Consider the following 60,948-nt stretch of genomic DNA (forward strand, 5'->3'; position numbering starts at 1 on the left):
CTTTAAAGGCAAGGACGAGGATTTTAAACTCTATCTTCTGGGCAATGGGGAGACAGTGGAGCCGGGAGAGGGTGGGGGTGATAGGGCCACAGAGCCTGGTGCGGGAAAGGACACAAGCTGCAGAGTTCTGAATGATCTGCAGCTTGTGGAGTGAAGATTTGGGAAGGGCGACAAGCAGGGAATTGCGTAGTCAAGCCTAGATGTAACAAATGCATGGATGGGGGTCTTGGTAGCCTGAGCGGAGAGGCAGTGTTGGAGCCAGGCAATGTTGCGGAAGTGGGGGATGGCAGAGCAGGTCATGGCACAGTTGACAATGTAGTGTTCCTCCAGCACTGTATTGGAATGTCAGCCTAGACTGTGAGTTCAAAGACTTGACATGAGGCTTAAGCCTATAATCTTCAGACTTAGAAACAAAAATGGTACATCTAAGCCAGGCTACCACCTAGCCATGGTGAATATAGAGGAAATATCAAATCTATGTGTGGTTCAATGATCCCATGATAGAGAAAGAACTTATGCAAGCTTCGCCCAATTCTTTGACTGAGTAAATCTTCAGGAACATTGTTACAGTGATTATTCCAATATTCACAGCCCACTTGATCTCATCCTTTCAAAATACTAACCTGACTCTCTTCCTTCTTTTGGTAAGCTGGGTGTCTGAAACATGTGGAAACCCATCACCATGCTTACAAATATCCAAACCAAACTGAGAATTCTATTCGTCCCACCTACATATGAAAATTCCAGAGATGTTTATAATGTGCACTCTCTCCCTGGAGCAATGCATTCTGCTTACCTATTCTGCACAGGTTGGCAAGAGCCACGCTTGGGGCCCCAAAGGGTGAGTTGAGGTAATGCTGGATTTAGTAGTTAAAACCCCATAGCTTGCCATTGAGAACACTGTCTAGCAAGCTTTTCTGCTGCTTGTCCAGCTAGAACCATCCTACCCGTTAGGGTTTTTGCTTGCAGGGGTAACAGGAGCTGAGTGGGAAGAATCCTTGCCCCAGTGACTGGTCTGCCCTTCAAGTCCTGCTGATGAGCCAGGCTGGCTGTGCTGTCATTAGTAGTGCCCTGGAATACCTCGGACTCATCTGGCTCAGGAACAGGATTACCACTACAGAGAGTTGTCTCCTTTCCAACATTCTGTGATCTAACATGTCACCGTGGAGCCAATTCAGCTCCAAAAAGAACCTGCATACCTCCCCCACCCCAAGGAGAACAGTCATTTGACATCCGGCCAGCACAGATTTGACCCTCACTAGGTGGATGGTAGGTACCAGGAACTCCCTGTGCGCTTCTCAATGGGCAACACAGCTCAGCATGAATTGCATGAAAGCACTGCCACCATCGTCCTGTCCACCGCTCTGACGCGCATCCCTTCCTATTGAGCCAAAGTTCCACCAGTTGGAGGTGCGGAATTTAAGCAACAGCTGGTTATCTCTCAGCAAACCAATCAAGGTGGATTCCAAGCACTGGCTGTATCAAATCATGTTCACAAACTCAGACTCCAGTTAATACTTTCAAGCTGCTGTTGCCCCAAGATTCAAAGTTTCCTCATTAGCTATTTGATGGACATCTGCCTTCAATGTGGTGGGAGGACCTTTACAGGATAGCTTGTGACATGCCAGCTACCTTGAATTTCTTCAGGTCCAAGTCCAGTGTCACTTACTCAGCACTAACTGTTTAATCCAGGTCCTCATATGAGGGGCCTTGGTACATAGGAGTATCCACTGTGAAGCCAACTCTGCCTCCAGGGTGCTCAGCTCAGCGACAGGTCAGTGTAGGTCTCTACAGCCAACATTCTTAGTTCCTTTCAAATGTGTAAATAATTCCAGATATTGGTTCCATTTGTTTTTGATCATTCGGGTGTTTGGTACATGCAGCTAATGGTTATTATTGATTGTATCCAGGGGAATTCAGTTCAAGCTGAACCCAGATGATTGATCAAGTTTCAGTGTTGGATACATTTTTTTGATCAGCTTCTGATCCAGAGAGGAGTGACACTGTGTATGGAAGGCAGGAATGGCATTGAGTGTGACAAAGATTAGGGGGTCAGCCTGATTCAGTCCATAGCACTCTTGCCTCCGAGTCAGAATATCGTTGGTTCACGTCCTATGTCAGACTTTGAACTCACAATCTAGGCTAGAGGAATGCTGTATTGTGGGAGCTGCCATGCTTTAGTTGAGACAGTAACCAACAGTCTAACAACAACAACAACAAGATTCCATTTATTGAGCGCCTTTCACGTCGGGAGGACGTCTAAGCTGTTTAGGTGGACATTAAAAGATCTAATCTATAATGAAGTATTTTGGAATGATGCCACTCAAAAAGAGAAACGATCCCAATAAAATTGGATATTCACTTCATGGCAATTCGTGAGTCATTGCTGTGTGCAAATTGGCTGCTGCGTTCACTTACAAAATGCAGTCACTGCACTTTCCAGTAAATCCAGTGAAATACTTTAAGATGTTTTCCTGATTATTATTTATTATTAATAAAACAAGCTTTTTTCACTTAGACATTGTGGTATTTATAATAATAATTATAGCATTTCTGTTCCTTCAAATATTAATAAATCAAGTTTTTAAAAAATGTTCTTCCCATTGGCATAGGCCTTTTCCGCTCCTGTTCCCGGCCTCCTTATGTCCTTATGCTGTGTTGCCCCTTTCAGGACATGTGCACTGGTTGCCCTCTAGTACCTAGCCCAAGTGGCTATTGTGTGAGCCTCAGCAGTGGATGCTGGCATGCCACTCAGATGTAGTCGGCATCATAACTCAGTTCCTTCAGATGCTGCCACATGTGCATACAAGCATTGAAGGGTGCTGAAGAAGAACTAAAAGCAGAAAACCCAATTGGTTTATCCTCCCTAACCCTCTGTAAGACAAGGATCAAGTTAAACCCCCTGCCCCCCACCCAATGCAGCTCCAGCTGAAACCAGAGAACTCAGCAATGGCCAAGATTGGAACCAATGAGGTTTTGGTCCATAAGCTGCAGCTCTATCCATTGGACCATCTACACCCTCCAATGTGGTATTCCTTAACAAGATTCCTTCATAACAAATCCATGGCACACAAATGGTAACCAGAAGTCTGTTAGGCTGATCTGTGGGAATTCAGCTCCCACACAATATGCTTCCCAAGCAGAGTGGCCTTGGGTTACTAGGAAATTCTAACAGCTTTCCTTTATATGGCATCCCATCAAGAAATACCTCATTATTTCAAAATATTTTTTTAAAATTGCTGATTTTTAAAAATTGAACACTTGATCCAAATTATATTCTAGATACTTGAAAATTGAAGTGCTGAGATATTAAATCAATAAATATAGCCCTAGTTGCATTTATTTCAGGCAAATAATGAATTTAAATGAGTCGTTTTGGGAAACCTTGAACCTATTCGGGTTCCAATAGAACTTTTTCTAAATTGATGAAAATATACTGTTTAGTTAGATGGCCGTTGTTGCTATTGCAAGCAGCAAATCGTGTAATAGCATCTTATAAATATACTAACTGTGCTGCTCTCACTGGAAGGTGAGATCGGAGGCTCAGACTAGAAAGCTTTTTGCTGTGAAATATTGAAATATATTAGATTAATCCCTTACAAACACATCGACAGCTATGAAGCAAAATAAAACTGATAGCCTCAGACTTTTTATCATTTAGATACTTGGTTCATGTGCTGAAGGTTTTCATGGGAATGTGAGGGTTTGATCATTTCAAAGAAAAAAAAGTGAAAATGCGCTTTAATCTGTACAGTGATGGCTGCAATGGACAATTGTGTTTTACTTGTGAAATATGTCAAGGACAGTTTCGTTTTTCCTACGCATTTTTCTGGTAGTATACTTTGGTTCAGCTTTATTGCAGGTGATCCCATTGCATGATTGCAACAAAACCGCATTCAAACCCTTTGAAAAGAAAGTCGTAATCTCGACAAAACGAAGTCATGTCAGCAAAATATTTTAGTTTCGACAAAACAGTCCTCTTCAGTGTTTGCAACCCAATGCTTGTCTGGATTTGGACATGCATCACGTTGTGACGAAGGTCAGATTCATAAAGCATCCTCCACCCCCCCCCCCCAAAAAAAAAAACTTTGATTTTCACTTAGAAAACACATGGAGATGTTTACCTCAAGACCTGTGCATCAGTCAGTGGTGAGCCAGGTGTGAGCTGGTGTTGGTACCTGACCACCTTAAAGACTTAAGAGGTTGTTTGAATTCTCTGACAGCACACAAGTCAATGCAAACTAACTGGTTTGAGAGCCAAATCAAGGAGACTCCCTCTGTGTCTTACCGTCAGATCACCTCCAAGGTATTGACATGAGTTCTGCCAGAATTATTCCGATGTGAACCTGTGGAGGGAGGAGCCCCCCTCACGGTGGAGGATGGGATGCCCACTGCCCACAGGCTGAGCTCCGGCCAGTTGCTTCCTGTTGGGAACCTACTTTTTAACATTTGAAACTTTTTTTTTAAAATTAAAAAAAAAACACCTGACTCGAGGGTCAGATTACTGTCCGTTCAGTTATGCAACAAAAACAACATATTTATAGTTTTCTATCTATCTGTCTATCTGTCGGTCTTTTCTCTCTTGTCTCTCGAAAAAAAGACATCAGATGTGCTGTGCTGTTGGGTGTTGGGCTGCTCTGCACTCTCGTGTTTTGTGAGAGAGCTGTAAATCTCCCCATTGACGTGGGTTTTTCTGGTGTGGATCTGAACACCATCTTCTAACCCCCAACATTAACAGTCTGCAACACGTTATCTGCTGTCAGAGCATTTGAACTCCACACGTCCAGTCCCTGGTGTTGCTTTCGGTGAATAAAAGGATGGCTCTCACACTTGGTGGTGGTGGAGGTGGTGGAGGGGGAGGTGGGGTGTGGGGGTGGAGGTGGTGTCGATCGTAACAGTACTCGATTTCCCGAATACATCAGCTCCCAATTCCGGGTAAACCTGCGGCTATATCCCGGGAAACTGCGGGAAATACGAGTTGGACAAAGTGGTACAAAGACAGCGCTGATGTGAGCGCGTCGCGTCGCCGCCTCCGAACCCATCCGCCCAGTCGAGAGCTATTAATGGACACATTGCAGTGCTGCGATTCCAGGAGGGATACGGGTTCCCATCAGGAGATGTGTCATAGCTGCCGCCCGGCGCATCCCTCAGATCTGCTCTCAACAGTCTCCCTCTCGGGAGCACTTGATCGATATCGCAGAAGGTACATCGGGGTTTGACGTCAGGGCGATGTTTTGCGTGGCATTCGGTGCGTAAACACCGCTTTCCATTCGAAGCTCAAGAGATTCGCCACTTTCATCCCTCCGACAGCAGCGATCCGGTTATAAGCGCAATCCCCCGTCTCCCCGTCTCTCTGCGGCAGCGGCGACCCCGACTGCACACGGGCAGTGTCGGTGGCGGCTCCTCTCCCTCTCTCCCTCTCTCTCCTCTCCCTCTCTCCCTCTCCCTCTCTCCCTCTCCCTCTCTCTCCCTCTCTCTCTCCCGCCTTTGCTCTCAGCCCTCGGAATAATGCAACAGAGATCCCGTCTCCCGATCCGATCGGCTGCTCTGGCGCTGGTGGCGGCTCTCTGCACTGTGGGCACTGTCCGGGCGGATAACAAACAGTACGTGAACGAATGGGCAGTGGAGGTCGTTGGAGGGCCGGAGTTGGCGAGAACAATCGCCGAAGAACTGGGATATGATTTTGTGGGTCAGGTAAACACGTTTTGCTTCAATCTATACCGATGCATATAACACCGAAACCTCCACTCCTACAGGATCCGAGGGATGCGCGGAGCCGCTGACGTGCAGCGACTTGTGCTCTCAACATGTACCAGTGGAGAGGACTCGGATACTCCGCGAGTGTGTGAAATAAAGCACACGCTGCCTTCCTCCAGACGTGTGCGGTGCCCGCACCGAGATCCGTGCAAAGGGAGATTCCGATGTTCCCCGTTGCATTTATTTCCTTCTGGGGAAACGTAGCATCATTCCCACCAGATTCCCAGTTTCCTTTACCAGCCCTTTACCAGGGGTTTGGCAACATTGCACAAAGGATGACCACGGGCAGATAATGTAATAGCCACCAACACTGGCTGCAGCAGGCGATTCCAAGCAGTGGTGCGATTCGTCAGCGGTGTGTCGGTAGCAATGTTTTATTCTCAGACTGGGTGCAGACATTTATATTTCTGTGTGTTTATGCAAACATTTACCTGCGTGTGCATCTGCACCTCGTTTGATTTTTGGCGTCGAATTTCCATCCAAGAGTTTGCCGTTCGAGGCGGTTCAGTGTATTAATCTGTTGCATGAGTTTGTTGCAGGACAAAGCTGAGCTTCTGTAAACCTGAGTAATATTCTGTGCACAAACTAGTCAAGTGAGTGCGCGTGTAAATGATTGAGAAATATTAATGCAACTTAGCTCAAGCCCCCTCGCAAGTTATTGCCTCAAAATGTCCATAAAATTGCAAAGTAAAAGGCTGGACAATATGTGGACATATAAGGAGAACTGTTGTGCTTTTTTTTTGGGTGGGGGGGAATAAAAGGGCAGTTTCGGATTTAGGAGCTTCTAGCACTTGCCTACAAATACACAGTCACTACACTTTATGGTGAAACGTGTGAAGCACTTTGAGCCGTTTCAACGTGATAAGTCTATATCAAATGCAAGGATTATTAATAACATGTGTTATTCAGAATGATAGATTGTTGCAAATCAAAGCCTGACTGTTTGCAAACAGCTTAGAGACATGATGATGAAGATAAGAGTAGTTGTGCATATATGGTAGTTAAAGCTGTCATGTTATTTTACGACATGCAAGCAGTAGAGTGCATAAAAAGTGATAACTCGGTATTAATCTGTAAATAGTGCTAACCATGTGTAAAACCTATGTGTAAAAGAGAATTACAGGTGTCTTAGGTATGTAAGTGACAACCAATATTTTTTGGTTGTTAATTATTTATTGATGAGCACCTATAATTCCTTCTATTATGATAATATACTATTTATTTCATTTGATATAGTGCCTTATTGCATTATTGAGATGTCTCAAAGCACTTCACAGGATTTTACTGTAAGGTGCAGTGACTGTGTATTTTTGTTGGAGAACTGACTGCCAATTTGCACACAGCAATGTTCCACAAACAGCCATGAAGTGAATGATAAATTTTATTGAAAGGATTGTTGGCCAGGGCAACAAGAGATATTTACTTGCACATAGTTAGCACACCTACAGATTAGACCCCAGTGTTTCCTTTTTGTAAGTATATGGTTACCTTCCACAATCATTAATTTGATTTATTGAATTCATATTGGATCATGCTGGATTTCACATAGCTAGGAAATGTGAAATTAAATGAGATGATTTTTTTAAGGCTAAAATTGAAGGAAATCTGTCAGGCTGGCTCAGTTGGTTGCTCTCTAGCCTCTGAGTCAGAAGGTTATGGGTTCAAACCTCATGTCAGGACTTGGAACCCATATAGTCTATGCTGACAGTCCTTTGCAGTGGTGGGGTGTATTAATTCAATGAATGCATTATTGGAGGTGTCATCATTCAGATGGAACACTAAATAGGGACCTATCTACCTCAAAGGCAGACATTAAGGAGCCCATGACACAATTCAAAAGGTGATGAGTTACATTTCTCCTGGGTTCTGGCCAACAACCCTCCAAATAAAATTGATCATTAATTCCTTGTTGTTTTGTGAGACATTGCTGTACACATATTATTTGCTGCTTTAACCACAAAATACAAAGTCATACCACTTTACAGTATATCCCATGAAGAACTGTGAGACATCTCAATGACATACTATATCAAATGCAAGGCCTCCTTAATGCCTGCCTTTAAGGTAGATAGGTCCCTAATTTAATGTTCCATCTGAATGATGACACCTCCAACAATGTATTGTATTAATACACCCTCCATGGTCTTGCTCCCCCCTACCTAACCCTAACCCCTACCAACCTGCTCGCTCCCTCCACTCAACGGGCTCTGGCCTGCTTCACGTTCCCCGTATACCCACAAGTTATAATATTTTAGAATTCCCCATAGGAAAGAACTAAGCAAATGTACAGGAGGAGTAGGAATAACACTATGGCGAATGGAGATTAGCTTCCTCTGTCTAAACTCACCCCTCATACACTTGCCTTTGTCCATGAAGACATACATGCTCCTTCTTCATTTTCTTCATTCTTCTTCATTTTTTATTCTTTGTAAAATCCTGTAGCTTAGTGGTTAGAGCAATCGCCTTGCAAGCAAGAGACCTGTGTTTGATTCCCGGCAGGGCGAAACGTTTTCTTACTTTACCTAGCAGTAAATAGGAACTAGGTTGTTAGTCGATTGGCAGATCACTTTTCCGGGGGTAATAATTCCTTCAAAAAAATAATAATGAATTGGTCACTCAATCCACGACTGTTTGTGTGACACTGCTGTGCACAATTGGCTGCCGCATTTCACCCCCAAAATCTACAGTCATTTCACTTTACAGTATATTTTGTGAAGCGCTTTGAGACGTCTCGAAGACGTGATCAGGTGTTATATCAAATTCAAGTATTATTATTATTATATTGGGCATACATTGTGTTTAGAGTTCCACACTTTTCAGTAGTATTAATTGGTTCCATAAAGCAAGTAAACCACAATTGAAAATGTGTTGTATGTGAACATGGCTTCTGTTGATTAGGATAATAATTTTTCAGTTATAAATAATAATACTTTTATTGGATATTTATGGATACATCTCAAAGTGCTTCACACAATGATCCACTTTGACATGTGGTGGCAGCAAACATGGCCACTGATTTTTGCCAGCAAAATAGAGTATTACAAACAACAGTGAGATGAATGACCAATCTTTTTTTTGGTGAAATTGATTTGCAAAATTAGTTTCCACTTTGAGCTAGTGCCATGATATCTTTAACTTCCACTGAATCATCAGAACAGGCAGAGAAGGCATGAGTTTAATGTCTCAACCAAATAATGGAACATTAGGTGCTCAAATAAAAACCGAAGTCGCTGGGAACGCTTAACAGGTCAGGCAGCATCTATGGAGAAAGGAAAGTGAGTTAATGTTTCAGGTTGATGTCCTTTTGTCAGAACTGTTTTTATTTCAGATTTCCAGCATCTGCAGTATTTTGCCTTTTGATTATGTGTTCAAATTTTGGTGTGGGGCTTGAATGCACAATCTTCTGATTTGGAGTGGTATCAACTGAACTAAACAGGCACAAACATTCACTATATTTTGAAAGCAAATAAAAACATTTTTCATTGCATTTAGCTTTCTCCTATACTTTATTATTTTTCCATTTATATATTACTCCCAGATAAAAAAGGAAGCGTTCTACCTGTTTCTCTACTAGCACTAGTTTTCAGTTGGATGTGTGTGAACAAACCCAGGAGTAATCCATTCTTTCATTTTCTGTCTGAGGATAAAGTGTAAGGGATTCAATGCCATCCTTCAGTGAAGGCATGCCTATGATTTCTGTAGTATAGTAATTTGTTGTAGTATCAAGAAAGTATAGTCATGCATTCATATTGAATAATTTCTATGGTGTACCATGTTTCATAGCACAAATCATGAATCATAGGACATAAATATTCAGAAGACAGCTACATAATAATTTAGTGGAATGAGACAGAAATCAAAACTACATTATTATGGTATTAGATTTGTACACTCATAATGTTGGGTTGGTATACTCTGTATTTGGATTGTGTATTCATCACATTGGATCTGTGCACTCAAATAACAACTTCTATTTATTTAGTGCCTTTCTGTCCTGTGAGAACTCTGTTCTGGATGTAGATTATGTCAGAGTAGTTACTGGATTTATGTGAATCTCAAAAGCTCTTGAAATAACAAATTAATGTTCAATCCTGGTCTTTTAATCACCCACACCCTGAGGCTTTTGTTTTGTTGCGTTGAAGCCAGGTGTACAAATGTTTATAACTAGTCACAATAAATTAAATTGGAAAATGGTTTATTGCCCAGTTGTAGATGAGAACGTTGGATTAGCATCAGCAGAGCAATCCAGTCACTGTTCCAAGAATGTGAAATTATCTGAGCACAAGTGATGGCTTAAAGGGAATGAACTTGGTGTGTGTGTGTGTGTGTATGTGTGTGGAGATGGGGGGATCTAATTTGCAGTACAGATTCCTTAGTTATAATTCTGTCCTACAGGAACACTACTTTGGTGATAGATTATGTCAGAGTAAAGTTACTATGGATTTGCGTAATTTATTTCCTGCTACTGGAAGGAGTCCTCATTTGTGCCACTCGGATCTCTGATTTAGGAATAGGTTTAAAAATGCAGCGAATTAGACCCCAGTGACAATTATAGTACAGTATGTAGGATTCCTCATATTGTTGTAGAGAAATAGTGCAAAGTGCTTCCAAACAGCTGGTTGCATGAAATTAAGGTACAGAATTATATAGAACTTACAGCACTGAAACATGCCATTCACCCCAACTACTCTGTGTTGGTGTTCATACTCTACATGAGCCTCCTCGCCTCCTAATCCCCCCTCCCTAGCCTCACCTATATTCCTTGATTACCTGCTCCCTCATAAATCCATCAAGTTTCCTCTTTAATTCATTGATGCTTTCTGCTTCAACCACAGCTTCTGGCAGTGAGTAACACATTCTCACACTCTCTGTGTAAAGAAGTTCCCCCTAAACTCTCTATTAGATCTGCATGAGGCTATCTTATATCCATGCCATCTATTATGCACTCGCCAACAGGTAGAAAGTTTATTTTTGTTTATAAAGAAATCTGGGGATTTAAATTCACAAGACTCTAAAAGTAGCTGCACAGGTGAATAAGTCCAAAAAAAATATAATCTTTGCACTTGATATACTGCCGTACCAAGTCATCGAGACGCTTCACAGGATACACTGCAAAGTGGGTTGACTCTTTATTTTGTGGGCAAAAGTTACACATAAAACTGCCAGGCAGGTTAATTGAGGCCAGGACCTTGGAATTAATTTAAAAATCACTTAAATGTGGAGTCCTGTAGCTCAGTGGTTGGAGCACTCGCTTTGCAAGCGAGAGACCTGAGTTCAATTCCAGGCAGGGCGAAACCTTGGGCAAGTTTCCTTACTCCACACGCCTAATAATAATCCCTCCAAAAAAAAAAACTAAAAACAATAATTAAATTGGTCATTTTCAATCTACGACTGTTTGTGGGACATTGCTGTGCGCAATTGGCTGCCGCGTTCGCCCACAAATATACAGTCAATTCACTTTACAGTGTGTTCTGTGAAGCGCTTTGGGATGTCCTCCCGACGTGAAAAGCGCTATATCAAATGCAAGGATTATTATTATTATTATTATTATTAAAAACAGCTTGATGCCTAGACAGGAGAATGGTAGGTGGTTATTCTGCAAGGATGAGATCAGATAGGCCAAAGGGCTTTCTTCACCTAAACTAATCTCGTGCTCTTACGCCCAGAGGAATGAAATAATGGTTCTGTGTTCCTTCTACCTAAGTGAATTACTTCTCTATTGAACATCAGTTGAACTTCATCTACCATCTTCCCGTCCATTCTCTAAGCCTGTTTTTGTGTTCTTGGATCATTTTGCAGTCCTCCTCCTTATGTTAATATGAAGTCAAGAAAATGATAAGACAGAGCATATCACAGTATTTGAGATCAAATACCATTGTTAGGATCTGTGTTATCATTGTTCACTTTTAGATAATTATTTTCATCATGGATATTATTCTGCATTTCATACATGAGTTCATATTAATTATCATTTGGTCAGTGCTGAAAATAATCATCAAAAGATGAATGAGCACATTGCAGCACTAAGGCTTGGTAGAAAATCACTTGTTTATATGAGTGGAATCATTGATTCTGAAAGTAAATCATGTAAAAAAAGAAAATCTGTGTCTCAGACTCTAGCTCCGAAGTTAAGCTTCTACAAACTTCCTGCAAAGGGCGAAACCTTGGGCAAGTTTCCTTACTCCACACGCCTAATAATAATCTCTCCAAAACAAAACAATAATAAATTGGTCATTTTCAATCCACGACTGTTTGTGGGACACTGCTGTGTGCAACTGGTTGCCGCGTTTCACCCACAAAATATATGGTCAATTCACTTTGCAGTCTAATCTGTGAAGCGCTTTGAGATGTCGAGAAGACGTGAAAAGCGCTATATCAAATGCAAGGATTATTATTATTATTATTTTCCTCTTGTAATTATCCAGATTAGTGGTAGAGTCAGGATCAGTAGATTTCTGTAAACACTGATCTAGGTCCAGTAAGCTAGAAAAAATACTCTTGCGAAAACAAAATCATGATGGAAAAGCCCTTTTAATTCACCTACAAAATACACAGCGACTACACCTTTCCATAAATCCTGTGAAGCACTTTGAAATCTCCTCTGAATGCTAAATCAAATGTGAGGGGGGTGGCAGGGGGGACTTTAATCCTGTCAGATATGCTGATTATTAAAGAAGAAATCAGAGGTCCATGATTTCTCTGGTCTTAGCTCTACGACTTAACATTTAAGACTGTTAAGAATTTTGGAAAAGCTTAAAGTTTGTCTTAATTTGGAAATCAGTTTTCCGCTTCTCATTTTAAGGCCTCCCGACAAACATTGAAGCAGGCCATCAGTGTTATTTCCCCTAACTTTTAATGTAAGAAACAAAATGAGGGAAGAACAGGAAGAAAATAGAAATGAAATGGCCACTAGAGAAAGAAGGTGACAAGGCACCTCATTTTGAAACATCCCTAATTGTGGAGAAAGAAGTGCAGAAGTGGTCAGAAATGTTTGGCTCGCTAATCATCTATTTGCTCATAAGTAAGGCCTGGAAAGAGATAGCAAGGCAATTGCCTACAAAAAGTACAGTACATTTAACAATAAATCCTGTGAAGAGCTTGTATTATTCAAAGTTGTGCTTACCACTCAGTATATGACGAGGATGAGATCCTTCCATGGTAAAGAAAACAGCAAATTGAACCTTCTCAACACACTGAGTCAAGGCAAAGCTGCAGCACTCTGTTTGTACGCTTAGCATTTCCTTCAAGTAGATCAATATCCAAATATCCATGAGTATTGAGAGTACTGAAGAAAATTGTAGCTTTTGCACCTCAATTGGCTTCCAATCTCACTTAAGTGTGCTATCAATTGTAGCAATTTAATACATTTTTAAAAAATCTATTTTACCCATCTGCAAGACAAATTGTACCTTCCTCTCTTTAAGCAACAAGTAATCCTGTTACGAAATACAAATTAATCCCCATTGTTCCTTACTTACTTAAATGTTCCTCATATTGCTGTTGTGGGGAGAGCTTTTTTTTGACATGTGGTAAATGCCCTTTAAAGTATTTATGGAGGAGTTCTATTCTTTCATTAGACTTTCAATTCTGAGTCTAAGTTTGCAACAACTCACATTATTGCAGTTGCAACTTGCTACTCTTTCATAGCCTCTAGGTATTTCTGTAAGGAAGTCAAATAGGGACACATGTGCTGGGCTTGTGACTGCACATGTCACAGAGCGTTTATTCTGCAAGCCTGAGAAACCCAGAAGGTCATGATGAATATAAATATGTATGACTTTAATTTTAGAAAAAACATAATTTACATAAAGTGCAACAAACAATATTTTGAAAAAAGGCTATCTTCATTAATGTCCTCTGCCATAAACACCTTCTTTCAAAAAAAAAGAAATAGTTAGCGAGATAAATACAGGAAAGATATTAAACTAAGATATTATCCACCACTTCAAATCATATCCTGACAGTGATAAAAGTCCAAAAAGGATTTAAATAGATTAGGCTAGAATGAAAACAGTGTTTTGCTATTGTAGTTTTCCAATTGTTTATTAATTCAAAAGCTATTACTACACTTACATTTCTTGCTGACTTTATCTCCAGCAAATTTACTTGACATTTTGTTTCACCAGTCTATTCTTCTTAACTATTGAACCATGAATAACATCATTGCTGACAAGGATGACAGACTTATCACTTTGCTCCAGCACTCACACCAGTGATTGACTGTGAACGGTATTGTGGATTTGTAGTGACAAGTCAATGGAGTTAGCCAACTTCTGATAGGAAGTTTTAGTTTATGTCTCAATAAGGCTTCCATTCAATTTACCTATAATTGCTCTGTGACGTAAACTGTGCAAACCCATAAAATATAGTTCAGCATTATTGAGCAACAAAAGAAGCTCAGTATTTACCAAGATATGATTCATATAATTCCTTAATCAATAAATCATCTACAATGTTTAGAGGGTAATAATATCCCTAACTAGTTATATATCATATATTGAAATTCAGGAATTTTCAATTGCATATATGACATAGCAACCAAAAGGAGAATCAGTTATATGTTTCATGTCAGTCACACAATTACCAGTTAGAAATAAATCCCTTTGTGATTTGAGTGCTCCAGAAACCCAACATTGCACCTAGTCATAGCCTGTAAAACCATATTGTCTTAAAGTGTAAGATTGTGCAGAATTGTGTACAATTCTTAAATTCAGTCTTTATTTAGAAGTCAATTTTCTTAAAAAGAACTGAATTTAAAACTAAGACTTTTTTTGGTCAGCATGGTGCCTGACACATGCGGAAACCCATCACTATGCTTAAGCGTATCCAAACCAAACAGAAAATTCCATGCATCCCACCTACACACAGAAATTCCAGAGATAGATTGTTGGAATGGAATGTAAATACTTCCTGTAACTATGATGCAATTTCACTAACATAATAATAGTGATCCTTGCCTTTGATATGGTACTTTTCATGTCAGGAGGATGTCTCAAACCACCTCGCAGGAAATACTGTAAAGTGTCAAAATGTGTTCGAATAGTGCAATGGAATATTCAACATTCACATAAAGAGGCAGACAGGACCTTGGTTTAATGTCTCATTCAAAGGATGACACCCCCAGCACCCCATCAGAGTGTCAGCCTAGACTATGTGAGTTCAAAATCCTGCTGTGGAGCTTGATCCCACAATCTTCGGAATCAGAGGAAAGTGCAACCAATTGAGCTATACTAACATCTGATATCATGATATCAGAAAAAAGAGCAAAAACATCAAACCTCCGCACTTACTGTAAATTAATTTTGCCTCAATTTGTTAGCCACTTAAACCTTTTATTTCAAGCCACAAATGTTTGATCCTAGACAATAAGCAGTGATGACTTTGAGCTGCATTCATTGTCCATTGGAAAGTAGAATGAATTATGCTTTTAAATAAGATTTGCTTTTGTTGTTAAAGATGCTGCCTAATAATATGCTTCCACTTTATAGTTATAATTCCCTTTAACATTCATCTCCTTAGATTGGCGTACTTGAAGATCACTACCTACTGAGACATGGAAGTCATCCAAGAAGATCTCGAAGGAGTGCTGACGATTTCACCAAACAATTATCTGAAGATGACCGGGTATGTGTTACTTCTTAAAGTAACGAATAAGGCAAGACAGATGATTTATTCCAACAGTTAATATAATCATTGATTTGATATAGTGGCTTATGACACCATTGAAACATTTCAGAGTGCTTCACAGGGTGTACTGCAAAATGTAATGACTGTGCAATATGCAGTAGACCAAGGTGGTCCAACCTTTTTGCTGTCGCAGGCCAGATACCTTATTTCAGAAAGGTCCGCAGGCTGATTCCAGCGAGGGCCAGCTGGCAGCACCCAAGCCACATAGAAGCAGGAGTAAGCTATTCAGCTCCTCAAACCTGTTCCGCCATTTTATAAGATCATGGCTGATCTGTACCTCAAGTCCAGTTACCCACCCTTGCCCATATCCCTTAATACCCTGACCTACCAAATATTTATCAACCTCAGTCTTGAAAATGTGAATGGATCCAGCATCCACAGTCTTTTGGAGGAGAGAGATACAGATTTCCACTACCCTTTGGCTGAAAAACCGTCTCCTAATTTCACTCCTACATGGTCCAGCTCTAATTTTAAGATAATGCCCCCTTGTTCTGGATTCCCCTACCAGAGGAAATAGCTTCTCGGTATCTACCCTATTGAATCCGTTTATTATTTTATAAACCTCAATAAGATTTTTTTTTAAAAAAGTAGATTTATTCTAGAAGACATTTTAAAATGACTCAAGTTTACAGTCTAACTAATTACCAAGTCGAATATTCACACAAGAAATAAGGGACATTGTATGAAAAGGGAAATTTGAACCAGCAAGTTTATAAAAAAAAGCCATACAAAGAATTTACACAAATAGCAACAATTCTATGCAGGGATAATTCCAAAAATCAGTGATTTAATACTGCCCTATAGCTTGCCAGTCAAGGAAAGAAAACAAAAATTGGACTTGCTAAAGTACAATCAATAGGAACTTCAGTATAAGATTGCAGAACTTTCATTTTTAACTTTACCCCTCTCTATTTTCTTTAGGCTCATAGCACTATTTTCTACAAAAAGCCTGGTATAGGTTTCTATTCAGTGGTTTATGTTAAACATACATAACTATTTTACTGTAAGCCAGTTTCGTAAGTAGCTATCATGACAGACCTCACCCAAGAAGCTATATTGATCAATGGCTGGCAGCAAAATCTTGTACATCACTTCCAATGTTTAAATAATAATAACAATAATCCTTGCATTTGATATGCATTTGGTATCTGCATATTTGCATCCACTCTAAGACACTACCCTGATTGGAGGGCTTTATATAAGTGTAAGTTGTTGTTGATATAAGTGTTAACTGCCCCAACATTTGCCTGACAAGTGAACTGTAAACTGTCAGTTTCAACACGTGGAGATGGTTACATTGATTCCCAGATTGCCATTTTCTGCAAACTTTGTGCAATGCTAGTGTCAAAGACTAGACAGTCACTATTCATAATTGCTGTGGCAATACCCACATGAATGGATCAAGGAGTTGCTTCCCAGGTCAGTCGCCGTCTGTGCCCATTGAATTCAAGTCGATGAGAAAAGTTTTCAGCTTGCTTGCGTGTTACAATTAGCTGTACTTTGGCAAAGAACTGTTGATGGCCATCATATTTTCCCTGTTTTTCTAAGAGCAACATAAAGTGGAAGCTAAAACTTGATGGCATCATAACCCGATCTGAAGCACCTGTGAGGTTAATGTCTGTTGCCATAAAGACTATGTCCTCACCCTGCAAGGTCATCATCGACTTATGTTGATGCATAAGGTGTGGCGTTACAGCATCAAGAGAACCCTGCCATTTACATGAACCACCAGGGCAAAGACACGAGTATGGCCTGAACTCACAAAGTTGCTCGTGGTCCGCTTTCTCAGTGTGCGGTAGTGTGATTTCACAACCTGAAGAGAAATATTTACCCGGGAACAGTACAAAGTTGACCACTTTTTCCATAGCTAAATTACGAATGGAGCCCAATGGGCCCCTACAAGTGGAAGAACATGTCAGCTTAGTGCCACAATTGCTGCAGACGAGATGGCCGCTCTGACATTGAAGAATTGGTGGCAGTACATAGTCAATGCACATTAGATATTCACACAGACTGGCCAAGTCACTGTTGGAGGCTGTTGTTCTCGTCATTGCAGTGACTCTGTGAGAGGCTGTGCCCTCTGCTATACGTACAGTGACGACTCATTTCTGCACAAAAATGCAAACTACAAGCGAAGTGTTTGTGTGCGTGTTTGTGTTATTTTTTTAAAAAATGATCACAAATATGTGTGATGTGTCTTTCTCCCATTAACTCTCTTGCCTGAGGTGGAGAAAGTTGGTGGGACGGGAGAGCGAGTGTGCGCATGCCTTGGCCTCGGCCTCCCTCCCCTCTCCCTCACCCGCTTTAGTGTCTGGAGGAAACAACCACCAGCACTCGAGCCGCCAGCTCCAGACCATTCCCAACATTCCAACTTCCGGGGGGGAGTGGGGGTTGGGGGGAGAGTGGGCAGAGGGGGGAAGAGGGGGAAGGGAGGGGTGAGAGGGGGAAGAGGGAGGCTGAGAGAGGGGGAGAGGGGTTGCGGAGGGGGCAGATAGGAGCAGAGTGGGGGGAAGACATGAGCTACGGTGGCAGCAATCACTATCTGCGAAATGTGCTTGCCTTCCTCACAAACTGCATTATTTTCACACTCTGCACTGTGTCCTCCCAACCGTCAGCTCCTACCACTGCCATGGAAGGATGTTCACCAGGGAGAGAAGGAGTGGATGTTGGAAATGGTCTCAACCCAGATAAAATCTGCGTAGACAATTTGTGCACAACAATGTCCCACGAACAGCTATGAAGTGAATGACCAATTATATCTGAGGGATTGCTGGCCAAGTCACCAGGAGAAACTCCCTTCTCATTTGATTAGCGCCTTGGGATCTCTAACATCCATCTGAAAAGGCAAACGGTTCCTAGGTTTAACATCTCATCCAAAGGTAAATCACCTCCAACAACGCAGAGCATCCGGCTTTACAGAGCAGTCCCAATGCTGCTTTGGAGTGTCAGCCTAGACTATGAGTTCAAAGTCCCAATGAGCCTGCATTCTTCTAACTCAGATGTGAGACTGGTACCCCCTGAGCTAACCTGATTCAAATACAATTAAATATTCCAAATAAATTGACAAGCTAAAAGAAGCTAATGTAAAGCCAGATGTTCTGCAGAACTTCTGTCCATTTTAGAAGAAGCATTCCTTCCTTTTGGGTCCACAAGAGTTGATTGCATGTTACTCACAAATAGACCCTGATAAATCTCCATTTCACTTTTTTCAAATGTAATTTATAGAAATGCATATTAGAAGAATTGTGCATAAACCAAAAGCACGAATATATGGTTATATGTTTAACCATATTCTTTTGTGACCTTAAATCAGTCACCACCATGTTAACGCAGTCTGCATATGGTAAGAAGACATCACAATTATGACGTTATTACAATTATGAAGCATAACTGAAATACATGTTTATATTTCTCTGAAACCTTCAGAACACATATTAATAATAATAATCCTTGCATTTGATATAGCGCTTTTCACGTCCGGAGGACGTCCCAAAGCACTTCAATTACAATTTAGTTGGATATTTGACTGGGAAACATTAGCAGCAGCATTTACTTAAATAAAGAGAACATACATTATTGCTCCATTCAGATAAGAGAGGCTCTAGCTTCTGTGCTTGGCTTGTATTGGGTTAGCTGGTCTTGGATGAGGAAGTACAGATCTTATTACAATTGGCTTCAATGGGTCCTGGACAAAGAGCGGGGAACAAAAGTTGGGGTTTCTATTTCTAATGGCAACGCAGTAGCTATTGATGGAAAGTGCATGCATATAGACTTTGGATGAAAACAGAATCACGTACTTCTGTGATGATACCAGTAGTTGAACAACGTATTAACACTCATTCAGTCTTAAATACCAATCGTTTTATTTGTGTGAGTAACTTGGAAGGCTATTTCTGTCCTTGGAATTGTGCCACAGCGTGAGAGCAGACGTGGGGAGATCATCTGATGGAAAATGTGGAGGGGAAAATAACAAAGAAACTGTTTGCTGATTATTGATTAGTAGAAGTGCTTCATCAATCATCAGCAGCTTGACTCAGGTGGGAGCACCTTCACTTTTGGGTCAGAATGTTCTTGGTTCAAAGCCCATATCAGGACTCGTGCTCATAGCCAATGCTGATACTTCAATTTATTGTTGGAGGTACCATCTTTCTGGAGAGGTTAAACCGAGCTCCCGTCTGACTGTCATTTTATTTAATATCCCATCTGTATTTGAGTGTCCGCTTGGGCTATATGAGTTCAAAGCACAACATGGGGCTTGAACCCACAAGTTCCTGACTCAGTGGTGAGAGTGCTACAAAATGGGTCAGGGTAACTCCTTAACAATAATTACTATAAGATATTTTGAGATGTTTCAAAATGACAAAAATGCAAGTTTTTCTCCTATTAAAATGCTGTTTGTTAATGCAAAGAATCAAATTTAATTCCCTTTGTTATTTTCCACCTCTCTTGCACTAGTCCATGGCCACAGTACATATGGCAAAAATAATGAAGAAGCAAGATGAGGTCTAGCTACTGTACTCCCATAATATCCACAATAATGGTTTGTGTTCTTTACCAATAGGTTTCATGGGCAGAACAGCAATACGAAAAACAAAGGAGCAAACGATATCCCCGGAGACCGTGTAAAGATTGCACTGCAGAAACAATGTTTAATGATGTCATGTGGAATCAACAGTGGTATTTGGTATGTATTTTGATTATTACCAATAGAACAATGTAAAGTTCAAGATTTATTGCAAGTGACCCATTAAATAAGTGGGCAGAAGTCACCTACCTCAACACCAATCTTTTGTGTGGTAATACATAGGCACTTAGTCATCATTTTAGTATAGACTTGTCTCTTGTTCGACCCTCAACTATCTTTTCTCCTCCTATCTATGTCATGACCTGCTCTGCCTTCCCCCACCTCCACAACATTGCCTGACTCCGCTACTGCCTCACCCTCAGGCCGCAGAAACCCTCATACATGCATTCAGCACCTCAAGGCTCGACTATGGAAACTCCCTCCTTGTTGGAAACTCTCCCCTCCAGAAGCTGCAGATCATCCAGAACTCTGCAGCTCGTGTCCTCTCCCGCACCAGGCTCCGTGACCCCATCATGCCCACCCTCGCCCGGCTCCACTGGCTCCCAATCCCTCAGAGGATAGAATTCAAAATCCTTGGCCTCACTTTTAAGGCTCTCCATGGCCTTGCCCCCTCCTACATCACTGACCTGTCCGCTCCCTCTGCTCAGCAGGCTCCGGCCTGCTCCAGGTCTCTGATCCGCCCTACCATCAGCAGCCGGACTTTCAGCCTCTCTGGCCCACTCTTTGGAACTCCATCCCACAATCCCGTTGTCTTGCTCACTCTCTTGCCTCCTTCAAGGCATAACTCAAGCCCTCCTATTACTGTGCCTTCAGCCGCCCTCCTACCGCCCTCCCTCATCCTAACCATGCGCCCCCAGCCCCCCTGCCCCACGCTCGGGTTGTGATCCCTGACTGTTTGGAGCTTTCCTGACAAAAGCAAAGTACAGTGTTCTAACCCACTGTATCAACCAGAAGGGTTTCATTTTTATAGCACATATGATCAATGATGGGATGACTTAATTGTGTGTCTGATTATACTGTGCTCTCCTTTTTGTTAAAGTCCATTGATCAGATAACAGTTCCACTTTAATTAAGTAATTACATCACCATTCCTTGTATTATGAAAATGTAATGATTTCACTATCAACAAATAAATGCAAATTGCCCAGTACAGCTGAGTATAATCCAGCATATACATCGTTTGCCCCATTTAGACTGCTGGAAGTAAATTCAAATCCCTTCCAGGAGTAAAATGATGAGGAGTAGACAACGACATTTATATTTCTCACTCTAAAATCAGATTTGCAAAACATCGAGATGCAATTAAACTCCACTAACCAGTGCCGATAACAGTTTCTTTTTTAAAAAAGTTTAATGATTGAACCTGCGCAATCAACTCTTTAATACAGGACAACACTTCTGGATTGTCAGGACACTATTGACATAAGTTCCATGACATTATGTCCTATCATCACTTCCTCTATGCTGTGCTGTGGCAGAAAGCAGCATTGATGTCATTTCACAAAGGAAGTGAGATTAGCTGGGTTTCTTACTCACAGTGTTTTCTCTCCTTCTCTATAAAAGAACTTTGAGACTTCTCATGCATGATAGGTGCTATAAAACTGCAAGTTATTAATGTTGTTGTAATATAGGTAGGTGATTTTGTTCAGCAGTAACCAAAATAAAACAATAATAATCCCAGAAAGACATCCCAAAGTGCTTCACAGTTTATGGCAAACGCAGCAGCCAAATTTATGCACAGCAATGTCGCATGAATAGCCATGAAGTGAATGACTAATGATTTTTAATTTAGGGGATTGTTGACCAGGGCACCTGGAGAAATTCTCTTTTGAGTAAAAAGGATTTAATCTACTGATTTGGTGGCATCTTCACTATTCAGCATAGTACGTTAACACCTTGCAGCTTAAAAAATTGCACTTTTATTCAGAATGTAGTTTAATGCATAATCTGATAATAAATAATAATATAATAATAATCTTTGCATTTGATATAGCGCTTTTCACGTTTTCTAGACACAGAATACACTGCAAAGTGGATGAACCATGGCAGCCAATTGAGCACAGCAGTCTACTAAGTGACCATAGAACATAGCAATGTAAGAAAAGTTAAACAGTGCTCACTAATAACAAATTAATAAGCCATTTGTGGGACATTGCTAAGTGCAAACTGGCTGCCACGTTTGACTAAAAAAAACAATGAATACACTTTGGAGTAAATTCTGTGAAATGCTTTGAGAAATCCTTCTGCCGTGAAAGAATCATGGAATTATACAGCACAGAAGGAGGCCATTTGGCCCATCGTGTCTGTGCCAGCTCTTTGAAAAGAGCTATCCAATTCAATCCCATTCCCCTGCTCTCTCTCCCCATAGCCCTGCAAACTTGTCCTCCCCAAATAATTATCTACTCTCTTAAAAGTTGTTATCAAATCAGCTTCCACCACCTTTTCAGGCAATGCATACAACTCGCTGTGTGAAAAAAATTCTCCTCTGTTTCTTTTAACAACTTTTTTAAATCGGTGTCCTCGGGTTACTGACCCAACCCGCCAGTGGAAATAGTTTCTCCTTGTTCACCCTATCAAATCCTTCATAATTTTGAAAACTTCTATTAAGTTTCCACTTAACCTTCTCTGCTCCAAGGAGAATAATCCTAGCTTCTCTAGCCTTCCTCAAAACTGAAGTTTCTCATTCCTGGTATCATCCTGGTAAATCTCCTTTGCATCCCTTCAATGCCTTGACATTCTTCCTAAAGTGTGGTGCCCAGAACTGAACACAGTTCATCATAACTTGCTGACTTTTGTATTCTATGCCCCTGTCTATAAAGCCCAGTATCCCATATGCTTTTTTAACAGCTTTATTTACCTGACGTGACACCTTCAAAAATTTACTTATATGAACCCCCAGCTCCCTCTGTTCCTTCTCCCCCTTTAAGATTGTACCATCTTATATTGCCTCCCATCATTTTTCCTCCTAAAATGCATCACTTTGCATTTCTCCACATTAAACTTCATCTGCCACGTGTCTGCCCATTTTACCAGTAAGTCTATGTTCATTTGCAGTCTGCTACTATCCTCCTCACTGTTTACTACTTTTCCTAGCTTGGTATCATCTGCAAACTTGGAAATTGTACTCCCTATACTCAAATTCAGGTCATTTATATAGATCAAAAACAGCAGTGGTCCCAATAACAAATGAAAGGATTTTAATTTATTCTTATTTATTAAAGTGAACACCACCCAATTAACTTAAGGCTTTGTTTGGAGTACCTCAGCTTCTTTTATTCAAGACAGATGAACCACTTTACATATAATTAGGGCTCTCTTTGAATGCATCATACACCAGTAACCAGAAATTGCTGGTAACAGTGGAAACAAAGTTAGAATACTTTGTAGAATTGTTAAGAGCAATGTGTAATTCTTATAGGTGCGCCCTGGCCAGAGGTTTGTTAAGCATGACTCCTGGGGATCTAAATTGAAGTTTTCTGGTAAGAGTTAATAGCCATATCTGATAAGTTCAGATAATGTACCTCAGTGTGGTATTGGAAAAAATAGGATCATAGATTCCACAATGTAATAACAAGGTTCTTCTGACAGAGGAAAGCGATGTGATGATTCATACCTATTGGTAATTTCTGTGAAGAGGTACATTGGTATTCAGGAGAACTCTCAATAGCCACCCACACCTTTCAATCATTTCTCCAGTAATAACTTACTTCCTGCCCAAGGTTTTTGGCTTCTTAGGAAAACTCGTCTTTTCAGAGACAGCATTTGTGATTCAAAAAGTTATTACAGAACTCATATTGTATTTTAATTGTCTTCTTTCTGAAGCAAGACACAAGGACATCCTCATTCCTTCCCAAACTGGATCTTCATGTTATCCCAGTCTGGAAAAAGGGGATAACAGGAAAAGGAATTGTCCTCACTGTGCTCGATGATGGATTAGAATGGAACCATACGGATATTCAAGCTAATTATGTAAGTAAAACTAATAAGTACACTTTGAAATGTAAATGAATTAGCGTTTATAATAATAATAATCCTTACATTTAATATAGAACCACTGACATCAGGAGGAATCTCAAAGCACTTCAGGGGATATACTTTTAAATGTAGTGACTGGAAATAGCCTATTTTCACACAACAATGTTCATAAATAGCCACAAGGTGAATGGTCAGTTTTATCTATGCACTGTACTGCACTGGAGTGTTAACCTATTCTATATAAGTTCAAAATCATGACATACTTCTTGGATCCACAGTCTTTTGACTCAGAGGTGAAAGGGCTACTAACTGAGCCAGGCTGACACATGTTCTTTTCAAATTGAAATATGGTGAAATTTTTGATATGTCAAAATAGATTTGATGTGACATCGTATTGTGTCGGTTGTAAAATGTTGCAGATTTATCCCCTTATTTATTGTTAACTCAAATAACTGCAATGCCTTATGGAAAATAACAGATGGCTTAGAGATCACTTACTGACGCTGGTTACCAAACGTTCCCGTCCAATCTTTGCTGTTGAACTAAAGAGAATAGATTGTATTCCATTGTTGCAGATAAAACATTTGATCATCAATCTGTCACAATTTTTTTTAGCATTTGGTTAATGGTGCAGCTATTTGATCTGCAAACAATGTTTTAAGAATTTTCTTTTGGTCAGCTGGGTCAAGTGAACACACATCAACATGTTTAAAATTATCCAAACAAGACTGAATGTTGTACATGTGTATGCTACTTATGCATGGAAATTCCCGTTTGACTGATATGGAATGTGGGCTCTCTCTCTAGAGGGAATCACACTGCATATCAAATTTCAGAAATGATTAGGTGCTGGTTTGCAAACTACAGAGTGTGCATTGGGGTTACTGTTAGAGTTTAACCAGCTCAAATTAAAGCTTTGAGACATTTCAACATTATAAGTGGTATATCAAATATATAATTTTATTAAATTTGGAACACACTCTCTTGTCATAGAATCAGATAAGTTGATAGCTACTAGAACAACAATAAAATACTTGCTGAATAACTAAACATGCTGCAATAGAGGATCATCAAAAACTCTAATAGTCTAGCCCAAAAAATGGATACATAACCATGTTTGACAACTGGCTTAAATAATAATAATCCTTGGATTTTGTATAGCCCATTTCATGTCAGGAGGACATCCCAAAACATGTCTGTGTATTTGTAGACAAACACAACAGCCCAAGTGAGCATAGTAATATCCCACAAACAGCAATGAAATAAATGACTTATTTTGATTGAGGGATTGTTGGCCAGGACACCAGAAGAAACACCCTTCTCTTTTTGAATAGTGCCGTAGGATCTTTAATGTCCATTCAAACAGGCAGACAGAACCTCAGTTTAACATTTCATCCAAAGGACAACACCCCCCTCCTCCTCCCCCCCCACTCCCGTCCCCCTGCATTGGAGTGTCAACTTGGACTGTGTGAGTTTAAGTCTCGATGTCGGGCTTAAACCCACAACCTTCTGACTGAGAGGTGAGAGTGCTACCAAGTGAGCCAAGTTGTCACATTTGTCAAACTTGTTTTGACAAATTCAGTAATTCTCTTGGAATTATGATTGTCGATGGTAGGCTCCCATGATATGAAATTGTGGTTTCATTTTGAAATAAAGATTCCCAACCTGGGGAATGGTACATTTATTGTTGCACTTTAATAACCTGTTCCAACCCACTGCACTCTGCACTAGCTCCCAGGTGATGATTCATTCAACTCTAGGGACAGAGTTATATTACAACTGTGCATTGCAACATAAAGGGCAATGTAATATAGATTTAACTAGGAGTTTTATATTGAGTTTCTATAATGCAAGTAAAATTCGCTATTCTTATTCATTGAAAGCTTCAGATTGGTGGAAGTGCTAAAAAAAATTAGAGCACTGAATTTCATAGATGTCCTTATAATTCAAACATCCATCTGCTTTTCTTATATTGAATGAATCAAAAGGTCAATATCCTGAGATGAAAAGCTCAGTATTTCTCACCAGACTTCCTATTGCTTTTTAGTTATGGGATTACCAAGGAAAGCTGCATTATCAGAGGTTTCATCCTTCAGATGAGATGAATTCGTGTATTTCCACATACAAAATTCTCAATTTTTATTAAGTGTTTAATTGTCATGTAACTTTCAACAATGTAAACCACAGTAAATGCAGAATCTAACCTATACGAATAAGATATTGAATGATTTTAATGATTTCCCCTATCATGCACTGTACCATATTATGTGTAGGTTGGACCCCCAACTTGATCTCACATAAAAGAGTTGTTTGTCACAAGCATAAATATTTGACAAGCACATTGTTCAAGGATCAATGCAGTGATTTTATAAGATTGGCATGTCTGACAGTATCAAATGTCAGCACTCAGCAATATTTACCATTGTTGTTCACATTTGTAGTGAAAACAATGTTGTAAAATAATTTGGGTCTAATTTGTGATATTTTTAATTACGTAGAATTATGGAAACAGGCTATTTGGTCCAACTAGTCCGTATCAGTGTTTATACTTCACGTGAGCCTCCACCCATCCTAATCCCCTCTCCTAAACCCCCTCTAAGCAATTTTGCCTCATGCATGCATCAATTTTTTTCTTAAATGGTTTGATGCATTTGGATAGCTCACCACCTACTGTGTAAAGAAGTTCCCCCTAAATTCACTTTTATCTTATATTTGTGCCTCTTTGTTTTGGACTCACCAACAAATATGAACACCCTATTAACAACCATCTTATTGAATTCCATCAGAATTTTAAACACCTCTATCTATATAAACCCTTCAAAATCATCTGAACTTCAGAGAGAAAAGCTCCAACCTGACCAATCTTTCTTGATAGCCATATCTATTTGTCTCTGGTAAAATCCTTGTACATCTATTATGAACTCTCTCCAATGCTACAATATCTTTGGATTCCCCAGTAAGGAATTTGAGTCACACAAATGGACATAAGAACATAAGAATTTGCTAGACGAAAGAAGACCAAGGTCCATCTAGTTCACCGTCCACCATTCTGGCAGTCACTTGGAGTCCTGTGGAGTCCTATAGCTCAGTGGTTAGAGCACTCGCCTTGCAAGCGAGACACCTGGGTTCAATTCCAGGCAGGTCGAAATCTTGGGCAAGTTTCCTTACTCCACACGCCTAATAATAATCCCTCCAAAAAACAAAACAATAATAAATTGGTCATTTTCAATCCACGACTGTTTGTGGGACACTGCTGTGTGCAATTAGCTGCCGTGTTTCGCCCACAAATAAACAGTCAATTCACTTTACAGCATATTCTGTGAAGCACTTTGAGACGTCTAGAAGACATGAAAAGCGCTATATCAAATGCAAGGATCATTATTATTATTATTACTTGACATGTTGTGTCCCAAACTATATACCGTACCGCAAGATATTCTTTTCTTGAGGGGATGGAGGGACTGGACTACGAGGATTGATGAGATAAACTGGGCATGTTCACACTGGAGAAGAGACGGTTGAGGGGTGAGATTCTTAGAGATTACAGTCTTTAAGATTCTGAAGGGAATAGATAAAGTAGACCATGATAAACTGTTTTATCATGGTAGCAGAAATCCACCTAATTCATTCTTGAAACAAACAACATTTTCTGCTTACACTGTCTCCCTAGAGAGCCTGTTCCATAAGTTTACTACTTGCTCACTGAAGTAGTTTTTCCTCAGATTTGTTCTGAATTTACCCCCCTTCAATCACAGGTGTGTCTTCTGGTTCTACTGTTCAGTACAAGACAAAACAGCTTGCCATGGTTTACTTTAACTATTCCCTTCAGAATCTTAAAGGCTGTAGTCATATCGCCCCTCAACTTTCTCTTCTCCAGTGTGAACATGACCAGTTTATCTAATCGCTCCTCGTAGTCCAGTCTTTCCATCCCCTCAATCATTTTAGTTGCCCTCCTCTGTATCTTCTCAATCGCTGCAATATCTTTTTTATATTGCATTGACCAGAACTGCACACAGTTCCAAGAGTGGTCGCACCAGTGATTTATAATGTGGCAGGATTACCCTACTATTTCTTTCAATATTGCACTTTAATGGAGACTTTTGGTAACCAGGATATGAAACAGATCATCAACAGGAAATCTGCTCTCGTAAAATCTATTTCTGCGACAGAGTTCCCATAGGTCGATGAAAATTCTAACTGAATTTCTTATTAAGGAATCCTGCATTTTAGGCCCCAATTATTATATCAAGGATCCAGTGTTATATTTCTGTGCACAATTATTTTCTCTTTCTGCCTCATGGAGGTCTGTTTTTAAATCCATGTTTCATTTGTTCCAAAATCCATTCATGTGGAAATTCAACATTCATGGTACTGTATATAATCAAATTGGATCTAAAGTAGGTACAATCTGCTTCCTAATAAATGCTTTAATTTCTTCACTGTGCAGAGAAAATGGATTCTCCATTTGTTGTCTTTTCAGTAATTATTTTCCATCCTGAAGTTGTTTTACTTCTTTGTTTGTCCTTTAGTTGTCAGCCTTGTCTCTTGGTTGAAAGATCAGTGGACCTGTGGAACTGCAAATGGCAAAATGTATTCTAATCTTTCAAAAATGGAGAGGAGGCACGAAAGTGGAGGAGAAAATTGGTGTCAATATCTGATTTCCAATAATTCTGACATTCTATGAAAACCCAAAACAAAAATAACATATCAGAGAAAAATCATGAGAAAATATATTACAACATGCCCCATTACTCAAATTGTTTCCTTCTACACTTTACTTTCATAGGATCCAGAAGCAAGTTTTGATTTTAATGACAATGATCCTGATCCATTTCCAAGATATGACCCAACCAATGAAAACAGGTAAGTCTGCTCAAATAACTCAAAGCAAAAAGCATTCAAATGTTTCCTCATGCCCAGGGTTGGGCTGGCAAATTCCCTTTTCCTGAAGAGGTTACTATTACGTTACCTTCTGAAATTGAACTCAGGATAACTCTTCTGAAGTATTGTATTTTTCGATACTTCATAATAGTTAGAACCATAGAATCATACAGATTTCGAGAAAATAAGGAAGCCATATTCACCCCAGCTTGCCTGTGACAGCCCTCTGAAAGCTGTCCATTTAGAATTACACAACACAGAAGGAGGCCATTCGGCCCACCGTGACTATGCGGGCTCATTGCTATCCAATTCAATCCCACTCCCCTTGCTCTCTCCCCAAAGCCCTGCAAACTTGTACTCCCCAAATATTTATCTACTTCTCTCTTAAAAGAGATTGAATCGGCTTCCACCACCCTCTCAGGCAATGCATTCCAGATCCAAACAACTCGCTGTGTGAAAACTTCTCTTCACCTCCCCTCTGTTTTTTTTTAGCAACTATTTTAAATTGGTGCCCTCGGGTTACTGACCCACCAGTCAGTGGAAATAGTTTCTCCTTGTTCACCCTATCAATTCCCCTCATAATTTTGAAAAGTTCTATTAAGTCTCATCTTAACCTTCTCTGCTCCAAGGAGAATACAAAAAGAATAATAAATTGGTCATTTTCAATCTACGACTGTTTGTGGGACATTGCTTGCGCAATTGGCTGCCGCGTTCACCCACAAATATACAGTCAATTCACTTTACAGTGTGATCTGTGAAGCGCTTTGGGACGTCCTCCCAACGTGAAAAGCACTATATCAAATGCAACGATTGTTATTATTATTATTATTATTAATAATCCTAGCTTCTCTAGCCTTCCTCATAACTGAAGTCCCTCATTCCTGGTACCATCCTGGTAAATCTCCTTTGACTCTCTCCAATGCCTTAACATCCTTCCCAAAGTGTGGGGCCCAGAACTGAACAGTACTCCAGCTGAGGCCTAACCAGTGTTTTATAAAGGTTCATCATAACTTGCTGACTTTTGTATTCTTTGCTCCTAGTTAAAAAGCCTAGTATCCCGTATGCTTTTTAACAGCTTTATCTTCCTGTCCTGCCACCTTCACAGATTTTCTTATCTGAACCCCCAGGTCTCTCTGTTCTTTCTCCCCTTTTAAGATTGTACCATCAGCTTATATTGCCTCTCCTCATTCTTCCTCCCAAAATGTATCACTTCGCATTTCTCCACATTAAACTTCATCTGCCACGTGTCTGCCCATTTTGTCAGTCTGTCTATGTCTATATCATTAGTATACCATGTGTATCCAAAAAAGTCATTATTAATCTCAATGCTAAATTTTATGTAAATATCCACCAGCACAGTATTGTAGGGGAAGGCTTTTTATAATGTAATTTAAATATAACACATCCCTTGAGCCTTTCCAGAAGTAGTTATTATCACAGAACGGTGACAACTCCTAATCTGTTTTTTCACAGGCATGGTACTAGGTGTGCAGGAGAAATTGCAATGCAAGCAAATAACAATAAATGTGGTGTTGGAGTGGCCTACAATTCAAAAGTTGGAGGTATTGTACCATTAGCTGAGCAAGGGCTTTTACAATTTACTACAGTATTGGGGAATATATTACAATTTTAAGAAGCCGGAGATTCACATTTACTTTTGTTACATGTTGCTCCCCCCAAACACCCAAATTCAGATAAAATTAGAGAATGCATAGCATTCAAAGAGACTTGATGAGCTAAATAGCCTCTGCTGTCATTTCTATGATTTTAAATATGTTAACTGATTTCAAAATACAATGCATGGGAAAAAGAGTGACTGGAGAGGAGAGGAATGAACAAAGGGTAAATGGACAGCTTTTCACAATTTCCCACGATTTTCGATTTTGCAGATCAAGAAGAAGAGTAAACTTTGGTCTTTACGTTTTCAATGTTCGTTTTTAAAACGCTGTCCAATAAATCAATTAGCCAAGGATTTTTTTGGGAGCATTGATGATACAAAGAGATTTATTTAACCAATTTGCAATACCGTTAAATGGATTGCCTTATTTGTTTTGGACACTTTTCTGCAAGGATTCATCAGTATATTATATTTCCATCAATAGAGACTGTACACCTTTCTGAAAGGAAAAATATGCCATGCCTCCTGTTGTTACCTTGTGAGTCCTCTCATTATATTTAGAGGGCAGAATGTTCTAATAGGAGAATGTTACGGGGCCTTTGGGGCCTAGTTATCGAATTCAATTTAAAGACAGTTTTTTGAATTCCTAGTTTGACTCATCCACTCGTATATTGGCTATCTCTGCAAACTGCTTTGTGAGTCTGAAGGCTGACGCCACGTTAGGGACCAGCCAATATAATAGGCCCCTTTTCCACAGTATAAAGTAGATGAGCTAAACACCAAATACTGCAGATGCTGGAATCTGAAACAAAAACAGAGAGGGCTGGAAAAACTCAGCAGGTCAGACAGCATCTATAGAGAAAGGAAAGTGAGTCAACGTACCTTTCTCTATAGATGAAAAGCTGTCCGTTTACTCTTCCTCTTGATGTGCAAAATTGAAAGTCGTGGGCAGTTGTGAAAAGCTGTCCGTTTACAATTTGTTCATTCCTCTCCTCTCCAGTCACTCTTTCTCCCATGCAGTTCTGACGAAGGGTCGTGGACCCGAAACGTTGACTCACTTTCCTTTCTCTATAGATGCTGCCTGACCTGCAGCATCTATAGAGAGTTTTCCCAGCCCTCTCTGTTTTTGTTGTTGAAGTAGATGAGCTACCTGGCATGGGCACAGTCACCCAACAAAATTATGGAATCATAAAACTTACAGGAGAGGAGGTGGTGTCTCAACCCATTGAGCCTAAATGGTGCTGGCTCCTCCACTAGAGCTGCCTACTCCAACCCCAATGCCTTTCTTGTTCCCTGCAACCTTTTATATATTTCCCCATCAAATATTCAATTTCAACAGCAACAACAATAACAGAATTATATTTGTGTAGCGCCTTTGATGTTGGGAGGATGTCCCAAGGTGCTGGACAGTCAGAGTTTTCTTTTAAGTGCTGTTTGGTTTCAGCCTCAAAGCCTCCTTGTAGCAAAGTGTTCCTTGTTCCAGTGTTAAAACATTTCCTCTAACCTCCTCCTTAATGATTCCAGTGATAACCCTTGGGTAACCTCTCCTTCTTGCTAAGCAATGGGAATAATATTTCATTATCTCTAATTGTCTCAGAATTTTGAATACCTCTATTAGATCACCCTTTAGCCATCATTCAAATGGAAGTAACCTAATCTTTTGAGGCTGTCCTCATAACAATACCCCTCTTTTGTGGTGTCATACAAATGTTATCACTCTAAGGCCTGCTCTGAACCACAGATCTGCCTGACACTTTGGGCAATTTGCCACCGGCAGAGAGAGATTTCGCTGACTGAGCTGCTCGAAAGGGTTGCTGATTATCACTGATGAATGTTTACCTCTGGCTAAACAACAATAAGGGCAGTAGGTGCTCGGCTGTGATGAACTCCATTGTCAAACTTAGCTGCCAACTATCATTTTCCAGGCTCACACTTTAGGACCAGTTACTTGGATGAGATACCAGAGTCAGAGCTTTGGAAAGGGAAATGGAAATGAGATGGTTCCTTCGATAAAGAGGAAAAGTGGAGAAAAATGGGAGGGGAAGAAATACTCAAAACTATTAACAAAACGCAAAATACTGCAGATGCTGGAAATCTGAAACAAAAACAGAAGTCGCTGGGAACACTCAGAAGGTCCTTTCTATGGAGAAAGGAAAGTGAGTCAGAACTGGGACATGTTGGGAGGGAGAGGTTTTTAAGGGCTAACAGTGAGGCGGGAGGCAGGGCAAAGAAGTCAAAGGAGAAAATAGGGTAGAGGACAGGGGATGGTGGGTTAAAGAGGTGTTAATGATACAAAACAAAGTGGGGATTGCAACAAAACAGGGAATTACAGGCATTAATACTGCAGAACAAAGGGGGTGGGAAACAAAACAGGCAGACCAGAGAGAGAAAAGGTGTGTCTGGGACCTGGATGATGTGGTAATGGTCACAGAAGAGGAGGAGGGGGAAGGTGAGCTGTTATGGTCTGAAATTGTTGAAATCAATATTGAAGCCAGAGGGCTGTAAGGTCCCTAGCAGATAAATGAAGTGCTGTTCCTCGAGCTTGTCCTGTGGCTCATTGGAACAGTGTAACAGACCATGGATGGAGAGGTCAGAGTGCGAGTGGGAGGGAGAGTTGAAGTTGCAAGAAACCGGAAGCTCAGGGTTGTGCTTGTGGACAGAACGGAGTTGTGCGGCAAATCGGTCACCCAATCTGTGTTTCGTCTCCCCAGTGTAGAGGAGACCACATTGTGAGCAGCGAATGCAGTCAACTACATTGGTGGTAATACACCAAATCACTAAATCACTGTCTCACTTGAAATCTGTGTTTGGGGCCTTGGACAGTGGTATGGGAGGAGGTGAAAGGGCAGGTATTGCATCTCCTGCGCTGGCATGGGAAGGTGCCAGGGAGAGGAGAGCAAGTGTTGGTGATGATGGAGGAATGAACCAAGGAGTCATGGAGGGAACGGTTCCTTCAGAATACTGAGAAGGGAGGGGAGGGAAAGGTATGTTTAGTGGTTGGATTATGCTGGAAGTGCAGAAAATGCTGGAGAATTATTTGTTGGATGTTGAGGCTGGTGGGGTGGAAGGTGAGGACTAGGGGTACTCTAATGGGAAGAAGGGGAATGGGTGAGGGCAGAGGTGCAGGAAATAGGGTGGACATGGTCAAGGGCCCTGCCTACCACAGTGGATTGGAATCCTCGGTTGAGGAAAAAGGAAGACATTTCAGTGCTCTGGTGTGGAAGGTGGCATTGTCAGAGCAGATGCAGCGGAGGTGGAGGAACTGGGAAAAGGGAATGGAGTCTTTACAGGAGGTGAGGTGGGAGCAGGTGTAGTCCAGGTAACTGTGGAAGTTGGTGAGCTTGTAAGAGACATCTGTTGATAATCTATGCCCTGAGATGGAAATGGTGAAGTCGAGGAAGGGAAGGGAAGAGTCGGAAATGGACCATGTGAATGTTATGGAGGGGTGGAAGGTGGAAACAAAATTGGTGAATTTTTCCAGCTCACTGCGAGAGCAGGAAGTAGCCCCAACGTCAAAGTATCTGAGGAACAGGTCAGGGAGCCAACCTGAGGAGGCCCGGAAAAAGAGTGTTCCAGGTGGCCAACAAACAGGCAGGCATAGCTGGGAGACATGCGGGTTCCCATAGTGACACCTTTTACTTGGAGGAAGTGGTTAGGGTTGAAGGTGAAGTTGTTCAATATCAGAACAAGTTCAGCCAGGCGGTGGAGGGTGGTGGTGGATGGAGACTGGTTAGGCCGCTGTTCGAGGTGGAAGCAAAAGGGCCTGCAGGCCGTCCTTATGGAGGATGGAGGTGCAGAGGAGCTGAACGCCATTGTTAATAGAAGACGGTCAGGGCCAGGGAACTTGAAATTACTGAAGTGGCGGAGGGTGTCAGAAGAGTCATGGTAATAGGTTGGTAGGGCCTAGACAAGAGGAGCAAAAATGGAGTCCAGATATCAGTTTGGTTGGTCAGCAACAGGTTGAAACAATAGGTATCCCGGGACAGTCCTGTTTGTGGATCTTGGGGAGGAGGTAGAGGCGAGCTCTGTGTGGCTGGGGGGCTATGAGGTTGGAGTCTGTGGGAGGAAGCTGCCCAGAAGAGATGAGGTCATTGACTGAGTCAAAACTATTACCGGATTACTGTATACATATTTCATATACAAACAGCTTGTAATATCAAGAAAATTGCCACTTTTTAGTTTTTTTTAAATCTATGAAATATGGAATTAAACATCAGCACGGTATCTTTTCTGAAGATCTCATTGACTCTACTTGCCCAGGTGATCAGATAATTCTAGAATGATTGAGGAAACAAAGCAGGATAAGTCCAAGGGAGCATCAGAAAGTTGCAAATATATGAGTGGATTAATTCTGGTTGAAAAGGATAAAGTTGATCCTGCCTGGATCATTTAATATAGTGTGACAACAACTGTTCAGTGAATCCATTTGTCACCATTTTGTACATTTGTTCAGTTTCAGTGTTGTTGAATGCCCTTTGTAGCTTGTTCACTTTCAGAATGGCTATCACTTTCAGCTGCACCCAAGGTCACACCTACCGAGTCCCAGTGGTGTGTGCTGATTTCTACTAGGTGCAAAGGATAGGCCAGACTGGCAGAACCGACACAACATCTAAAGGGGGTCAATCTACAATCTATTGATGTTATTGACATCTTCACTATTATAACATAATATTATAATAATAATAATCCTTGCATTTAATATAGTGCCTTATCACATCTTCGAGACGTCTCAAACGCTTCACAGAATATACTGTAAAGTGAATTGACTGTATATTTTGTGGGCGAAACGCGACAGCCAATTGTGCACAGCAGTGTCCCACAAACAGCGTGGATTGAAGTGACCAAATTATTATTATTAAATATAAAAGAAAAACTGCAACTTCACAGCAGGCAATGTGATTTTGAAAGAGAAAAATAGCTTATTGCTTTAGGTTTCAGTGAAAGGAAATTAAATCCATAAAATACACTGGCATTACACTGTACAATAAATCCTGTGAAAGCGCTTTGAGACACCCATCTAATGTTAAAGGCACTATATGAAATGGAAGGTTTATTATTTTTAATCCGGTTTCTGTTTTTGCAGCTGGTGGAGCAGTGTTTAGAGGAGTCATTGCACCCTATGTACTGCCTGTGCTGCTGTACGAACACGTGACATTTTATTGATTTCTTTTTAGCCACATGAAATATAGTTCCTGTTCAAATGCCTTTCAATACCGTATATGCAGCATTATTAGCCCAACCAATTAAATGTTGCTGCTTCTTTGTGTTATTATTGCTTACAACAGTGATTACAGTGGTAATTCATTACAATTATATCTGTAACCAGGAAGGGAAACCAAGTTAGACCATGTCTTGTGCATTACTCTGTGCACTTAGTCATTCATTTTCATAGTAAGAACTAAATGAGGGTGATTTCAGCATTTTTCTGAGATTTGGTCTTTTTGTAGGATTCAGTAGCCTCAGGCTGATCAGATTGGCATTTTGCTATTGGTGTTGAGTAGTTGAACATAACATAAGAACATATGAAGTGCTGGACGAAAAAAGACCAAGGTCCATTTAGTTCCCCTTCCAGCTTCCTTGCAGTTGCATGCACATATGTCCCAAACAACTTATGTGCTATATCCCATAATGTTATTTCCTAAAAGAAAACTATCTAATCCGTAACAAAACAGAAGTTGCTGGGAACAGTCAGCAGGTCAGGCAGCATCTATGGAGAAAGGAAAGTGAGTCAACGTTTTGGGTCTCCAACCCTTCGTCAGAACGTTCTGACGAAGGGTCGTGGACCCAACACGTTGACTCACTTTCCTTTCTCCAAAGATGCTGCCTGACCTGCTGACTGTTCCCAGTAACTTCTGTTTCATTCTAGATTTCCAGCATCTGCAGTATTTTGCATTTGACTATCTAATCTGTGTTTGAAAGAATCAAACTTCCTGCTTCAACCTACAGGTTCACTGTTCAGTCACTGAAATAGTGTTTGCGTAGATTTGTTCTGAGTTTCCCCCCCTTCAATGGCAGGATGTTCTGGTTTTACTATTCTGGACAAGTTGATTGCTTGATATTGCTGCCTGTCATGATCTATATTGTCTTGCCCCTTTAAAATCTTAAAGACAGCAATCACGTCACCTCTCAATCTTCCCTTTTCCAGTGTGAACATGCCCAAATTACTTAGTCGCTCCTCATAGTCCATTCCCTCCATTCCCTCAATTATTTCTGGTTGCCCTCCTCTGTATCTTCTCAATTTCTCCACTATCCTTTTTGTACTGCAGTGACCAAAACAGTACACAGTAATCTGTGTATAGATGTTACATCCCCTTTTGGCTTTTACAAACTGAGTCATAAAACAGTCTTCCTTTAACTCTAGAAACCCCTTCCCTATCTTACCAGTAGACACATTATTATCCCAATCAATTTCGGGTAAGTTAAAATCTCCAACTACTATGGTTGGTCCCTTACTACACGTCTTCCTTACCTCATTCCACAGTTCCAGATCAAGGCTTTCACCCCAGCTTGGGGGTCTATAGCAGAATAGGAAAAGCAAGGTGTAAACGGTGGTTTGCAGCAGATATAGTGCTTCAGTATATAAACCGTGTCTCTTGATGAGTAATCCCACTACATTCACCAAAATGATACCAGGGCTTAAACGGTTAAATTATGAGTACAAATTGCATAAACCTGGTCTGTATTCCCTTGAATTTAGAAGGTTGAGGGTGGATCTGATCGAGCTGTTTAAAATGAAAACGGGATTTGATAGGGTAGATACAGAGAAGCTCTGGTGGGGGAATTCAGAACCAGGGGAAATAATCTTAAAATTAGAGCTAGGTCATTTAGGAGTGATATCAGGAAGCATTTTTTGACACAAAGGGTTGTGAAAATCTGGAACTCTCTCCACCAAAGATTGTGGATGCTGAATCCATTCAAATTTTCAAGACTGAGGTGGATATCAAGAAATATGGGGCAAAGGCAGATAATTGAAATTGAGGTACACATCAGGCATGATCTAATAGAATGGCAGAACCAGCTGAATGTTCCTAAGTTCCTAAGTTCGTACATCATCGCAACTTTAACTCAGCTGCAGTGCCACTTCCGGTTGGAGCTCTCAAGATTTGGTACAGCATCATGCAGGACATGCACTTGATCTCAGGGGTACTTTTTTTTAGTGTGAGACAACATTTACTTATTTTTAATATGTAATTGTCACTATCACATCTGGGTTGGAAGATAATGGATTTAAGACCTACATTGGAATTCTGAGATTTGGGCCCAGTCTGACATTCCAGTGCAATGAGAGTGCTGCCTTATTGATGGTATAATTTTTTATCTGAGATGTTAAATCAAGGAACTACCTTCCTATTCAGGTGGACATTAAAGATTGCATGGCACTTTTTAGAAACAAAAGGAGTGTCTCCCAGTATCCTGGCCAAGAATTCTCCAGATAAAATTGATCATTCATTTTATGGTGTTTGTGGGACATTGCTGTGTGCACAATAGCTGCAACATTTGACTACAAAGGCACACACTTTAGAATAATTCCATGCAAAGCGCTTTGAGACATTTCAATGTTATAAGCACTATATCAAAAGCAAGGATTATTTTTTATGATGATATATTTCTCATATTACTGTGTTTCAGTATTGTAGCTTGATGTCAGAGGAGTGACTGATGCCATCAGCTTACTAATTCAGTATCCATACTTTCAATTAGGGATCAGAATGCTGGATGGCATGGTAACAGACGCAATCGAAGCCAGTTCAATTGGGTTCAACCCACAGCATGTTGATATTTATAGTGCAAGCTGGGGTCCGAATGACGATGGGAAAACAGTGGAAGGCCCTGGCAGGCTTGCACAAAGGGCATTTGAATACGGCATTCAGAAGGTGAGTGGGTTGTTTCTTGCATCTTCTATACGTAAAGCAATGATGAACAACCTGATTTAAAACTGATTTTACAAATGTTAATATTACTGCAGAGCACTAAAGTATCGAGTCTGAATGTGAGCTGGAATAACAGTCTTGTATTCATCGTATCTACAAAAGGGTAATTCTGAGTGAGATCAGAGAAATATATTCTTGTTAGTAATATACTATTGATATTATTATAATTCTGTGCTGTAGTCCATCCAATGTAAAGTCAAATGTAAAATGTAAAGGCGACTCACATTAAATCACCAGAAAAAATGCAAAAATGAGCCTCTGTTGGTTAACAAATATTATTTATTAAAACTAAGCATTATAATAATAATAATAATAATAATCCTTGCATTTGATATAGCGCTTTTCATGTCGGGAGGACGTCCCAAAGCGCTTCACAGAACACACTGTAAAGTGAATTGACTGTATATTTGTGGGCGAACGCGGCAGCCAATTGCGCACAGCAATGTCCCACAAACAGTCGTAGATTGAAAATGACCAATTTATTATTGTTTTGTTTTGGAGGGATTATTATTAGGCGTGTGGAGTAAGGAAACTTGCCCAAGGTTTCGCCCTGCCTGGAATTGAACTCAGGTCTTTCGCTTGCAAAACAAGTGCTCTAACCACTGAGCTACAGGACTCCATTCTAGTATCATCCCATCATCCACATTAATGAAAACCTTCAACAACAAAATAGCAGCAAAATTACATTTGTTTAATGCCTTTCACATCGGGTGGACATCCCAAAGGGCTGGACAAGTTTGTGGGGATGGAGGGTGATCAAAGGCACTGTCAAAGAGGAGGGTCTTGAGATGGGTCTTGAAGGTGGCAAAGGAGAGGGCGAGGCGGAGGGACTGTGGGATGGAGTTCCAGAGGGTGGGGGTAGAGTGGCTGAAGGCCCACCTGCCAATGGTGGGGCGGGTGAGGCAGGGAACGCGAATAAGGTCAGAGCCCGCTGAGTGGAAGAAAGGGTCACGGAGCCTGGTGCGGGAAAGCACACAGACTGCAGAGTTCTGCATGATCTGCAGTCTTCGGAGGGAGGAGTTGGAGAGGCCGACAAGCAGTGAGTTTGCATAGTCAACCTGGATGTTATGAATACATGTATGAGGGTCTCGGCAGCCTGCGATGTGAGACAGTGGTATCTTGACAGTGTTCAAGACACCAAGGTTCTGGACTGGCTTAGTAAGGTGGAGTGTGCATCCTTGGATGGTGATGCTGTAGTGCTTGAGGTGTGGAGGTGCTGATGGGAGCCAATCAGGAGAGCCTTGGTCTTGTTGACATTCGACTGAAGAAAATTAGCTCTCATCCAGGACAGAGATTCTGTCAGGACAGCAGTGGTCTTGGAGTCAAGGGTGAAGGCAGAAAGATAGAGTTGGGTGTCATCCGCATATATGTGGAAGTTGACCCCATGTTTGCGGATGATGTCGCCAAGAGGGAGCATGTAGATATTGAAGAAGAGGGGACCAAGGACAGAGCCCTGAGGAACACCGCACAAGAGAGTGCGGGGTATAGAGGAGAAACTGTTTGTAATAATAATAATAATAATTGTGGAGATGAAGTGAAGATGGTGTGAGCGGCAGGATCTCAACCATTGAAGGACAGAACCATGAAGGTTCGAGGGCTGGAGGTTGGCATGGTCACACCATTTGATGCAAACCAATCAGTCTCTGATGGGTGGAAAAAGCATCAAAACTGCTGACAGACAGGTAAACATGTTTGGGGCACACAAAGCACCAATAAAGTAACCTGTACACTAAGTCTGCAGGAGCTGTACCATAGTAACCAATACTCAATGCAGTAAGGCGAGCTGGAAAGGATTATTGACTTATAGAATGTTTTGCACCAGGTAAGGCACTTTACAACTATGGAAATGCATGTGACGTCTTTGATGATGGATCTGTCCCCAACCATATTGATTTGTTCTTTTTTCATTGTGCTTTAGGGGAGAGGAGGAAAAGGATCTATTTTTGTGTGGGCATCTGGGAATGGTGGCCGTCATGGTGATAATTGTGACTGCGATGGCTACACAGACAGTATCTACACAGTCTCTATAAGCAGTGCCTCACAGCAGGGACTATCTCCATGGTACGCAGAAAAGTGTTCCTCAACCCTGGCAACAGCTTACAGCAGTGGGGACTACACTGACCAGAGGATTGTGAGTGTTTGTTCGCTGCTCATTAGTTTTGTTTTCATTACTTTGAAGGTGGAAATTGGTGCCTGGTCTGGCTGGCGAAGTACAGTAGTATACGATTTGTCACTGGTTTAACACCAGCCTAGGCTGCTGGGTTCAGAGCTTAATGCAGGATCCTGTCTTGGGCACTCCAAACCCAATTCCTCATGGCCACTGACCCACGGCTCAAAATGTTCAACAAATTGGCAATCTCACCCCTAATCTCTGGAGCACCCTCCCTCTACCACCCCACCCTGCCTCCTCTCTTTTTGTATTTAAGTCCCATCTCAAATCCTACCTCTTCGAATGAGTCTATAGCCACCTCCCCCTCCCACTCAGATCTTAAAATCTAGCTCTTCAAGCACCTGGGGGATGGCAGTGTGCTGGTGTTATTTAACTCATGATTGGTGTCAAGTGACAAAGCTCAGAGGTGGACCCTCAACACATTCTGACTTTACACTACAATGTGCTGTTGATATGAGTGCTGTACCACCAGGATACCCATGGTTGGAGGGACGTTTGCTTCTATTAGTGTGACATCAATGTACACTGTTTAATAATAATAATAATAATCCTTGCAATTAATATTGCACTTTTCACGTCGGGAGGACGTCCCAAAGCGCTTCACAGAACACACTGTAAAGTGAATTGACTGTATATTTGTGGGCGAGCGCGGCAGCCAATTGCGCACAGCAATATCCCACAAACAGTCGTAGATTGAAAATGACCAATTTATTATTGCTTTTGGTTTTGGAGGGATTATTATTAGGCTCTGTGTGGAGTAAGGAAACTTGCCCAAGATTTCGCCCTCTGCCTGGAATTGAACTCAGGTCTCTCGCTTGCAAAGCAAGTGCTCTAACCACTAAGCTACAGGATTCCACCCAGGAAGATGAGCTCTCTGCTTGGATCCATGCTATGTTCACCTCAGAGCATATTGTTGCAGGTTGTGAGTTGCAGATGCAAATCAATTTAGCTTCGGCTCAGAAATAGTCACTTGAAGGTTGTTCAGTAATCCAGTGACCACTTTAATGTTAAAGATCTGGTTGGTGTATCCATTTATTTAATAACATGAAAATAACTGACTTCAATTTCAGTAGTTGTAACCAGGCACAAAAGGTAAACAGGATTAAATGTTAATTTAACAGCTCCTCAACAATAACCATGCTTTCTCGTGGTAGATGGCCTTTCCCCTATCAGAGAAGCAAACAGAGTGCTATAGAGGTGGCCAAGGACCAGCAGTGGTGACATCTATGGTGGTGTCTCTGGATGAGGCAGGACAATAGTAGGAATCTGGGAGAAAGTGATGGAAAAATAAATAAGTTAAAAAAGTAATGTGTTGCTATTAGAGGCAATGGGAACTAATCTGTATTGTTCGAATAGTAACATAAATATCCCACATTGCTGGCAAGAGGACATGGGATTTAAAACGCGGCAAAATAAATAAACATGATAGCTTATTAAACATTTAAAGTATTATATTGATTAATAACCTATTGGTTTTCAATTTCTATGCCTGTTTGAAAGCATTTATTTCATAAGTGCACAAAATAAATTGACATAGGCATGGTGCATTGAATATTCAGTCCACCTTCTGTGCTGATGATGTCTATGTTTTTAAAATAATTATGATACTTAATAACTAGTAATATACACACCATATATATTAAAATTTTGGATATTGTAGTCCATTTCAATAAGGAATTGGATACATTTATGATAATAATCCTTGCATTGGTGTGGTGCCATATCACATCATAGCGCTTCACAAGATTTTACTATGAAGTGTAGTAACTGCATTTTGTAAGCAATCGTAGCAGCCGATGTGTGCACAGCAATATTCTACAAGAAGTGAATGACCAATTTTTATTTGGGGAAATTATTGATAATGATAGCAGTAGAAACTCCATGCTCTTTTTGAATAGTACCACTGGATCGTTAAAATACACATAAACAGAGAGGAACTCAGTTCAATATCTCAACTGAAAACGGCACCTCCGACAATGCAACACACCCTTAGTACTGCATTTGAGTGTCAGCCTAGATTGTGAGTTCAAAGTTTCGATGTGGGGCTTGAACCCACAACATTCTGACTCAGAGGGGAGAATGCCACCTACTGAGCCAAACTGTCACTTGACATTTTTGAATGCAAAGAGTATTGGTGGATATGGGAGAGAAGAAGAGATGGTGAGAGTTGAAAGCAGGACATTGCATATGAACAGTAGTGCTTTATCTTGCCCCTTCACATTCACGTCCCTTTGTAAATAAACACACAAGATAATTTAGGCTTATTTCACCAGAAACCAAGGCTACATAAAAATATTTTCTCTCTCGATTTTGTGGAAATGTGAATTGACCAGGAATGTAGTCCAGATTAATGGTCTGTCTTTACACAGCAGACCTCTGGTGCATAACAAGATTTTTTCATTTATTTTCATTTTCTAGACAAGCGCTGATCTTCACAATGACTGCACTGAAACCCACACCGGCACCTCAGCCTCAGCTCCACTGGCTGCAGGGATTATCGCTCTCTGTCTGGAACAAAAGTAAGTTGGTAACCAGAGTAGAATAGATCCTTTGAAATAAAAAAAATATATTAACTCTGGGATGTATCAAAGGTCACACTTAATACTTGAATTTGGTGTTATATTCTTATCCCTGTGAGATGTGCACAGCACTCTCGGTATCATAAGCCAATTCCAAGGCTTGTCCAACAAAAACACATGTGATGTTTACTCTCCTCTGTGGTATTAATCATACAAAATTGTAAAACTGATTTGAAGGTAATGTATTTAAAAAGTAGGTCGAACAAGGCATGTATTGTGAAATCTTTCAAAAAATAAATAGTGTGGTTTGGATTTGGGGTGACATGGTAGTCATTTGGAGAAAAAACATGTAGAGCTAAGAGGTCTCTAGTTCACTGACAATTTATTTTTAACACAAAAAAGCTACTTATTTTAAATCCATGAAACTGGAGAGAATAGTCTTCTGATTTATTTGTACAGATGTTGGCCATTTCTCCACAGCTCAGCGATCAGAATAGCTTTTAGCACTGGTCAATAGCTTTCAGCACTGTTCTGAAAGCCACATTTCATTATTGTGCAATTTACAAGTTGTGACGGAACAAAGACTATATGGATATGATTTCACACTCAACACGATTTACAATTGAGCTGGATTTATAAAACGTGTCAAATTGAGCCCTTAATTATAATCATGGCCAAATTTTGTTTGCAATTATTTACAGCATACAGATTCATTTGAATCTAATTTGACATGTGTCCTTTTTAGCCAACCTTAGAGTACCAGACCTAATAGAATACTCACTTTTTAACAGCATTAATGTAGTTGGGAAATGTAGTTGTTAACATATTAAAGCCAATGTGTTCAGTAAGATAAAATCTTATTATAGAAATGCTGAAATCACTGTTATCTTCTAACATTTAATGGGCTGGTATTAGAATCAAAGAATCATAGAATTATACATCACAGAAGGAGGCCATCCGGCCCATCGTGCCTGTGCCGGCACTTGAAAGAGCCATCCAAATTAATCCCGCTCCTCCGTTCTCTCCCCATAGCCTTGTAAGTTCGTCCTCCCAAATATCTATCCACTTCTCTCTTGAAAGTTGTTATCAACTCTGCTTCCACCACTCTTTCAGGCAATGCATTCCAGTTCCGAACAACTTGCTATGTGAAAACATTTTCCGTCATCTCCCCTCTGGTGCTTTTGACAATTATCTTAAATTATATTCTATATAAAATATAATGGGTATTAAAAAAAAACATGACTTTTACATCTAAATCATAGATTACTACATTCTTTATAATTCAATAACATGTCAAAACTTATATAGTAATAAATGCCATACTAAAGTGAAGGTTTCATGTTAAGCTTTACATATAAATACATTTTATTAATCATCTTTTAAAAACGTAAAATGTATAACGTTGGAACTGAACACAATCACAGACCTCACACTGGTAACTAGAAATTGAGAGAAGGTAAAAATAACAGTAATTTCTGCAGACATCTATCAACCACAGCCTCTAAACACTCTGTTTCTCTATTTATTTTGGTCAGCAGGGTATCTGACACATGCAGAAAGCCAACAGCATGCTTAAGAGTATCCAAACCAAACAGAGAATTCCATGCATCCCGCCTACACATGGAAATTCCAGAGATAAATTGTTGGAATCTCTATTTTTCAAATGCACCAATCTTTACATAAATAACTATCTTCCAAAAAGAAACAGTTATAAAAACAAAAGCAATCAAAATGAGCACTCTGCTGAATAGCTGATATCATGTAGAGAACATGGTCTCCCTATGTAGAGAGATAATATTGGATGATCAGCTCTCATTGAGCCAGTATTACACCACCAACAGACAGCTAAAGGTATATAATAATAATATTAATAATAATAATCCTTGCCTTTGTTATAGCGCTTTTCACGTCTTCTAGTATACATGTATACTTTTCCGTTTCCTGACCTCCATATATTTTCTCTGGTATATCTTGTCTCCCTGTTCCACTCCCATCATCTGTACCTCTCCAACAATTGACTCTGTGGCAGTACAAATCTGTTGTCCTGAAACTCCTGCAAATTCTCTTCTCTGGCTTAAGAATGTTCCTCTCCTCTCATAACCTCTATCCTCCCCTTTCTAATTTCCTATCACTCCTCTCCCTTTCACAGGAAGAGGTGGTGACCACGATATGGGGACATTACCAAGAAGCAAGACTGTCCTATGAGTTTTTGGTGTGTGACACCGGTTTATTTCTTGCAGACAGAATAGACCAGTTTTGGGAAGCTGAGATTGCTGGGCTCACTATCTCCCCAAAAATAAAAAAAATGCAAGCCTGTGTGTGAGGGAGAAAATCACAAATCAAGGAACCATAGAAATCTATTATAGAGGCCAATTCGACCCATTATATTTATGTTTGCTCCTGCAACAAAGCCATGAGCTTACACACATTTATCAAGGCACCTGTTTATTATTAATAATAGTAATATTTCTTGCATTTTGGTAAAGTGCCTTTCATATCAAAGCACTTGGCAGGATTTACTTTGAAGCAGAGTGTTTGTGCATTTGTAGGTGAACGTGGCAGTCCAATTGCACCCAACATGCCCCACAAACAGCGATTAAAAGAATTACTATTTTTTATTTGGGGGATTGTTGGTCAGGGCACTGGGAGAAACTCTTCACTTTTCACGTGGTGCCTTTAACATCCACCTGAATAGGCAGATGGGTCCTCGGTGTAACATTTCATCCGAAGCACCTTGTTTGAGGATAGGGAGAATTGTGATAGACATTGGTACGGAGAACTCAACAAGATCATGAGGGAGAGAGGACAGATGATTCGGAGAGACCACAAGATTTATTAATAAGGATTCAGAGTTGCTAATGTGGAATCCTGCTGTATGTTACAGTCAATCTGAGGGGGCCCTGCAATTTACATCTGGTCCTTCAGAGAGAGATCTAATGATTTTGCTGTGAGGCACAGGTAGCTACTGATAGGATTCCTTGTGAGGAATTCAGAATAGCTGTTGTGAATCCCATTGCGAGTTGTCACCTTTCAGTAGTGTGTTTTTGTTTTCTCAAAAGCCCAAATCTAACCTGGAGGGAGTTGCAACACTTGATTGTTTGGACCTCTGAATACGATCCACTGTGCAACAACGCAGGCTGGAAAAAGAATGGTGCTTCTCTGATGGTCAACAACAGATTCGGGTTTGGACTGCTAAATGCCAAGACACTGGTCGACATGGCAGATCCCAAAACCTGGAAGGGAGTGCCAGAAAAGAAGAAGTGCATTGTTAAAGATAATACCTTTGAATCCAGGTTAGGAATTCAATTAACTGTATCTATATCTTCTGAGGTTCTCTGTGCCATTTTTTTACAATTAGTGAATAGTAAATGATTTCTCAGGGCACTTGGCGCCAGAGGAGGATCCTTTCTTTCCTGAATGTAGTTTGCAAATTGCTCAGCCACTTGTACTTGCATAATAAAGCTGCAATAAGAAATTGTGAAAGATTTTCTGCTTAAATGGGTGAATATTGCTAAGATATGAGATTGGCATGGTTTGTGAGACCACTGGCTAAAATAGTGATTAATGCCTTACTAAACACCTCGCTGTGCATACAGCATTTAAGGAGCAGCAGATTGTGGCTCAGTCATTTCAAGAGAAGAAAAGTGCATATGCCTCTGGCTCCTTTATTGGTGTAACTGAATTGTCTTGCTCTAATTGTAGGCCACAGCGGCTTTAATTAATGCTGGAGGATGTGTCTGTTAGAGAATAAGTATCATTCTAATAATTTTCACAGAAAGGCTTCTCAGAGGCCTTGCCAAGCTAGCCATCTTAGTTATGACTGAACAGTCAGGAAATAAGTGTTTTTTAAGTATCAGGGATATGCCCTATAGTTGAAGTGTGGTGAACCATGTTCTATTTCAACAAGACTGTTTAAGGAATCAAAGACTTACATTATATCTTTAATTACTGTACGCTCAGGAACTAGTGGCACCAAGAGGAATGGAGCTATATAATAGGAAATGCAGTCACATGCTTATCACCCCGCTCCCTGTCAGCGACACAGCTACTGTTCAAATCTGTATTCATCACGAATACAGAAGTTTATTGCTTCTGTTTTTTGCGTACATGCTTTCATCACTTCTTATTGCTCGGAAATAATTGAAGAAATATTTTGCAATTACTGTGCAGTTTCTTTGTTATTAATCTGTCCGCATCCGTCATATATTCGGTTGGCAGCATTTCTGCAGTGACAAGCAGTTCAGGATCAAATTAAACTTCATTTAACCTCAGTTTTACATTTACTAAGAACCATATGCCATAGCTTTAGTTGTCTGTGGGCACATGAATTCTAATTTTATCAAACTGTAGGTTTGAGATTGGGTATTGAAGTTATTCAAGGCTGAGTAAAACAAGGTGCTTCACAATCAGTGTTTCGGACCCGAGTTGGGGGTCGGGATCAGGGAGGGTGGAGGGCAGTGGGGGAAAGGAGGGTGACCAAAGGCACGATCGAAGAGGAGGGTCTTGAGACAGGTCTTGAAGGAGGTAAGGGAGGATGCGAGGTGGAGCGACTGCAGGGTGGAGTTTCATAGGGTGGGGGCAGAGCCAGGAAATGAATGACCAATTTTATTTGAGGGATTATTGGCCAAGACAAATAGCATTAGTATTTGGAGAGAGGCTTGTTGTTCCTTTTTGATCAACATATAACAGTAAAACTAGTTTTCTATAAACTTGCAATTTTTCTTTATTGGGTTATCAGTGGCAAAAGGTAACTCGGGAGTGAGTTTTACAAAAAATTGAGTTTGCTCTCATCACCAGGCAAACATTGTAGCACTTCTCCAATGGTAGCAACCAGACACTAATAAACAGATAATGCTGAATGAGTAAAATCTGAAAGACTCAAGTTGGCTTCAGTTGGGCCATATCAGATAAATCAGGGGATAGAGCACCTTATCACTTCTTTGTCTCAAAAGACTTCACAGAATTTACTGTAAAGTGAATTGACTGTACATTTTGAGGACGAAACGCAGCAGCCAGATGCGTACAGCAGTGTCCCACAAACAGTCGTGGATTGTGCAACCAATTATTATTTTTTTTGATGGAATTTTTGGTAACAAAGTACAGTGGTTTCATTTTTTATTGGTATCTTTCTGTCAGCGGTGATATGATCAGGTTATCTTATCTCCACAGGAGCCTGAGCCCAATACCAAGCTCTTTCCCCATGGCAGTGAAATTACTAGCCATAAGCTCGGTTGAACCTGTTTTGCAATATTTACCTGTGATACAAATTGAAAAGTAACAATAATCTGGGGAGGGAGCTGATAGTTCACATACCACTGATATCAGCCCCACTCACCACAGAAAACCGACTGTACAAGCACTTGGGGGTGGGGGAGTGGAGGGGGATTCCATTCAGCATTGCATGCATTGGCTTTGGTGATGTCAGCCTTTAATGTGATTTCCCATATTAGTCACTCATCAGTAAATGCTCTGCGCATAATACTGAGTGGAATTTGTGCCCATTGATTATTTGACTGTCACCAAAAAATGGAAAATGATGAAATTGGCTTTGGATTATTTGCTGGGATTATTGCCATTTACCATCCACCGATGGAAACATTTTGCCTAATATGTTATAACTAATAGGAAACAGACCATTAATAATAAAGAAAGAATAGCTCCTGTATTTGAATGAATAAAAATGCTATAAACGTTTGGACTTAGAAGTTGGAGCCAGCTGATAATATCAGTCTAATCAGAAATCTAAATACAATCTAGTAAGAAATTATGGTGAAGTATTTTGAAGTTATTAGGGTTTTTTATGTACACAAGCTCAAAACCATAAAGTATTTCTGTTTTTGTAAATGTCTAACATTAACACCATGTTTGAGTAAAGCCAAATAATATCTTATTTATGCCAATAAATAGTTAGCATATGCAAAACTCCTTTTTGAACTTTGTGACAAGGATTTAAAGATGAAAGAGATGGCAGTGCTGATCCAGTTGTTGAATAGATGACTACCTTAACTGCACAGATCTGAGGCAAAGGACACGTTGTTAAATAAAATAAATTGCCATGAGGAATTGTTTTTTCCTTGTTCATTAACTTACATTAGATAATACATTTTGCCTTAAATCTCAGCCTCAGAACAGCCTTTAAAGCAAGTAAATCACCAGTACATCCTATGAATCATGGATTACATTTGTTTGTAGTTGTCTTATGCCAATTATGTCATATTTTTTGCAGAGTTCTGAAAGCTGGGGGAGAGATTATTATTGAAATCCCCACTAAAGCTTGTGAAGGGCAGAACAATCATATTATGGCTTTGGAACATGTCCAGCTGGAGGGAACCATTGAATATACCCGAAGAGGAGATCTTCATATCACTCTCACATCTCCTTCAGGTACATAATAATACTACTACTACTACTACTACTACTACTAATAATAATAATAATAATGCAGAGAAAGCACTTTTCTGGTGCTGTTCTCCAAGTGCCAGTGTAACCATTGTTTCTAGCATGTTTTTGTAAAATAGTTCATCATTCATCATTTGACTTTCTCATTCAATATTGGTCATTTTATATACAATTATATAAAAAGCAGTACTGCATGGGATATGTTGTCCAGAAATCTATTCTTGTTGTTGGCTGTAGACTGTATTTCAATGCTGCTTGATGGGATACTAGCTTAACTCAATGTATTAGGGCTACAGAGAGGGAATGTTACTCTGTATCTAGTGCTGACATATCTGACTTGGAACTTGCTTCACAAGGTTGCATGGTTGCATGGTTTGAGAATTAGAAATTGTTCTCCGTCTGATAGTTCTTGCTTTAGCCATATTCTCGTGTTGCAAGAGAATGACTGGAGTGATAAAATAATAATAATCCTTGCATCCTTGCACCATTGGAGTCCTGTAGCTCAGTGGTTAGAGCACTCACCTTTCAAATGAGAGACCTGGGTTTGATTCCCGGCAGAGCGAAACCTTGGGCAAGTTTCCTTACTCCACACGACTAATGATAATCCCTCAAGAAAAATCCTCCAAAAAACAATAATAAATTGTTCACTTCAATCCATGACTGTTTATGGGACACTGCTGTGCGCAATTGGCTGCCACGTTTTACCCACAAATATACAGTCGTTTCACTTTACAGTTTATTCTGTGAAGCGCTTTGAGACGTCTAGAATGCGTGAAAAGCGCTATATCAAATGCAAGGATTATTATTATATATGATATTATTATTTACGTTGGAAGCATGACTCAAAGCACTTCACCGGATATACTGTAAAGTATAGTGACTGTATTTGCAGGTGATCAATGTAACTCTGCTTTCATCCTTGTTCTTGAATCCAGGAACCAGCACTGTGCTCTTGGCTGAACGTGAAAGGGATTCCTCGCCCAATGGCTTTAAAAACTGGGCCTTTATGTCAGTGCACACGTGGGGAGAGGATCCAGCTGGCACATGGGTTCTGAGGATTACCGATATGGTAAGTGTGGTTGTGGATTGCTGGATTGTTCAACACTGTAGAATTTAGTTTATTTTAATGAAACATCATTATCCTCTGTGGTTAGAATTTCCCCACAATGTTTTCTGCAAATTTTCTGATAAACCTACAGTCACAAAGGAATACCTTTCTGAGAATATTAGATTGCAGAGACTAAGAGGCAGTTCACAAAACAAGAAGAAACCTTAGAATGTATCAACAGAGAGATTGTGTTACATAAAGTAAGTGACCAAGAAGTGAGCCAAAGGTTGTAATCTGATCACATTGTGATCTCCACACAATACTTTTTCTACGTTGCCAAGACTTCTTAATATGATCTGAATTTCCACCAGTTAATTTATAGCCTGCAATTCCTTGCATCCATTATGTTGTATAATATGGTGTCCTGTGGCTCATTGGTTAGAGCACTCGCCTCGCAAGCTTGGTTTGATTCCAGGCAGAGTGAAACGCTGGGCAAGTTTTCTCACTCCACAAGCCTCTATTTACCTCAAATAAAAATAATAGTAATAAATTGGTCACTCAATCCACGACTGTTTGTGGGACACTACTGTGTGCATTTGGCTGCCGCATTTCACCCACAAAATATGCAGTCAATTCAATTTACAGTATATTCTGTGAAGAGCTTTGAGACATTTTGAAGACGTGATAAGGTGCTATATCAAATGCAAGGATTATTATTATTCTCTAGCTGTTCATCACAAGACCAATGCAAAACAAAAGTGCAGCTTCTCATATATAGAAGGTTAGATCAGATGACAAAAGGAAAGCTCAAATAAAAAGGAAAGAGAAAAATGGAGAAGAAGATTTGGATAGCTATTTGGCAGATAAATTGCTTGAGATTTGTGAGATAGAGTAGCATGTGATTTAGTGTGTACTTTGGGTCCAGCCAGATGATATTTTCCAATTGTATACATCGCTAGGTAAGAATACAAGAGAAGTAGGGGGAATGCATTGCAAACATTAATACTGAAAAAGTTGTACATACCAAATAATGAGAGAATTTTACTTCAGTTTCCAAGCTGAATTCCAGGAACTGATCCTGCTTGAACATTCTATTTCAAACATCACTTTCAGCTTTTACCATGTTAGTAATCTTATTTTGTTGCAGTTCAGTGTGATACTTCTGTGGAAGGAAATGCTAATTTCGAGTAATTGGGATTTCTTATTAAGCAATGCAGTTAAGAAATACTGCCAATTAGATACTCATCTCCCAGTACCCGGGGGCTTCCAGTCAGCTCTATTAAGTGCTTTGAGACATCCCCTGACCTGAAAGGCACCATATCATGTCAAATTGTTGTTGCTCTTGATATTTTATGATTCAGATGATAAAATCTATAACTTTTTGGGGGGTGATAGGATTGATCGAGGCTGGACTGCATTTCACAGAAAGACTCCAGGAAAGGCATTCATTAAATTTAATCCCAGTTCCTACCAAGTCCATAAATAAAAAATTAAGTTGAAACACAATCCTCCTTAGACTGCCAGCTGACCAGCCCAGACTCCTGCCTCTCTGAGTAGATCAGTTCATTACATTTCAGGTCACACATTGTGACACTGGCGTAATATTACTTACATCAGGACAGCTTTAATTCTGCAACGTTGACACTAAATTATTTAAATAAATATAACATCCAAATTTTAAATAAAAATGTCAGAAAAGTTAGCTTTTCTACATGTCTTTCATATTCTCTCTCCAATTTTTGTGTAAACTTTACTTTGAATTATTGTTTTCCTAGTTAACGTGATTTCTACCTATTCTAACCTTTTTTCCCTATTTGCAACTTTTCATGTGTTTCCTATTACCTTCGTGCAGCTGTTTATTTTGAAAGGTAGGAGCAAAGTCATTCAAGTGTTGCTTGTTGGCCAAAAAAATCACTTGAAAGATGAATGAAAGATGAAAGATTGATATAGTTAGGATATTGACCAGGTCAATTTCTGACGTAGTTTATTTTTGTGTTTACATGGGGAGCTTACTGGCACTACTACAGTGGTTTTATGAACTGGTAAACTTGTCAGTGGATCTGAGATCTGGCAGCACTTGAATGAGTGAATTTATCCACAGCATTCCAAAAGATAAATGCCTTTCACAACAACAATTCATATTTATAGTGTAAAGCACCTTTCAAGTTGGGACGATGTCTCTAATCACTTCACTGGGAGCTCAAACTTTCTCTGAAAATAAGTTACAAAGAGTTAAACAGAGTCATACAAAATCCGGTCATTTTGCCCAAATAGTCCATGCTGGTGTTTTTACTCCATATGAGCCTTCATCCCTCCTATTCCCCTCTCCTTACACCTCTATTCCCTTCTCTCTAATGTATACATTTTCTTTTAAATACATCGATGAGGATTATAATGGCCAAAGTCATCCCAAAATAACAACAACAACAAATTGTATTTACAGAGCACCTTTCACATTGGGAGAATGTCCCAATACGCTGGACAATGAGGGGTTTGCACCCGAGCTGCAGGCTGGGATCAGGGAGGGATGGAAGGCAAGTGGGGTAGAGGAGGGAAGATGACCAAAGGCATGGTTGAAAAGGAAGGTCTGAGATGGGCCTTGAAGGAGGCAAGGGAGGAGGTCAGGTGGAGGTGTTCTGAGATGGAGTTCCAGGAGGTGGGGGCAAAAAGGCTGAAGTACTGATCCAGATAGTGAACCAGGCAGGGTGGGGATCATGAAGCAGGTCAGTGCCTGCAGAGTGGAGGGAGCGGACAGGTTAGTGAAGTAAAATACAGGACAAACATTTGTGAACAAATAATAAAAGTTGAAATACAAATATACATTACCTTTATTCTGCATCTGAGAATCATAGAATTATACAGCACAGAAAGAGGCCATTCGGCCCATTGTGTCTGTGCCGGCACAGAATCTACAGCTACGATGGAGAAAATGCATTCTTCTGCGTTTCCCTAGAGCCTGCTTTAAACGTTCTACTTTTTCTGTGAAGCAAGATTTTTATAGCGATTGAGCTGTGCATTAATTGAAGGGCCATGTCACATCAGGGAATTTTCAAACAACTTCAGTTCTTAGAAAAAACATGAACCTCCTGTTTTAAAGTTCAAACACTGCCATCAGGGAATAGTTTGTATGGCAGCCGATGTTAATAGCTGTTGCTGAGCGAGCTCTTGAATATTTGGTGTCCAGAGTTTACTTTTGCATTTTCATTTAACTTTTTAATGAAACTATAATTTTAAACAGAAAGCATGTACCCACAGGCATTTTAATCATGCCTTTGACCTGCACATTTCAGCATAAAGTAGCTCAGCTGGGAGGACTTTTGCATTTGAGTCAGAAAGTTGCGGGTTCAAGCCCCACTTTGGGACTTGGAATTCATTGTATTGGCTGATACTCCAGTGCAGTGCTGATTATCGGAGGTACTGTCCTGCAAATGAGATATTAAACTGAGGCTCTTTGCCTGTTTAGGTGGACATTAAAGATCCCATGGCACAATTTGAAAAGAGAAAGTAGGTTTAACCTGGTGTCGTGGCCATCAATCCCACATATAATATTGTTCATTCACTTCATGACTGTTTGTGGAACACTGCTGTATGCAAATTGGCTGTCGCTCCTGTTTACAAACACTAAATTGTTTCAGTGAATCTTGGGAAGCGCTTTCAGTTGGGTTGACAATGTAATAAGACTCTTAAATAAGAAATGTAAATGAGAACTCCTCCAGATTAATGAAAGTGTGTGGCACACTCCACACCTTGAGGGACCCCCACTCCAAAAATAATTAGGACAACATTCCCCGTGAGTCAGAATCAAGAATTCCCACAAAATTGATGCCAAAATACAGGGAACCCCATAATAGAACCTTTCAATATAGCACTCATTTATAGTGTAGGTCTACTGTGGATCCATCTAATTGAAAGGGTGGCATTCCTGACTTCTGACACTTAACCTAAAAAGCTTCCCGCGATAAAAAATTGTCTGACTTCAGGGTTGTCAGGTCACTGTTGCCATCACTCCTTGTGCATAGTATGCCTGCGTGCAATTAATAGGATGTGACTTTAGCTGTGACCTGGCAACCCGGGAGTCAACCATTGTTTTGGGCTTCACTTAAATTGTGGCCTTTGTGCCAAGTTACCATACTACTAGGATGTTTTTTTGTAATATTAAGCAAGGGCATTCTAGTAGGGAAAACCTTTTGAATTCAGGCTAGTAAGAGTACATTATTAATAGGAAATTAAATATAAATCTAATATAATAAGTATCTGCTTGGGGAGTGGGGGTGCGATGGGAGCAGATGAAAAAAGGCCTTTGATTAACTGAATGACTCATTGCATTTGTGGAATTGCAGTCGTTAATTAATTGGACTGATAGGAAGTTACAGCATCTTTTACGCACGATGACGACTCAGCTTCATATATTTCCCAGAGCTGGACTTCAGTGCTGATGATTTAATAAGCGGATCAACAGTCACAGCACACTGCACTGGAAGGGTTTCATTAAAACAAGTCCTAAAACAAAACAGGAAAGTATTTTCATTAAATGTAATGGAAGACATTCTTTAGTTATCAAGCATATGTTCATAAGCATAGGATTGATTAGTTATTTCTCCTTCTACAATGTAGGAGAGAGCTAGGGGTGAAAATCGAGACTTGTGATTTGATCATTATCACTAATGCTAAATACTGCTGAATGGTTCACCATGTGTCAGCTTGGCTGAGTTGGTCGCCCTTTCATCTCTGAGTCGGAAGGTTGCGGGCTCAAGCTCCATGCCGCCACTTTGAACTCACATAGTACAGGCTGACATTCACTGTTTTCTTACAGGTACCGTTCTTTAGATGAGATGTTAAACGGAGGTCCAGTTTGCCTTGATGTTAAAGACCCTGTGCCACTATTTGAACAGAGAAGGGAGTTTCTCCCCGTGTCCTGGCTAACAATACCCCAGATAAAGTTGGTCATTCCCTTCATGGTTATTTGTGCACACATTGGCTACCATGTTTGCCTACAAATACACAGTCACTCTGCTTTATAGCAAAATTCTGTGACTCTCTGTGAGATGTCCTCCCAATATGAATAGTATTATATCAAATACAAGAAGTACTTATTATTTTGTTATTGCTGCTCATAATTATCACATGGACAAAAATATAATCAAAAGCAGTCAATAGTTATCAGTGGCTGAGAAGTTGACCCTCCCCCACCACCCCGACTTCACACAGTGGTTGGAGAGGAGAGAAAAAATGTGACAGAAATGATGAAGATTTAAGTACTACAGTAATCATATGAATTAGGTAGGATAGGTAGGAAAATGTAGAATTTTCTCAATTTAAATATCTTTCTGGAGATTTGACAAAGCATATGACGTTAAATATTGTTTGATGTATCATTTTAACTGTAACTTGGGTAAAATCTCATCTAGGTCTGTTTCCTGCCTCTAAATGAATCATGCGCATACAGATGATTGCCTTGAAATGAGCTGTTACATTTGCAGTTGTAATCGGTTCTGTGGTGCGCTTGCTTCTGAGAAAGAGAGTTGTAAGCTCCGCTCAGTGGTTAAAACCTTTTCTGGGTCAAATGGAAAACGAAACAGATTTCACAATATCGGGTGATTTGGTTGCAGCTTGTCACTATAAACATTGCAATAACCAAATCCCATCTTCTTTATTCATTGTGTAATAAACACAGACTCCTGCCAGGAGATACTGTGTTCTACAAATTGGGTTTGCAGGATAAATTAGCCTGGCTGCTGCCAGCCTGCCTGCCTCCCGCCTCCTTGGCTCTGTGTCAGCTGCCCCTCACGTATCTTTAGTGGAACCTGTCTTCTTGCTGCTTTTTGTAGGAGCTACAAGTGTAGCCAAGTGATGAATTCTTTTCTCAATCCACCTTTAATATCCACCTCCCTCATTGGGGAAGAAGCCCACAGAATCATTGTAATAATAAATAATTATCCTTGCATTTGGTATAGTGCCTTTCACATCAGGAGAATGTCCCAAAGCGCTTCAAAAGATTTACTTTGAACCAATTTTATTTGAGGGATTGTTGACCAGAACACCAGGAGAAACTCCCTTCTCTTTTTGAATAGCATCATGAGATCTTTAATATCCACCTGAACGGGCAGACGGGACCTTGGTTTAATATCACATCTGAAGAACAGCACCTCCAATAATGCAACGCACCCCATCACTGCACTGGAGTGTCAGCCTAGGCTGTGAGCTCAAGTCCAAACTTAGGGCTTGAACGCATAATCTTCTAAGGCAAGAGGCAAGAGTGCTACTCTTATTATTATTATTATTATTATTACCATGCTACCACTGAGCCATATTGACACACATGGCTAACATCATGGCTGTCTTAAGTAAAACAGGGGCATTCCTGTAAGATACCAGAAGCTTCATGTCTAGGTGGGATGCATGGAACTCTCAGTTTGGTTTGGATACTCCTAAGCATGGGGATGGGTTTCTGTATCTGTCAGATACCCGGCTGACCAAAACAAATCGTATGGCAGAATGCATTATGTTCAATCTCACTTGATGATACTTCATTCTGTTGAGCCATTTCACGAAACATGGCCCTCAGTTCCTAATTCATCTCATTCAGAAATGGTGAGCAGAATTTCTTTGATGATTCAGCAAATTTATCCAGTTACTGACTAAGTCTTACAGGCCCCAGGTTCAATCTCCAGACGGCTTTGAGTTAACTCATCTGATTTCAGTCAGCAGTAGAGCACTGCAATTGGCCTCAGTGCTTTAGGTTAGAGCGAGAAAAAAATAACCAGGATCTCTGTTCCTGATCGCTATCCACTATATGGTGATATGTGACATCCTGCCCCCTCCCTCCTTCCCTCCTCCCCAGCACAGCCAAATAGCCTAATCACATTCACTGCCAAAGCCCAAATTTATGCACTTACACTCGTGGTTCCATTGTAGTATAAATGTACATTGCTCCTCATGAAAATTGTTGTGTCCTCCTGTGTGTAGTGGATCAGCCTTGCTCTTAATTGTCAGATATAAAATGTAATAAATTGTTTTGTTTGGCTTTATACCTAAGTCTGGAAGAAAGCAAAATAAAGGGAAAATTATTGATTGGAAGCTGATTTTGCATGGTACCTCCACCAAGCCTGAACACATGAGGACACCAAGAGTGTATAGACCTTACAACGCTGTCCAGAATGACAGGAGAGGTGTGGAGACGAAGGAAGACAAAATAGAGGTACAGCATTGCTCTCAGCCTTTTAAGGGAAAAAAGTCTAACCTTGTTGGCTGTACATTTGGAAGCAAATGATGCAGTGAGAAAGGGTGATTAGTGAAGGTTTTAATATCAAGTCATGTTACCTGTTTTAAATATTTTTAAATAACAATTCCTTGCATTTGATATAGCACCTTACATAATGGAAGGACACCTTGAAGCGTTTCACAGGATTTACTTAAAAGTGTTGTGGCTATGTATTAACTAAACTGTGATCGCATGTCCGTGTCATTTCGGGGTAAAAATACCTGAGTAGATGTTCAAACAATCACACCAGTGAATCCCATTTCTTTCTGCACCTCTCAGTGTTTGCACTGATGCAGGATCTGTGTGAATGAGTCGAATTTTTGAGGTTCTGACACAAGTCAAATTATTATTTTTGTTTTTGTGTGTTTACAAGTAAAGAAGTTGATTTTTTTTGTGGTGGTGCATCTGTGATTTTGTGTAAAGTGAATGAATTTCGACAACAGAAAATCTTGGCAAATAATTTAATTTATGTTTTCATTATTGAATCATTTATTTTATTCAGACAGTCATAGTCAGTAATACAATTTAACAAATGTGGAATGATCCTATGAAATTCATGTTACTTGGAGAAATTATCTGCTGACCAGATAACACTGTTTTCTCAATAAGAACAGATTAGAACCAGAGAAATAATTAACTTTGTCATCTAACTCCACTCAGTAAATGTTCCCTGCCTCGCCTACACCTCCATTGGCTGGCGGGCCTTCAGCCACTCTGCTCCCAATCTCTGGAACTCCATCCCGCAGTCCCTCCACCTTGCCCCAACTCAAGACCCTCCTCTTCGACTGTGCCTTTGATCCCCCCCCTGCCCTCCACCCTGCCCAATTTCGACCCCTAGATCAGGTCCGAAACACTGATTGTCCAGAGCCTTGGGACCTTCCCCCGATGTGAAAGGCGCTATACAAATGTAATTTTGTTGTTGTTGTTACTGTTTGCAGAAAGATGCTCCCGAGGACAGTAAGCCTGCAAATCCTGACACACAAGGGGATGTCAGTGAAGACAATAAAAGCACAGAAAATACCCAGGAGAAAGCTGTTCTTCGTCTTCTACAGAAAACATTGGACCAACAAAGTAATCACAATAACCTTCAGCAACTTCTTCACAGCAGAGTACCCTATGAAAAGTTGAATGTATCAATTCAGAGTCTTCATAGTGCCGAAAAATTAAACAAATACTCCCAGTTGAAAGACTTGGAGAACAGTCTATATAGTGAATATAATGACCAGATTTATGGCACCAAACCTTACAAGCATAGAGATGATAGATTGCTTCAAGCTTTGTTAGATATGCTGGAAGAAAGTCAATAATTATTAGTATGTAGGCAAAATTTTGTGTTAATAAGTAGAGAGGTTGATTGTTTTTGTCTCTGTGCCTCTGTGATTTTGTGCAAAGAAGTAAACAAATTTGACAGCAGACAATCTTGGCAAAGAACTTAAATTGTATTTTCATTATTTATTTAAAGACTATGACTTCAGAAGACCCACTGAATATTGTTGATTAATTAGAGCCTGCTTTGTCTTTGAGGAGGAAAATAGATAGAACATTTAATAATGTCTCTTTCAGGCTCTCTGCAAAAAACATTGCACAGGTTGACCCAATTATAGGGTGGTCATCTGGGTCTAATATCTCAGATGCTCTATTAAAAGAGAACAAGAAAAAGTGGCTGATTTCTGACTCGTCTGGTCACCACCGCTACCTGTGTGTTGTGTTCCTTCATGAAGTGCCATCCATGCCACTTCCTTCCCTTTGCATACATGCGCACTGCGCAGACTGAGACGTTAGCAGCATCTCCTGCTTAGTGCCCTGGAAACGATGTTGACGGTGACCAGACCACCTGAAAGTCGGCCATTTTGTAATGTGGGAAGTCATTTGGTCTGCACCGGAATCTGGCAATGTATTGCACTCCAGGTAACTATGAGTCCACGAGGCAAATGCATTAATAGTGAACCCAAGCCTAGTAAGATACTTAATAACAGGATTGCCCTGTATCAGGACAATTGGATACTGTTCTCTAAAGATAAAGAGTAAAATATATTCAAATAGATTCCAGAGTCCATGACTTTTTCTGATAAGATTACAAACTTCCCAGGATTTGTCACTAGGAAGTTATTAAATCTCAAAACCCTCCTCTTCGACTGCGCCTTTGGTTACCCTCCCTGCCATCCACCCTCCCCGATCCCGACCCCCAGCTCGGGTCAAAATCCCTGATTGTCCTGCGCTTTGGGATGTTCTGCCAACGTGAAAGACGCTATACAAATGTAATTTTGTATTGTATTGTATTAAGTAATGTGTATGTATCTATCTATCTTGAAGGTAAAAAGCTGTCATTTTGCAAATCAGTCATTATTTTTACTATTGCGAGCACATCATCTAATGCTGGTTAGCTAACATTGCTTTGGTATCTAATTTGCACTATTTCTTAACGGGATTCCTTAATAAGAAATTCCATTATAATTCTCACTGACCTGCGAGAACTCTGCTCCAGAGTTAGATTGCAGTCAGTGGAAACAGTCTTCATTTGCGTGAATCCCCATATTTCCTCATTAAGAAACCCCATAAAGAATTATTACAGTTTAGGTCACCGTTTTTGTGAGGGGAAGACTTCCCAACTCTTCTCTCCACAAGTTACAGATTATCCAGAACTCTGCAGCTCGTGGCCTTTCCCATACCAAGCTCCAGAAGCCCCCTCATCCCCCTCCTCGCCAGCTTCATTGACTCCCCATCCCCCCCGAGACTCGAGTTTAAGATCCTCGTCTTCACTTTCAAAGCCCTCCACGATCTTGCTTCTCCCTACCTCTGTGACCTTTTTACACCATACCAAGTTCAGCGGGCACTTGGCTGCTCCATGTCTCTCACTTTTCGCCCCACCATTGCTGGCTGTGCCTTCAGCCTTTCCGGCCCCAACCTCTGGAACTCCATACCGGAATTTCTTTGACTGGCTTTTGACCAGCTATCTGTAAAGTTTAAGTCTCTTATCCACCTGTCACAGTTGGGATGAGGTTCAGCTGTACTCAGCTGGTTAATAATAATAATAATCCTTGCATTTGATATAGCGCTTTTCACGTCTTCTAGACGTCTCAAAGCGCTTCACAGAATATGGTGTTAAGTGAATTGACC

General features: G+C 40.3%; 1 protein-coding gene and 1 pseudogene across 1 annotated transcript; one reads left to right on the top strand and one right to left on the bottom strand.

Annotated features, from left to right (window-relative positions):
• The first annotated feature begins 5,453 nt into the window (after positions 1-5,453).
• pcsk1 (proprotein convertase subtilisin/kexin type 1) lies at positions 5,454-59,529 on the top strand. The gene is made up of 14 exons (XM_007893092.2): positions 5,454-5,694; positions 15,277-15,381; positions 20,006-20,128; positions 23,852-23,998; positions 28,791-28,867; positions 30,359-30,447; positions 38,205-38,377; positions 40,353-40,565; positions 43,023-43,123; positions 46,183-46,416; positions 49,350-49,507; positions 50,458-50,591; positions 57,607-57,768; positions 58,770-59,529. The coding sequence occupies exons 1-14, from the start codon at positions 5,509-5,511 to the stop codon at positions 59,136-59,138; spliced, it is 2,271 nt and encodes a 756-aa protein (XP_007891283.2). The 5' UTR covers positions 5,454-5,508; the 3' UTR covers positions 59,139-59,529.
• On the bottom strand, positions 16,720-17,801 carry LOC103178413 (annotated as a pseudogene).
• Positions 59,530-60,948: the final 1,419 nt, after the last annotated feature.

This window comes from Callorhinchus milii, unplaced genomic scaffold, assembly GCF_018977255.1.
Source record: "Callorhinchus milii isolate IMCB2004 unplaced genomic scaffold, IMCB_Cmil_1.0 Scaffold1, whole genome shotgun sequence".
Classification (NCBI taxonomy): domain Eukaryota; kingdom Metazoa; phylum Chordata; class Chondrichthyes; order Chimaeriformes; family Callorhinchidae; genus Callorhinchus; species Callorhinchus milii.

What these genes read in the sequence shown, in the direction of transcription:
- pcsk1 (XM_007893092.2), top strand. Translation starts at nt 5,509, where the DNA reads ATGCAACAGAGATCCCGTCTCCCGATCCGATCGGCTGCTCTGGCGCTG. An exon ending in GACCCAACCAATGAAAACAG is followed by an intron (nt 28,868 to 30,358) that starts GTAAGTCTGCTC and finishes GTTTTTTCACAG; the next exon opens with GCATGGTACTAGGTGTGCAG. An exon ending in CACTCTCACATCTCCTTCAG is followed by an intron (nt 49,508 to 50,457) that starts GTACATAATAAT and finishes TCTTGAATCCAG; the next exon opens with GAACCAGCACTGTGCTCTTG.